Below are 67968 nucleotides of genomic sequence, written 5' to 3'. Positions count from 1 at the left end.
CATACCTCAGACTGACTCATGTTACAAAATTATTTGTCTGTATCAATCAAAACTGACCATATTTGACAGCATCAACCAAAACTGACCATATTTGACCACATCAACCAAAACTGACCATATTTGCTCTTTTTTATACAACTCTTATAGTAAATCTGTAATATTTTTATGTAAGGATGGAGTGTATTATCATTATAATACAAATGATCTATATTATAGGGTTATTGCATGAATATTGGGGAATATTGTTCAGAGTAGAATTTTATATTGCGCGTGCTTATATTTTTATATCAGGATGGATTGTTCAATATAAATATGATAAGCAAAGGAAAGCAACATTGGAAAACAAAATTATGCTCACATCAGTTTAAAGTGCCAGCATGTCCTCTTTTTAATCAAAATTTTGAATCGTAAACTAATTTCAGTAGTTTTGATATCTCAGACTGACTCATGGATATAACAAAATTATTTGTCCGCATCAACCAAAACCATGAAAACTGACCATATTTGACCGCATCAACCAAAACTGACCATATGTGACAGCATCAACCAAAACTGACCATTTTTACACTTTATAATGTAAATCTTAATAGCCGCATAGTAAATCACTTATACATGTAGTTACATATCACGATGGATTGTATAATTCAAATGACAGCAATATTGTAACACATTGGCTAAAAAAAAAATTTCATATCAATTTAGAGTACCAGAAATTTTCTGCAAGTCCTCTGTTTATTCAAAATATTGAATTGTAAACAATTTTCAGTAGTTTCGATATACATGTATCAGACTGAGTCGTTTTAACAAAATTATTTAACCATATCAACCAAAACTGAACTTATTTACACTTATCATGTAAATATATATGGCCTCATTGTAAACCAATAATATTTCTATGTTTGGACGGATCGTATGATAAAAATGACACCAACTTTGGAACACAATACACCTATATTGCTAATACTGGCTGACCCGGCCTCTTGAACTTTTGAAGCATACAACAATCACTTTCCATTGTGGCGTCAGATATTTTGTTTTATGATGTCAAATTTTTGCGGGAACCTGTGCGATATCCAGTAATGGCAGACAAATAGCGGTAAGGTGTATTTATACCATATCTAAAAATTTAGCGCACCCTTATTTTCTCTCTGTATCCATAATGATGAACCGTCACTAAAGTGACCTTTTAAGTCAGTTAGTTTGTGATGTTGTTTTTTTTAAACAAAACTATTTTACGGCATCATCCAACACTCACATGACTGATTCATATACTTTATTTTAAAATAAAAAGTACATGTATGGGAAGTTCTCTTCTTGGAATAGTATACTGTTAATATAATTTGAAGACAAATGGAAGAAGGCAAAGAAAAATGCATGATTTTGTTTGTAGCCGAACGTTCAGTGGCAAATGCTTCATTCATGTGCAGATGAGTATATTTCTGAGTTTCAGACTCCAAGATATCATGTATAATGATCGTTATGGATAAGTCTAGCTAAATTGACGAGATGGTGCAAATGTATATAGTTTTTTTACGTTATAATACAACACTTTTATCCCATAATTCATCCACTGTACAATTTTCGTATGAACATTTGTCAAAACAGAATCTTAAATGAATGTAAATCCAAGGCAAACAAGGTAAATTACGATTAAAATTCCATGAATTAAATGCAGAGATATATTTATGACATGTATGAAGAGACTGTTAAAAACGGGGAACGAAGAAACGTAAACAATGATGTTTCCTATGCAATCTTATAAAAATATTTCTCCGATGAGTTGGATAACCTCCTATTCACTTCGATATTTGTACATGTAACGTATGATCAGAAAGAAATATAGAAAATCTGCTATTATATAGTAAAGTAATTGGAAGTAATTTATTTTTTCTAAATTCTAAAGTGCCCTTACTGCAGTGACGTCAGTTTCAGAACTGTTCTACAGTCCTGACTGATTTAGTCAGTTCTGCTGACAGTTCTACGGTTAGAACTGATTTGGACAGTTCTACCTAGAACTAATTTAGTCAGTTCTACCTAGAACTGATTCTGACAGTTCTACTTAGAACAGTTCTAGGGTAGAACTGTTCTAGGTAGAACTGTTCTAGGACAGGTTAGAACAGTTCTATGACAGTTCTCCTGACAGTTCTAATGAGAGGTTAGAAGTGATCTCCACTGTAGTTCTACTATCTGTATAGCATTTTTTTCAAATACGACAAAATCAAAGGAATGAGGACCTTACAAGTTACACACATACCAGATAGTTTTATCCTAGAACTTATAATACCAGAATATTATAAAAGTCGCCAGGAGTTCTTTTAATTATTCATTTTCCGTCGTGAGTTTCTTCATTATTAGGTTTATAACTATTCAAAACAATAGATGCCGACATTTGAACCGTATATCAAATATATTATGTTATGAATATATTTGCTTGACCACTTTTTTCCCGGTATAAACGATTTTACATTGATCGAACATATCATAATATTGATAGATAGTTTTCGTTAGCTTTTAATTTGATGCTCCTGACATTTGAGTTTTTTAAGGCATTTTGTATCTTTTGATGTGTTTCTCCTAATCTTTGCCGGTTTTAATTAGGCCTTGTGACTTATTGATGTGTTGCTCTTAACTTTTGCCGGTTTTAATTAGGCCGTGTGTATTTTAAGATTTGATGCTTCTGAAAGTTGAAAGTTCTGATTACGCCTTATGCACTTGTTGATTTGATGCCACTACAATGGAAATGTTTAAGGTTTTGTTTAGGCCTTGTGAATTTTAGATGTTATGCTCCAGAGCGTTGAAACTTATGGTTAGGCCTTGTGTATTTTTAAATTTGATGCTTCTGAACATTAAAGGTTCTGATTAGGCCTTATACACTTTTTGATTTGATTCTCCTACAATGTTAACGTTTAAGGTTTTGTTAAGGCCTTGTGAAATTTAGATTTTATGCTCCTGAACGTTGAAACTTATGGTTAGACATTACATACTTTTAGATTTGATGCTACTGAATTTTGACGGTTATGTTAAAGCTTTGTGTACTTTTTTAATTGATATTCTTACAAAGTAAACTAGAAAGGTTCTGATTATGCCTTATGCTCTTTTTTATTTGATGCTCCTAAACGTTGAAGGATATGTTGATGACTTTTGTACTTTTTGATTTGATGATCTACAATGTAAACGTTAAAGCTTTGGTTTAGGCCTTTTGTACTTTTTGATTTGATGCTCTTACAATGTTGTCGATTTTGTTAAGGCTTGTGTAGTTTTTGATTTTTTGCTTCTCCAATGTAAATGTTGAATGTTCTGTTAAGGCCTTATGTACTTTTTGATTTGATGCTCTTGAGATTTAAAGGCTTCGTTTAGACCTTGTGCACTTTCAGTTTTGATGCACCTGAACATTATACGTTATGTTAAGGCCTTGTACACTTTTTTTTAAATTGGATGCGCTTGAGCGATACAGGATTTGTTTAGGTCTTTTGTACTTTTCGATTTGATGCTTCTGAACGTTGCAGGTTCGGTTTTTTAGCATAGTGCACTTTTTCATTCGATGCTCCTCAACGTTGAAGGTTCTGTCTAGGCCTATAAATATAAATATATATATATTTGTATATGGTAAATGTTTGGTGTTATTTTTTATGCCTCTGTTTTTGTCTGTGCGTCCGTTCGCCCGTCCGTCCGTCCGTCTATCTAGCTTCAGGTGAAAGTTTTTCGCCATGACAGTTTTTGATAAAGTTTAAGTCCTATCAATTTGAAAAATAGTACACATATTCCCTAATTATGTTTTCATTTTAATGTCAAATTAGAGATATGGCCCACTGAACATAGAAAATGATAGTGCGAGTGGGGCATTTATGTTCAATTGACACAATTTTGTTAAAAATGAAGATAGACCAAAGTTGCCTTTTTAACAAGCAAAAACTGTATTAAGTATCATTTGTAATGTGTGTTGCCGAAGTAAAGGCGGTCTCTTCAGATATGTGTAATCAGCAGCAAGCTAGAACAAATCATGAATTAAGCAAAAAGACCTTGTATAAAAGCTTGGGTGACGTAAGGCTATGAGTGGTGTATATCAACAATATCTTACAAAGATGAGACTTAAAAGACCTACCTTAATGTTCAATATAGGATTCCATGTTTTTTTGTTTTTTTTTAGTATGAAAACTACAGATTTTAAAAGAGGAAATCACATATGGTTTCACAATCTTGGACTATCCAATGAATCGGGAACATTATGGAAAAAACAAATGGAAGGTATCGACCCTACAAGATATTTTCAAAGATTTGAATCATACATCGGTAAGATTTAGTACGCTTTCAAAGTTCAGCTGAAATACTTCAAAACAATCTTAATTAAATCAAAACTTCGATTAATAGAATATTATCTGCCTGAAATTGGAAATATATGTTTGAACGTGAAGACACATATCAATTTGGTTGTTATATGCATCTTTTGACATAGTTATACCTTGACAATTTGACATGATGATAATAAGGACGATGCTTGATTTGTGTTAATTTTCCAGTAGCAACTATTACATGCATATAAAGACAGGAGCGAGCATGCTATGAATATGAACCTGGCTATGTACTACATGTAGATTGACAATATACGCGATATTTTGAACTTTGGTAAATGTCTATTCGATTACATTGTTCTGGTTCTTTGCTCTTGCACTTCAATGCCGCTTACTCAGCGGAGAAGTTGCAAATTCTGATTTTCAAGGCTGTTGTTAAATGATGGAAATCTAACCCAATAAGCACTCGAGAGAAACACGCTACGATTAGACCAAAAAGGGTATCATACCATAAAACTTATAGTCATATATATACTTGAAAGGGGCTAGCTGTCAAATTCGTGTTCACCGGTTTTACTCAAATTCTTATATTTGATTTATAACCATGTAAAATATTTATCCAAATTTTAAAAAGTCTTAAATAAACAGTTTATAGGGCATGGGCTTGATAATATGTAGCTTTGTTTCATGTGTTTTTTAGTCTTGATGCAATCTATTTAACTATCGATATCGAGTTAACCTCCAAACACCTCCGATGGTCATATAAGAGGGTATTTTTCTAGGTTTGTTTACTTTCATATTATTGATTGAAAATATATGATAATCATCGTTTTTTACCTTAATGATTTGTTGTGTATCTGATATACCTTTTTGTCAGTTTCAATTCTGACGTTCTTTTCCATTAAATAGTCAAACACGCACAATACATGTGTTATCCGTCTGTAGCTAAGAGGTTACATTGAAGTTCACATTAATACGGATTCAATTAGGTCGGATTATTCACTAACAAGTGAATAGTGTATCTTTCATGTTTCTTAGCTTTGAAAAAACTGAACCATAGTGGCTGCTAAAAGCGAATTATTATTTCACTATTTCACTTTTAGTAATGAGTGAACCAAAAAAAAAATGTATTTTAAATTTTATATATATATATAGTAGTTAGTAGATAAAGGCAGATGTGGTGTGAGTGCTCCTTTGTATACATACATATAGATAAACAATTTTACAATATTTATACACATTTCATCTGTGAGATATTTTCAATCCAATTTAACTGATTGATTTGATTGATTGATTTGTGGTGTTTTAACGCCACTTTTAAGTACCGTATTTAAGCTATTTCGTGGCGGACAGTTTTTATTGGTGGAGGAAGCTGGAGTACCCGGAAAAAACCACGACCTTCGATAGGAAAACTGATAATCCTAGTCAATTAAGATTGGAGTCGAGTGCACCTGCACGAGGGGGGTTTGAACTCACAACCTCAGTGATAACTGGCTAGTGATTACAGTAGTGACTACTTAAACCACTCTGCCACCGAGACTCCTTGACCTACTTGATACCTTTATACAACAATTAGAAAACCCGACCCAACACTAGTCTCGATCATCCAGACGCTCCATATCCTATATGTAGAGTCTGGATTCAATTGCATTGAATAATTGTTAAGTTGGGGCGTGACAAAATATGCAAATGAGCTAGTTTTAATTTTTCGGAAAGTTTCAAGATTTATCTTCTATTCATGTTAACACTAGATAAAACCGAACAGAGGAAATGGACTATCAATGGACGTGGCATCCAAATCAGCTGAGTCTATCTCAAGTTTATACATTTCTCACTCAGTTGTGCCAAACACATCTCTATGTGTTTCTTGTTCAACAGTTGGTTCAAGAAAGTATCTCATATTATCTAAAAGTGGCTCTGTTGGTTCCGCATTCGAAAACTGTTGTAAATTTTATGAAACTAATCTACAGTGCAAAGAGAACTTTGGCAGTTACGTTTGTCATCAATGTAAATGGTATGTACGAGAGAAGCTCTCCTGTGATAGTGTAGTTCAACTTTTACAGACCCCCAAATTGATAGAATTTCTGATTCCTGTGATTATAGGTGGAGTTTTAGCTGTAACTTCAGGGTACCCAAACGCTCATTCGTCACAGATCGCCCCAGCCTTTTAATTTTTATATAAGATAAGATAAGAAAACTTTAATTTCATTCGGCATGGTTTACAACATACAAAAACATAAGCAGTGGCGGATCCAGAACTTTTCATAAAGGGGGGCCCGCTGACTGACCTAAGGGGGGCCCGCTCCAGTCATGCTTCAGTGATTCCCTATATAATCAACCAAATTTTTCCCACGCAAGGGGGGGCCAGGGCCCCCCGAGCCCACCACCAAATCCGCCTATGATAAGCTCTTGTGAGCTTTTCACCGAATATATAAAACAAAACACAAACATAGAACAGACATACATACATACAGACATAGAATGAATATGATATACGTGCAAGGCAAACAAAGCATACATATTTAAGAATAGCATATAAGCACACACAAAATGAATAGAATAGCACTATGCAAAGCAATCCAAAAAACAATAACCACAATCATGACTAAAGCAACTAAGAAGCAAATGAAAATTTAAAAGCTATGAAAACAAATTAAATATATATTTGGTACTGTTTAATGCTGATCAATGGGAATTTACTCACGAGAGAACAACAAAATAGGTTTTAATTGTCAAGTTGTGTTCCCCTGACTGGCTAAGGCTCCTTGTTGAAGGCCATATTTTACCTATAGTTGTGAACTATTAATACAATGTGACTTGGAAGGAGAGTTGTATCTTGAAAAGAACACAACATATTTTATTTTCAATTAGGGGCACACAAGGATCATACAGAGCATACATTAATAAGGAAAAAGAATATTTATTTGCATAGATACATATATATATCATGTATGTAGATACATACAATTTAAATACAGTTAAAATACAATTATTACATTATTAACTCATATTCTTTTTAATAAATTTACCAACACATTAAAAACCTGATTATCTTCTAATCACAGTTTAAGACAGACATACAGAAGCACAAACTTTGAAATAGCATTTCAAGTGGTCAAAATTATTTTGAAAAGCACATGTTGAAATTCTATACCTGTTATAGTTCCAATATTATTGAGGGGCCTGATGGATTATTTTCGTTCTTCGTGATTGGTGTATTTTCACTATCGTTACCCGTTTTTCTACAGATTTTTTCCCTTATTATATTTTTTTCGTGATCCGTGATCATGGAAATTTATTTTCTGTGAATCATGATTGACAAAAAAATCAACTTGTGAATCGTGATGAGCCCCCCCCCCCCCCCCCCCCCCCAATCTGGCCCCTCATTTTTAAACTAATTTTTAGGTGAATGTGAAACTTATTAATTTTTAAAAACACACAATATCTCAAACTTTATGAAATCTTCTCATACAGTTTTTTACCAATATCTCTGAATTATCAAAGGAAAATATTACACCTTTACACATGCTATTTGGAAATGTTTGAAGAACTTTTTATTTATTAGATTTGAAAATTTATATTTTTGCAGAAAGAGGGTTAAAAATTTGTATAATTAACTCCTTTTACAGTTTTCAACTCCATTCTTCAAACACTTCATGAACATGTCATAATAATAATGAAGTCAGCATGTGTATTTGAAGTGGATAAGGGATACTCAAATGACCATTTTTCATTATTAAATGTAACTTGGAATTTCCTTTTTCAATATTAAATTAAAGAGTCTCAGTCATATTTTTAAAACACCACAAAAATGTATGATATGTTGAAAACAGTACATGACAATTAAGTTTATTTTTGTGGAGAAATTAGGCTAATGACTCACAGTACACTTCTTTAATTTGTAAAACACCATAATAGCAAATTATTGGTAATGGTATGCACAGCTTAGCGCAATGACTACAAATTGTTGCCTCCCTAAAACACACTGATCATGCTGATATGCATTCACATCTAACAATCAAATGTATATGATACATGTACAGTGTACACAAAATAACTATATAGTTCCATAATATAAGTCTAAAAATGTACATACAACATCACCAAATTGTTTTTTATACAACCGAAAAAATTTGCGTTCATATATTGCTATCACGTCGTTGTCGTCGTTGTCGTCGTCCGTAGACACATTGGTTTCCAGACAATAACTTTAGTTTAAGTGTATGGATCTCTATGAAACTTAAGCAAAAGGTTCAATACCACAAAAGGAAGGTTGGGATTGTTTTTGGGGGTAATGGTCCCAACCGTTTAGGAATTAGGGGACAAAAACAAGCATTTTTCTAGTTAACGACTATAACTTGTGTTAAAGTGTATGGATATCTCTGAAATTGTACCACATTTTACAAAAATACAATTTCTTATCAATTTTTTTTTTGGGGGGGTAAAAATAAATCTTTTTGGAGGGGGGCACATTTTTTTTTCTTCAAGATTTACAAAATAACCACTTTTTTGGGAAAAAAATTTAGGGGGTAACATTTTTTTTATGGGGGGGGGGGGGGGGCAATTTTTTTTAATTTATTTTTTTATATTTTAGGTTTTTCTCACAATTTATTTTGCTATTTCTTTGTCTATAGTCTAAAAACAGATTTACTAAGTATTGCACAACAGCGCAGTGTATTGCACTACAGCACAGTGTATTGCGCAACAGCATGAAATTGAAAATAAATTCATATCATTTAACCAATTTCAAGTTCTTTGACTACATTTATTCTGTGACAGAAAACTATTATGTGTCAAATATTTAATTAAAATCCAAATTCAGACCTGTATCAAGCTTGAATATTGTCCTAATTGCCCAAACTGTTCAGGATTGGACCTCTGCGGTCGTATCCAGCTGCGCTTGGCTAAGCACATTTTTTGGTGATGTTGTACATTTATAGACTTGCATTTTATATTTGGTAGTGTACTGCATCATATTTATATGATCTATCGCCTCGTAAGATTTATCATTGGCTATTATTCAAACATTAAATAGTCTCATAATATATATATAAATTATTTAAAACTTTTAATACATACATTATTTATACTGATAACTTAGTCTGTCATTTGTCTGTTCATTTGGCTACCCATAATTATAAATATGAAATTTCTTTAATATTCAGGTCAATTGAAAAAGCTCTAAATCTATATGCAAAAGCAGACGATTTGACAGAAAAAAATAGAATCCAAATCACAGCAGCTGCAAGAAAATGTACCAAGAAAGCGCTTATGTTCCTTACAACAACCATCTGGGAAAAGACACAAATCAGCTTTGCAACATGATGTTAGAGGTAAAAGAAAAAAAAGTTATTGCATGAATATTTTACTAACTGTTTATATAAAGGCAACATCAATTTTTTATTATGGTTATTTGAATTTCAATAAACGTCTTAATGTCAATATCATTACAAACCTCATATTTTTGTACAACATCATCAGAATTATATACCAGTAATAATAGTTTCGATTTAACCAAAATTAAGTTAATTTATGATAAATTATTCACATTTATGAAAAAAGGAATCAGCTTGTTTTTCACTTTTACATACATGTACATGTATCTAAAAATGTTAAGGTTCATCAGAACGAATTGACAATTATACATGTATATACCCCTCAGTTTTTCACATTGCAATTCGACAAATATATATCCATTTTTAATTAATGCATGCAGATACTAAATGAATGTGCAATGGTTAATGTTTGCTCAGGGAAATAAAACTGTTATTAATAATCATAAGAAAGCATTTACATGAATTTTGATGTTGCCTTGGATGTTATTATCATTAGGGTTTTGGCTGTTATGTGTCCGTTGATTGGAATGTCGTCTCTTTGACATACCCATTTTCTATTCTGTATTCTATTTTGCATGTCATCATTTAAAAATTATAACTGCCTAAACTGGATTTTGCTATCCTGAAATTAGGCATTAAAATTTCAAGCAACTTAACTCTCTAAATTACATATCTTTTTTAAGAAAACATCTAAGAAGATTCTCTTATAAATAATCAAAATTGGAAATGTTTTTTTTTTTTTTTTTTTTTTTTTTTTTTAATATTAAACATATTTTATTAACAATCACCTGTTACATCAACCCTCAGTTGCCCAGGGAAGCAACTAAGGGGGCCCCAATTTTTACAGTCTCATTTGTCGGGGAAAAGCAAAAAAAAAAAAATTGGAAATGTTAACAAATGAATTTACTTTGTATTTTAAGTGTTGGTGTAAATTTTAGCATGTTTTTTAAAAGGGGGAAAACTACAATGCATATAAAACAACTTTTATTATACAAACTAGTGCAAGAAAAAAACATTTTTTCAGTTCAATAATCACTTTAAAAATCAGAAGTTGTAACTGAATAAATACATTTGTAGTACATTTAATTCATATCAAACTGTTATGATACAACAAATATCCTTTTTATGTCCCTGCAGCAAGGCAAAAGGTACATTTAAGTGTTACCCTTGTTATCTGTCCATCCTTCGGTCTGTCCTAAGTAGTCCCCTACCAACGAAGTTGAAGGGGACTTTAGGTTTGCACTCTGTCCGTCAGTCAGTCCGTCTGTCAATCCTTCAGTCCGGCAAATCAGCTTTACACACTTTTTTTGTCATGCTTGAAGTTAGTGGTTTGATATTTGGTATATAGTATAACCATGATAAGTTACAGATCAAGTTCTAATTTTGTTCCGGTCTGGGGATTTTTTTGCAGAGTTATGGCCCTTGGACTTAGAAAAATCACATAAGTAATCTGTTTTCGACACTTTTTTTTGTCACACTTGAAGATATTGACCTCATATTTGCCATATTGTTTAACCATGACAAGTTATAGATCAAGTTAGAATTTTGTTCCGGTCTGATGATTTTTTTGCAAATTATGGTCCTTGGGACTTAAAAAAATCATGCAAGAAATAAATTTTTCACTATTTTTTTTGTCATACTTAAAGAGTTTGATTGATATTTTGTTTATAGTTTTACCATTACAAGTTACAGATCAAGTTTAAATTTTGTTCTGATTTGATGATATTTTGCAGCGTTATATGATCCTTAGACCTAGAAAAATCACATTATTAACCAATTTTCTGCACTCTTTGTTGGTCATGCCTGACTACCGTTATATTGATTTGATATTTGGTATTAATAGTTTTAACATGACAATTTACACATCAAGTTCAAATTTTGTTTTCGGGAAAAATGAATTTTTACTGGTAGGGGACTATGTATTGCCATGCAATACTCTCAGAATGCTGGATACTATCCATGCTGATCTGTGTCCACACTTGTTTCAAATTTTATTAAACTAGTATACAATCCTAACAACTAAAACACTCTGACAGAGTTTGAATATGGGCAGTGAGTAATTTACAGTGCTATTCTGTCATTCCATCAAAACCAAATATGCTCACTTTTTTAAACAACTAAAGATATTTACAGTACTTGATTTTTTTGTTTATTCAGGTCCACTTATAAAACTTACAGATAAAGTTAACGTTTCCATTCTGCTGATCTTGGCCAAAATAACCGGCTTTTGAGTTGTAAAATTTAATTAAAATAATAGTTATACTATAAAATAATAGTTTTTCTGCTGTGCTGATTTATGCTAAAATAACGGGTTTTGGACATGTATTTGTGCACTTGAGAAAACAAATATGTTAATATGAAGTTTTTCAAAATTTCTTAAGATATTGAAGTTATTTTTTTATCTTTGCCTAATATGAAGGTTTAAAGATAGATTACATGTTTCATTCCACTCTGCTAATTTTTGTATAAATAATGGGCCAAGTTGTTAGCTTTAATTAGCCTATGGACACTGTATCAAAATCCCTATATATGAGATATTGTTTACTAAATATAGCAATGCATATCATTTCTTAATGACCACTCTAGTTTCTTTTCAGTTCAAGCACTGCATGTTCACAAAGCTTTTAATACTGGCCATTCTTAAATAGTTATGCATCTGTCAAACTGTTATTTTTAAATATAAGTTTGCAGTGCAGACATTATTTTGAATGAGTCAAATATCAGCAACTTTTGATCAAGAAGCACATTACAAATGGATATTACATGGACAAGAAATGGAATACAAGTTATGAGCAGTAATCTTTTATGTAATATGAATTGCGAGATATTAATATAAATCTTTACTGATCAAGTAAGTACGCTTTATATATTATTTTTTGGAAAAATGTGAACCAGAGCAGGTTGACTTATTTACAAGAACGGTCATAAAACTAGGTTGAAAAACATATTTATCTTCTTGGGATATAAATCTAATCAATGATCTTTTCAATTTACTGAAATCAAATATTTCCACCTTTTTATTCAGCTGGTTATAATGCATAGTATATATTATTATAGGTTTTGAAACAAACAAACAGGAATTAATACCAGAAAAGACTCCACACTGCAAAATAAATCTCAATGTCAACCAGTATTGTCAAACAGAATTTGCACATGATGTTGGAAAATCTTGTCAAGCACCTTCTACAATAGAAAAATCATGTCAAACATTTGAACCATGTCTTGATAAATCTTCAAAGAAGAACCTAACAGGTGAAAATTACAGATATGAAATGGTACAGTACAGATCAGTTAACAATAAAAGAAAATTGTCTAAAACAATTCACCACATTGCAAATGGCAGTGTTTTTTTGGCCGTAAAATCTTTGTTAAACCACCAATCTGAAGACATCAGAAAACAGACCATTACTGGTATATGTAATGTAATTAAAAAGATATGCTCAAATTGTGCAAAAAAAGAAAAAACATGCTTCACAGAACAAATAGAGGATATAGATAAACTGAACTTTAAGAGTATGTCTGATGAATTGCAAAGGGACAATCCTCTGTTTTGGTCTATTTTAAGTTCTGCAGGGATGAATGGGAGAGGTGTTACTAATGACATCAGAGTAGTAACAGCTGCTTCCATTTTATTTCATACCCGCAATGTTTTTTTGAATTCATTACAAAGATCTGTTGGCATATCCCTGTACAACAACCAACTGCAAAAGAAGGGATACTTTCTGCTTTCAAAGCTTGGTATTTGAAATTCATACAGTACTGTCAATAGAGATTTGCATAAGCTCAAAGTGAAAACCGAAAAGTGTATGCTTGAACTAAAAAAAAATGTTGAGGACAATATAAGATCTTCCATCAATAAAAACCTTTGTAATGATTCTAGCATGGATCATTCATATTCAAGACCTGGCACTGTTTCTTCTACAACTGTCGATACAGATCATGGCTATTCAAAACCAAATGAAACCAAATCGCAAACAAACACCAGTGATTTAAATCCTGCATATAGGTTTAATTTAGACAACTTAGATTTCCACATCAAAGTGCGTAATATGACAGAAGACCATCAAAATGAATCGAAGCATTACATACAATTAATGGCAATTAAAGACAGAGTTATTTGTGAAGACCTTCCTAATGAGAGACCAATTGGAAATTTACAGCATATTCCAATTGGAGATTTTCTGCCAAACTGTGATGACATATCCTCATTAAGGACTGATATGATTCAGGTTACAGCTTCAATTCTAACAAAACACCTTACAAGTTTTATGCCATACCAGAAATGTATACCAGAAGGTTTCTACCACCAATATAGCGAGCAGATGAAACAAAAATCAACAGTGGTAAGGCTTTATACACATGCATAATTGAGAACATCTGATATATTAAACATTCAAAATTTATAAAAAAAAAGCAGAAGACAATAATAAAAAAATAATTTTTTAAGTAAAATCTACAACAATAAGGTAAAAATGAATAACCCTTCAAAGACAAAAAAATCATTCCGCAAAATACTGCATAGGTAATATAGGAACGAGAAACACCAATGCTACAAAATAAGTTTAAATAACTGGAGTGAAAAGCCAAATATTTGAGTTCACAACAAAAAGGTCCAGCATTAACTGTCTTTGCCATCAACAATGGACACATGACTCTATATATGTCTTGTGGATGCCAGCTAGTCTTATTGTATTTATCTTGGCAAACAGTTGGATTTACATTTTGCACATTCTAAGCTCTACACATTGTACTTCTTACTTTGAAAAATGACAGATATGCTCATATCTAAAAATAGTACCAAATATTTGTCAAGGGCAATATTGTTTCATTGTGAAGTCAGCATGTAAATCCGTAAATGGTCTGTTTGAAAATCAATTACATGCTCTTCCAATATGACACTTAATGTTTAACACCTATTAATCCACCAATTTAAAGACTCAAATATTTATTTTCATTTAATAACAATTGAAAAATGTCTTGACAATAATCTTAACATAAATGAATAATTTTAATTTTAGGTACCACTAGGCATTCTACCCCTCAATGAAAATAAAACAAGTGAAATGATTGAGATTTTGAGGTATCTGCAACAATACGTTCCTGGTACAAGATCAGAAGAAGAACTTGCTAAAGAGGATATAAGGTGATTGCTGCTGCGAATTACAGTCTGGATTCTGTCTAAGTTTAAAAAGAAATGACACATACAGTATAAAAATAATAACACTATGGGCATTGCATTTGCCTTAAAAACTCTTTGTTATAACCAAAATTGAATGTATCCTTTTACAGCCTTAAAGGTTCTATACAATGCATCTATTAAGCTAATATTTACCAATTCATATTTACATGAAGCCTGGTATCCCCTTGCTGTGTAAAGACTTGACAATGTTAATGACCTTTGACATATAATGTTGAAAGATTTAACTCTGTGACCTTTACTTTTGACCTTGAAAATTAAAATAGCTCAAGATTTTTCTAAAGATAAAGTATGTCAAAACTCATTAAAAAATTTAGATTCTTGTGTATTCACAAGGGTGGTAAAGTAAATTGTAAGTACCACTGTGCCACTGACCTATGACCTTGAACTTCAATATAGTTATAGATTTTCATAAGGACTAAGGAATGGACCATTTAACTTGCAGGGTTCTATACAATGCGATGATTAAACTATATAACTGTACAACATTTCTGTAAGTCAGCATATGGTGCAAAGATGTCTTAAAATAAATGTTACAATAAGTTAACGAAAATTAGCAGTTGTTTTATAATTTGTGTCCAATGAACAGATGGAGATCTATTGATGTATTGGTAAATAGTGCATTTAAATTGTGTGATATTGTGATTCAATATAAAAGCATGCAACTATCAGAAATGGATACTTTACCTTGTTCAACATCCTATAATGTACTAGAAAATACAAACCATAATTAGTTGGAATGGACTACCAGCGTCCCTAGTTACCTGCACCACCTTAGTGTCATTCAAACCAGGAGTGCAGGGTGTCCAGATATGTAAGATGGCTAAGTGGTTTTTAGCCAGATTTAAATTAAGCACAACTGCACTGTATAAATATGCACGTTCTACACAATGTTTTCCTTACATTGAATATGTAAATATTCAATGTACAATAATAATCTCCTGGGAGGACTGTACTTAACCAGAAGAAGAAGAATACTGTAATTTTTGCTGTCAATGTTGTATCATGATCCTTAGTTGATTAATTTAGCAACTCAAATGATCATACAAATAGCATGTGATTTTAATTTATAACACAAGCTAATCATATAATGCATGAGTAGCTGGTTAGAATCTTCTTAAACATGCATATACATAACCCAATCCCTGTTTATAAACCTGCAAAAAAGTAAGAATGTGCAAATATGATCAGTGTTCTTTATTAAATTAAGGACTGCTTTCTGGGTATGAAGGTACGAAATTTAACTGTATGAGGATACAGACAGAATAAATAAATACTTAAACAATGTAGTGGACACTGATGAGTGTGGACAGTATTATGCATTATGTGAGTATTGCATAAAACTGTGAGTCAACTCACTAAGGATACCCCATCCTATAATGGAAAATACATAATTATAACAGGATGCTGTTACAAAGTCTCCTAAAACAAAGCCCCTGTAATTATAAACCCTGTGGTACTACTCCTATAATTTTTCCCATTATAACTGTCCGATCTCACGCATATAAAGGATTTGATGACAATGAAAATTTGAAATGATTGTATTTTGTGATGAGTTTTGTGGGGATCTAGACTTCAAAAAAGTGTGTGTGTGGGGGAGGGAGGGGGATGGTGTGACCCCAGAGACTCCTTATATTTCATTTGATTTGTTTTATTGTCCTATACAAGAATATATATATGGTTTAGGGGTGGGTATCTTTACCATTTAAAAGTTCTCAAACAGAATGGGGTAATGGTGACCCCACGGGGACTCCCCCTTTATTTCATTTGATTTGTTTTATTGATCCATACAAGAATATATATGGTTAAGGGGTGGTGATCTCGAACGTTTACAAGTTATCAAACAGGAGGGGGTGGTGGTAACCCCGAGGGACTCCCCCTATATTTCATTTGATTTGTTTTATTGTCCCAAACAAGAATATATATGATTTAAGGGTGGGGATCTGGACCGTTTACAAGATATTAGAACATTCTCAAATTGAAGGGGATGGGGTTGACCCCTAGTGACTCACCTTATATTGTATTTGCTTTGTTTTATTGTCCTGTGATCATTACTGCACACCGCGTGTCTTCATCACTTCCTGTTTTTAAGTTATAGTCATTTGAAAAATTAAAAAAAAAAAAATCCCATAGGGTTCTATAGTAAACCCCTCTGTTCTTTTGGCCACTAAAAATACCTCTAAATATACCCCAATGCACAAACGAAAGATTGATGGCTCCCCTAGACATATAAGTCTAACATTTTCTGAAACCCTAAGTAAATCTGACAAGCGGTTTTGGAGAAGCGCTGTGAATTTGGATTGTGATTAAATATTTAACACAGCATAGTTTCTGACACAGAATGAATGTGTTATTACTATTAATGACTTTTAATAGAAGAAATACATAAACATTTAGATATTGCTATATTCACAATGAAAGAATATTTTAAATAGATACTGATTAGAAATATCTCTGTGTTCATGTGTGAAAAAAATAATAACTACATCTATATAACATGTATAAGTAAGTTAAGCATCTCCTTTTAAATATTTCAGACCAATTATATCTTCCTTTATGCACATTCTCTGGTCATGTACTGGAATTGAGTACAATTAAGTTTTATTAATATTGCTAAAGTCATTAAGAGGAGTTACAAGACCTAATGCCACATATTGTCATCTTTAAACAAAGTAATTTCAATTATCTCCCTTGAAAAAAAATACCAAGAAATATCCTTCATCATGGACATCTTCAGGACATCTACAACATTACAACTGTTAATAATTGTTAGGAGTAGAAAATCTATTTCTTGCATGAATTTTCTATGTCCAAGGACCATAACTCTGCAAAAAAAATCTCAGACCAGAAAAAATTCTAACTTGATCTATAACTTGTCATTGTTAAAGAATGTGGCAAATATGAAGTCAATATCTTCAAGCATGATGAAATTTTTTTTTGGAAAACAGATTATGCGATTTTTCCAAGTCCAAGGACCATAACTCTGCAAAAAAAAAAATCATCAGATCAAAATTCTCACTTGATCTATAACTTGTCATGTTTAAAGAATGTGGCAAATATGAATTTCAATATCTTCAAGCATGATGAAAAACATTTTTTGTTAAACAGATTATGTGAATTTTCCAAGGGCCTTAACTCTGAAAAAAATTATGCGACCAGAACAAAATTAGAACTTGATCTGTAACTTGTCATGGTTATACTATATACCAACTATCAAACCAATATCTTCAAGCATGTTAAAACAAGAATGTGTCCATAGTACATAGATGCCCCACTAGCACTATCATGTTCTATGTTCAGTGGACCACAAAATTGGGGTCGAAACTCTAATTTGGCATTTAAATTAAAAAGATCATATCATTAGGAACATGTGTATTAAGTTTCAAGTTGTTTGGCAACTTCATCAAAAACTACCTTCACCAAAAACTTTAATCTGACACAGGACAGACAGACAAACGCACAGACCAGAAAACATAATGCCCCTCTACTATCGTAGGTGGGGCATAAAAAGTTTGGAAAGCTGATTTGCCGGACTGACAGACAGACGGACGGACTGACGGACAGAGTGCAAACATAAAGCCCCCTTCAACTTCATTGGTAGGGGACTAATAACAGCTTGAAAGAGGTTCAGTAAAACCTGTAACATGTAATGCAGGTGTGGACACTATCAGAGTTGGAAAGAAATGTGATAATGGATTATTTTAAAAGGTGACGCCACATAAATTTAAATTATACAAAAAAAAACAGTTGAAAATTTATTTCTTACATGAATTTTAAGTCCAAGGACAATAACTCTGCAAAAAATCATCAGACCGAACCAAATTATAACTTGATCTGTAAGTTGTCATGGTTATACTATATACTAAATATCAAACTAATATCTTCAAGCATGACAAAAAAAGTTTGGAAAGCTGATTTGCCACACAGACAGATTGACAGACGGATAGAGTGCAAACCTAAAATTCCTTTCAACTTTATTATTATTTTATTTGTTTTTGCATACAACAGTTTTTCTTCATCTTTTAGCTGTACATTTACTTTCTGATAACTTTTTTTTACTTGCCTTTTTAAAATAAGTATGGAGAATATCTTGATATATATTTTATAGTATAGATCTACTTACATTTGTCAAATCCAAAATAGATGCTTGTACCATCATCATTGTTTGGAGACTTCAATACATATACATGTATTTTGTCTTTGTCTTGTCTTTTTCTGAACTATGACATGGTCCTTCTTTCTTAATTGCAGGTGAGTGAGTGGAAAGCATTGGTGATAGTGAATTGATTAAGTGATGATTTTTTTATAGCATTTAAATTATCTTAGAGCTTTCCATTAAAACAGACTTGATACCAGGAAAAACACTTTCAAAAAGGGTAACAATATGATAGACTTGGATTTCTTTTCCATTTTAAATGTAAGTTGAACACGTATCAATGTATGAAACTTTGATGTGTCTTCCCTGTGTTACAAGTATGATTTAATGGAACAGTCCTGAAATATTGTGAAAGTTTCCCTATTTCATTAAAAAAAGTGTGACAATTGTTGGGATTGTAGCTGATAGAACAAGCACATTTTAATTGATTAATTTAATCTTATATATTAAATAACCAAATTAATATCCCATCAAATGTATCATAATTTTCAAATGAAAAGTGAGAAAAACTTAAATCTTCATCCTGTTTACTGGCCTAAAATAAAGGCAGGGTGCTGCATATTCTTCAAACATTATTTAATTTATGTATATATCTATGTCTAAGAGATTGACTAAAAATTCTTATAGCAATTTCACCCTCAAATTTCAAAATAAAATCCTATGACAAACAGCTTTTATTTTATTATTATGTCCCTAAGAGAAAGAATCACCCATTGTAACATATTTTGGTGACAATGGTCTCTTTAATTACACAACGCACACACATATATATACAATGTATATATATACAAAAAAGTTTCTTGAGTTGCACAGAATTATATATTAGAAATCAAATACACAAAAATAGTTTTGAAAGCAGCAGTGTATGGTTTTTAAACTGTTTTTTGTGTATTTAATTTTTAAAATATCCTATACTGCTTCTTTGAAAATCAGGAATGAAGACTATAAGTATATAACTAAAAAGTGATATTTTCTTAATGCAAGAGTGATGTTTTAATAACATTATTCCATTATTGAACTAATCTAACAACACACCATTCTTCAACACAGTGAGCTTCATCTATTACAATTGCTGATAAATGACACTGATATACTTTATTTGTCAACAAATTTCTCCATTTACCACTAAATAGACTCTCTGGACTCATTAATAATATTGGTACCAGACCATTCTCTATGTTTTTAAGTTTCACTGAAAAGGTTACAAAAAAACAAATGAATTTATATATAATTGATTGCCCAAATTTGCACATAATCTTAAATCGTTGTGCTGATTAGAATACATGTAGAAATACTTGTATATATATGAATAATCTTTGTAATACAAAAACTTTCAAAATGACAAAACAAGAAAATGTTGTTTGTTTTTCCACATTTCAGTTTGATTGTCTGTCTTGTATTGTGTAGTATAACCAATTCAATTGTTTATTAAATATTTTTAACTCTTTAACACAGTCAATCTGAAGTCAGTTAAAGCATTTTTAATTAAATTTCATTTTGTGTTTTTAGGTCCACACACAACATTGAACAAGACATAAAATAGAGGTAAACGATTCTTTGAGACCATCAAAATTACATGTTGGAAAACAAACTAATCATTTTCTTTTGTTATTTTGAAAGTTTTTGTATTTATATATAACTATAAGTATTTTTTTATATACATGCATTGTCATAATACATATTTCTTAAACTATGTTGTGATTTTTCGACAGCCATTTTGTAAAGACAATTACTTCATGACCCCCCCCCCCTTTTTATTATTACTCCAACGTCGTTATTGTATGGACACATGGTTTTTATTGTTGTATTTGTGCTTTGTCACGAGATGTGTTGTTCTCGTGTTTGTATTTTTTTTTTATTCATATGAATATTTTTGATAGAGTTAAGCCATTTCAATTAATATTTTATAGTGCGTCTTTTATTGTTGTAATGTTGTTCTGCTGTATCAGGTCTAGGGTGAAGGTTGGCACCAGGTAAAACGTTTAAACCCACTGCATATATTATATGCACCTGTCCTAAGTCAGGAACCTGTTGTTCAGTGGTTGTCTTTTGTTAGTATATTTCATATATGTTTCTCGTTTCTCGTTTTGTAAATAGATTAGACCGTTGGTTTTTCTGTTTGAATTGTGTTACACTGGTTATTATGGGGCCCTTTATAGCTTACTGTTCGGTGTGAGCTTTTGCTCCGTGTTGAAGGCCGTACTTTGACCTATAACTGTTTAATTTTTTATACATTGTTACTTGGATGGAGAGTTGTCTCATTGGCACTCATACCGCATCTTCTTATTTATATTGTACATATACATTATAATATGTGTTATAGTTTTTTATAGAATCCATCACAGACTTTATATATGTATACATAAACAAAAGCAAGTGTACAGATCTAACATGGTTGGGCTGTTATTTAGAGTAATTATATAGTCTTATATTATATATATATAATTTTTACTTAGAGTTTTTTTTTAGAGTTGTCACTTGTTCAGACGTACTTATAATTTTATTTTAATATATATGTACCTGTCCCACAAAACAGAAGCCTGTAATCTAGTGCATGTTGCTTAATGGTGTAAAATGTATTTCAAAATTGTTGTGTACACACATTTAAATGTGTCCATTGGTTTACTCATCTGAATTATTTAACATGGTCATTGCATGGTTTATAGCTTGTATTCAAAACTCTGAGTGAAATTTATAAAAAAAATCTAAGACCCATTTTAAATTTCAAATTGGAAGTTAATTTGCAAAATATGAATGATATGAAACAATCTTTTACTTTCAGTCCTGCAATTCTTTTAGAATAGAATCGTTAATGAACATACATAAAAGCAGCAACATATTTTTGTTTATCTAAATATAATTTCTTCTAATATTGCTGTAACCTCAAGTCAAACAGAGATAGATTATGAAATCTATAATGTTTATCTTATACTGCTTGCATGCACATTGTATTTTTAATGTTGTTTATAACAAAAGACTTGTATTCATGTACTTTAACACTTTGTACTGCTTTTGTGATTGACCCAAGTAAGATACCATAAGTGAATAATTTAATTTGTATAGCTTACTGTAAACAGAGACATATATACTGTATATATTTCTCTGCTGTAAACAAAGATTTATTTATTGGTTGGTGTGGGTTTTTTTTAGGGGGGGGGCGAGTTTGGGGAAGGAGGGCATACATGTATTTACCTTTATCGTCCATGTCACCAAGATAGGCACAGTCGATACCCATAGTGTTGAAAGCGATTTCTTGGTCCTTCATTAAACTAACGAGAGGTGAAATTACAATTATAATAGAAGTATCACGCTCAAGTACAGGTGTGATATTGCTGACAATTGAAAGCTGCTGGTGTATAAAAAATAAATCCGGTAGGACAGTGTAAATAAGGCTTTTGCCGTAGCCAGTTGGCAACATACCAAAAACATCTTTATGTTCTAAAACTGATTGTATGCATTCTTTTTGTAATGTTTTAAGATTATACGTTATATTTCTTTTTCTTAATGCAGCGTTTAAGGCATGGTTAAAGAGGTCTTCCGCCATGTTGATATAAATAAAGATGGGTGTGTTTATAATAATATCATCCAATCCCGTAATAAGAAAAATTTGTTGGGAATCCAACAAGAGGCTCATGAATAATTGAATATTTACATCAACTTCAACAATCGCAACCAGACGTTATAGTTCGCAGTAAGAACGATAACTCTGGTGTAACGAGACTAACCCAACACTAGTAAATATTGTTTACCTGTACTTTTTGATTAGCAGTAGAGATCTTAGATTTTAAGAGCATCTGAAACCTATATGAAGTTGCCAGAGTACTTGACAAAAGCAAAGAATTAGAGAAAATTGAAATTAATTTATAAAAGTGTTTTATGCTGCTTCTTTTTCTTTTTTCAGAAAGTACTGGACATTTTAAAAATTGATATAGAGTGGATGGAATGACAGTCTCTACCTAATATGATCAAAACTGGTGCCTTAACAAGTGCAAAACAGCTTTTAATGGAATTCCACGGTGGTTCGTTTCTTTGCAAATGCTTCAAACATTAAGAAGCATATACAATGAAGGATACAGAATTTATTGGTATCATAGAAATCCCACGGGAAAAATCAAATGTAAATTTATGGAAAACAGTCCATACTATGAAGTATATTTTCTGAAAATATAATTATTATTTTCTAAAGAACAGATAAACAATAAACGTATATAGCTTGTTTTATTCTTCTTCTTTTTTACCTGTTTTATCATTATTGCTCACCTGGCTCAATAGTAAAAGTGAGCTTTACTCATCTCTTGGCGTTCGTCGGCGTCATCGTCCGTTTATTTCTAAAAAATATTCTCCAATGAAACTACTAGGCCAAATTTAACTAAACTTGTCAACAATTATTATAAGGGTGACCGATGACCCTGCTGCAAACCAACATGGCCGACATGGCTAAAATTGAACATGCGGAAACAATGAAAGTTGTGTCTATTATTTAGAAAAAAATTATAAATAGAGAAATTCTGAAATGGCAAAATTGTTCAGAATGTTGAGCTCTACGACTTGTTTCTTACGTCAAAACTGTCAGACGACTTCTTGTAGTAGTCATTGCCCATAGGGGACAAAGTTTCTTATTTTTTTTTGTTTTTTTTTTTGCTTATCATCTTAAAAACCATATGATAATAGATAGAGAGAAACTTTAACATGCAAAACTGATCAACACGATAAGTACTACAATTGACTCAACATACTAGTAGTCATAATCGTCAATTATCTACTTATTAGTCAGAGTTATTGCCCTTTGATGGTGGTTTTTTTTAACAATATTTTGCATGTTTGCCTTATATTTTAAAAATTATAATAGATAGATAGGAACCTAAATAGCAAACAGTATCACCAAGACGTGATCTAAAATTTAGACAAATGATGGAAACCGTTTAACAACTACTTAAGCTTATTAGAGTTGTTGTCTTTAATATAAAAAAAAAAAGATGTGGTATAATTGCCAATGAGACAACTCTCCACAAGAGACCAAATGACACAGAAATTAACAATTGTTCACCTTCAAAAATTGGCAAAGCCCATAGCGCATAGTCAGCTATAAAAGGCCCCAAAATGACAAATGTAAAACAATTCAAACGAAAAAACGGAGGAGTAAACAAAGACTCGTAAAACCTAAAGACATTTAAATCAACAGTTATAAATAATAAATAAGAAACAACACGAACTCCACGAAAAACCGGGAGTAAAATCAGGTGCTCCGGAAAGGTAAGCATTTCCTGCACCGTATACAGAGAGAAAATAGAGAGTAACAAAGCAAACTTACATGTAATGTAATTTTTGTCTGTTCAATGGAATTGTTTTGTGTCGGACAATTTGTTTTTTTAAACAATACTTTTAATAAAAGACGAATAAGAGCTTTAATAATTTTTCAGATGTCTGTCTGTTACGGAGAACTTTATGTTAATATTTGAATGTCTTTTTGTGGTCTGCGTTTGGCTGCATTCTTGGTAATCGTTGCTATTGTTATTTTTATTCAGAGGTGCTTTTGGTGTTTTTTAGGGTATTATTTGTGTACTGAAAGTTAAAATCTTTTGTGTTCTTCTTGTATGTAACTTAAAGAATGAATTGTTAAAAAAAAAGGCTGAATTTGTTTATTGCTTAGAATTACAACAATATTTTTATAAATATGTTTAGGTAACACGTGTAAAAATAATTCAATATTGAAGTAAATCATTGGTAGTTCGGAAGATTGAACTTTGGGAGGTGGTTAGCATCTCTAATTACTAGTCTTAACCCTGCATTAATAATTCAAACACATAAAAAATTCGATGTTCAAAGTGATTTTTGCAATTTATGTTTATCAAAAAATCATTTAAACAATATATAGTTGTAAAATTATACACAAATATTCTTGGGAAAATATCAGCAGCTGGTTCCGATCGTTAAAGCACAGAACGTTACCAATTTAAAGAATTCATCTGTTTGTTCTTTTCTTCTTTCTTTCTTTGCTTGTGTTTTCTGTCTTGCGTCGACTCTTTAAAGTTTGTCACAAAAGAGGGACGAAAGATACCAAAGGGACAGTCAAACTCAGAAATCTAAAATAAACTGACAACACGATGGCTAAAAATGAAAAAGAACAAACAGACAAACAATAGTACACACGACACAACATAGAAAACTAACACGAACCCCACCAAAAATAGGGATGATCTCAGGTGCTCCGGAAGGGTAAGCAGATCCTGTCATTCATGTGGCACCCGTCGTGTTGCTTATGTGATAACAAATCCTGTAAATAGTCTATTTCGGTAGGTCACATTCACGCAATTGTTGTGGTATTTTCAAGTTTTCCTTCTTAGGCATTATATCATCACAAGTCTGACTACGGTTAGTGTTGCATACGGACGGTTAACACCCTGTATAGATTGTGGAATGTTAGCATATATGACAGAATCATTCATGTTTGAACAAGATTGCACGGATCATTTTTTTTTTTTTTTTGCATTTGAACTAGTCTTAGTCTAGACCTGAAACATGTTAGGTAACACAATTACTTGCATGAAGTAAATCTATTAATCATATTGACCTTTATATTCAATGTCTGTTCTTCAACTTGTGATTTGTTATTAAGTGTATACATGTATTCTTCTTAGGCTTTTTTTCAAAATTAGGCATTTATTCATACACTGTAATGTTTATGTCAAATGCTGCATTGTCTTAGAGACATCATGGAGAGTAGGTGGTGGCAGGAAATGATTGAAAAGTAAAAAAAAAAAAAAAAAAAAAAAAAAGACGTTGAAAATCTATCGAAACAAATCATAATTAAAGAAAAAATGTATAGGTCTATGAATAACCATGCTATTTTAATCTTTAAGGATGTACATGTACTTAGGTGAGGTTTTGGAATTTGTGTCAAATTTTCGGACTCCTTGGTGTTTTTCGATACAATACAATGTAAAATATTTTACCCCATAACACCCAATTATTTTTTCATATAAGACTTGATAGATCATGAAAGGTCATTTACCAAAATTTTAGAAGATTCTTGATTTTCTTTCTTTTGTTTTGAGACCTAATAATACCAATGCAAATATAAGGTAAAAGTCCGAGTCAGCCTTTTCCCGCCATATTTTAAATCTCAAATATCTCGACAAGGAGGTCTATGACCTATCAATATGTTAAGCTTATTTTTATCCTTAGTTAATGCCCTACTAGCTTATAGTATAAATTCTAACTTCTTAATTTATTAATTTTCACCTAACCTCACATAAGTACATCCTAAAAGACCCGAATGTTTCCACAAATGTGACCTACAAATTAAACTCTTTCTATGGTTTGTACTTACATGAACGACACGACGTGTGCCACATATGGAAAAGTATATGTTTACCCTCCTAGAACACCTGAGATCCCTCCCATTTCTTGATGGGGTTCGTGTTCTTAAGCGTTTAGTTTTCTATGTTGTGTCGCTCTGGTATCTTTCGCCGTTCTTTTGAAACACACATATTTCCCTCCATAACAAATATGTTGTTGTCCCCGCAGATAAGGCCCCAAACATCTTCATTTTTTTTTAATCTGATTACAAAAACTGACTGACTTGCAAAGGAGGAAACCCTGGATAATGATGTCTGTTCTATGTCCGTTTGGAATTTCAATCAAAGATGCACTTAATGAAGAATTTAATCTTTCTGTACTCTTTTGGGTACCTAACTTTTATTAGTATCTTTTTACAACAATGTTGCTTTAGTTGATCTTACAACTGTTCCACGAAGCTTCTTTTTGATTTATTGACATCAATTTTATCAGTATTCATAGCCAGGCTTAAAAGTTATCTGAAAATACCTAATTACTATAGAGGTGGTGTGAATCAAGATATGCGTCCAGAAAATTCAAAGACCTTTTAGAATACTGACAATCTAAGACTCCTTCACCTTCTTGAAAGTATTCAAACATTTGAAGTTTCTGCACTTAATAGAAGCTTTCCATATTCCAAACTTAAAGACTTTTGTACTTGTTTGGCTTTCTGACTATTTTGATCTGAGCCTCACTGATGAGTCACTGATGAGTCAAATGTAGACGAAACGCGCGTCTGGCGTATCAAATTATAAGCTTGAAGCCTTTGATAACTTTTTACAGAGTTGGCCTAGCTTTTTATAATAAAACAAGAAGAGTTAAATTAATGTAGATACGAGTATCTTGTATTAGGGAGGGATTGATATTTTCCCGTAAATAATATCACACTCGCATTATACAAAATATTTAAGCGACATGTTGCGAAACAAAAACTACATGATAGAAAAAAATTTGACAGAAAAAAAAGGAGAATTTCAAAAGAAAATGACAATCAGAACTAATACAATTAAAGGTCTTTCCACAGAAAAGTGAAAAGACATAATAAACAGAAGAAAATCAGTTATTATAAAGACCTTCCACAGAAAAGTAAAACAAAGTTATAATCAGAACAAATACTATTAATGAACTATTATAGGTCTTTCCACAGAAAAGTGATGGAAAGGCCTTATCAGAAAACTAGGAAGATACAAGTGTGGAAATAATTATCAGTGTTTCGGTTGTTTTCAATTTAGCATTCTCAGCGCAATATCCCTCTATTAAAACTCCATGTATTAACATACAGTTTATAATACACAATCATGAAGCTGAGTGTAAATAATGTTTTAACATAACCAGATTTTTACATTTTATACTGCATTTAGTTGTGTTTATTTCCTAAATATAGTAACAATCAGGGGACCAATAAGGGATGAGATTAACTTTAAACAAGTTTGACATTTGTGTTACGATTTAAAAGGCTATCAAGGTATAAATTTCAGTTGAAGTTTAATACATGTAACAATATATGGTCAATGTCATAAAAATATAAACTTTTTTGTACTCAGTTTCTCAGCCTCATACTAAAAGGTTTACATTGTCTTGACATTGACCTAATATTGTATATTTACTTTGAAGCGACATACTCTAAAATGTGTGATTTTTAAAAAAATGGGGCGAGTTGATGAAAAACTGGGGCGATTTGGTGTGGAGCGATTTGCCAGTGGGGCGATTTCCTGCTTCCTATCAGATCATCTTATTAATAAAGCCATCATCAATTAGCAATGAGGAGGACTTAGTAATAATCCTTTTTGTTGTTGTTGTTATTGGTTTTGGAAGGCGGCTTACTTATGTAGTAATTGCGCCTTAGATTCATATAACATAATTTAAGATATTATGTATATAATTATACTTTCAGTCTTTAATTTATTTTTAGTATTACGTTTTGGCGAGTAATCTTATGAAACTTTGACGAACATGGTTGCTGAATTACTAGAAAATATATATATGTTGAGAGACAAAAAAAAAAAAAAACAATAAAAAAAAAAAAAAAAAAAAAACACATATCAGAAGGTACATGTACTATGTACTATGAAAATGAAAAAAAAATCAAGAGCAAATGATAGTCCCTAATGAAATGTACATTATTAATTGATAGGTGTCATAAAATTGTTCAGAAAATTTACATGATTGTTCACCTTTGTGTCGTCTGTGATATACTTATATACATGTATATAAAAAAAAAGTATATTTAGAAACCGGTAACAAGACATGTGCTAGTTATATGCTACCAATGTAAGGACGTCTCCCTCGATTGGTGTAGCAAATAAAGAATCCTTAAGAAAGGATTGATTGTAGTTTTTCCTTTTCCATAATGGTAAGTTGCATCAATTTTTTCCAAATAAATTGCCAAAGACATACTGGTATTTTGTGATTCCTCATTCCCTGACAAGAAAAAAAACACTTCTGTCATTGAACGAGAAATCATCCCTACCTATGCCCTTAATCGCCTATTTAGATTTATATATATATATACAGTGTATAATATATAAATGGAGCAAAAATAGAAAAATATGAAAAAATTTAATACCAGTATATTATTTAAACAATGACATTGTTTGATTTTATTTTTAGTACAGAGAATGCCAGCGAAACATAAGTGCTGGGATGTGCATATATATAATTATACAATAATCTGTGTGTTTGTCTAACTGACATCCTCTAGTACAAATTTTAGAATTTATCATTTTATTATCATAGAAAAGGATTCAACTCTAAGACTTGTTTCTATTCTAATAATGTATGAGCGTAGTGATTGTGTTTGTTTATTTTTCTTAATTTCTATCAATAAGAGTATGACTATAGTTGTCAGTTTATGAAAATCTGAGAGGACATATTGTATTTTTGTTTAAGCTTTAAAGACTTTTAACATATAACGTTACATAATTAAGATAAATGTTGGTGGCACTTTCATATAAAAAAAGGCCTGTAACAAATGTTTCTATTGTTAATTATCTGAGCATAGTGCGATGTGTTTGTTGTTTTCATATCTTTAAAAAAAAAAAAATATGACTGTAATTGTCCATTGTAGAGAATCTTAATGTGATGTTGTATTTTCCCTTAACATGTACTGTTAACTTATCTAGTATAATAATCTTCAATAGATCAGAATGATTAAATTGAATGTCGATACTTGTTAAATTTAAATGCGTGCATTTTCATGGTCAATTAGTACTGGTGTTTGAAAGGTGAATGATTTACTGTTGTATGACACAGGTAGAAAAAGTCTGTTTGATTACGCTCAAAGGACTGACACAAAGGTGAAGTGTGCATTGCACTTGTGACTTGCTTATGCTAGTTCTAATTAAATTTAAAAAGGAAATTATTTCAAATTCGGGTGAGTTTTTCATTTATCTTTAATCTTGCTGGTTGTATACTGAATTGATGAAATATTTTAACTTAGCTACCATCTGAAAAATAATTCATATAGACTTGTTCCAAATACATAATTATTTGTTTTATGATCTCTAGACTAAAGCTAAATGGCACTTATACATGTAGTTGAGAGTCTTCCTATTTCCTTATAAGTATATTAGTTTCCCGTAGATAGTTATGCACGGGACTGAAAGTGTGTGTGTATCCGGATAGAAGGTGTTTCAACGAGAGATCTACGACTCCGTTATTTTTAAGCATATCAAACATCTGTTTACGTTGCACATCATATTTTGAGCAGACTAATAGGAAGTGTACTACATCGTCTGTGACTTTGCAGTTTTCACAAATTTCACTCGGACTATTCCCTATTTTGTGTAGATACTTATTGACATTAATAGAGCCAGATCTTAATCTGAATATTATTCGTTCATTTTCTCTATTCATTTGTGGTATAGTAATCTTAAATGATACATTATTTTGGAAGGAGTGTAGTAATCTACCCTTTGGGTTGTCTGACCACTGTTTTTGCCAAATTTGTTTTAAAATGTTTTTTGTTAAACATTTGATGTCTTCTTTATATAGGGGAATATGACAATCTATTGTATCTTTATTAAGAGCCACTTTGGCAGTCTGGTCTGCAATTTCGTTTCCTAAAATTCCGACGTGGCTTGGGATCCACTCAAATATTATGTTGCTACCTAGTTTGACTAACTGGTTGTATAAAAATATTATGTCGTATAATAAATAATTTTTTACCTTAAATAAATTACTCTTTAAGGCTTGGAGAGCTGATAGAGAGTCGACAAACACAACGACATTATTTGGTTTAAATTCTTCTAACCACATAAGAGACAGAAATATTGCCATAAGCTCACAAGTGAAAATTGACATATTCTTAGGCAGTTTGAAACCTTTTTTTATTCCCATTTCAGGTATTGCGAATGCACATGAGGTTTTATTAGAATTTGGATCTTTAGATCCGTCCGTATATATTTTTAAAAACTGGCGGTACTGCGTATCAATCATGAAGTTACTTTCACTTCGAATTAAGTGTGGATTATCCTTTTTCGAGATGAGACTTGAGAGTTGTGTGCATACACGGGGTTTAGTCAAATGCCAAGGGGGTGTCGGGAATTGTTTGTATTTATATATTTGATTAATATCAACATCATGTTGATTAATCATATCTTTTGAAACAATAAAATATGGTTTTTTTATTCTGTTTTATTTCCCTGGAGTAGCAGAGAAATGTTGCCTTTTTTGCTAAACTTTCCTTAGTTGGATGGTTGTCTTCATGACTAGATATATTTAAAAACGATTTTGTAATAAGGCACTGCCTACGTTCTTCGTAGGGTGGGTCACCCATTTCTACTTGCAGTCCACTTGTGGCTACATTTTTATATGCACCTGTACAAATTCGAAGTGCTTGACTTTGCACCCGGTCCAGTATTTTCTTTACAGAATGTGAGGCAGAATTATATACTTCACATCCGTAGTCTATTTTGGATCTTATAAGAGCAATGTATATGTTTCTAAGAGAATGGCTGTTTGCTCCCCACTTAGTACCTGTTAGAAGTTTCATGCAATTTAGGACTTTACTGCATTTTGCCTCTATATATTGAATATGTTTTAACCAAGTCAATTTACTATCAATAATTATTCCTAAAAATTTCACCTCATTGACTACTTGTAATAGACTGTTACCTAACGTTAATAATAACTTCTCAGACTTTTTCTTTCTACTAAAGACAATAGCTACAGTTTTAGAGGGGGATATGAGAAATCCCCATTTATCACACCATGATTTTATATTGTCAAGATCTTTCTGTATTCTCCTTTGAATATAACCAATATTTTTACCACACAGCCATATTGCACTATCGTCTGCAAATTGGGAAATAGAACAATTATTAATACATGAAGGGAGATCGTTTACCATAATATTGAATAATGTCGGACTGATGCAACTTCCTTGCGGGGTACCATTTTGGATCGTGAGAATATCAGAAAGAGTGTTATTTATTTTGACCTGTATTGTTCTGTTAGTGAGAAAACTATTAACCCAACCGAGCATGTTACCCTTTATCCCAATTTTAACCATTTTGTTTAAGAGTCCATACTTCCATATCATATCAAATGCCTTCTGAAAGTCAATAAATACTCCAATTAAATATTCTTTCTTTAAAAATGATTTTTGTATATCGTTATCAAGTCTAATTATTTGTTCCATCGTACTTCTATTTTGACGAAATCCACTCTGATAAGGTGAGTAAATATGGTTTTTCTCAAGGTACCACTTCAGTCTGTTATTTATCATCTTTTCCATAATTTTTACAAAATTAGATGTTAAAGCAATTGGTCTATATGCATGTGGGTCACTTGAATCTTTCCCCTTTTTAAAGCTTGGAATTATTATTGAATGTTTCCAAGCCAGAGGAAGATCTTGTGAGAACCAAATTCTGTTATATAATAAAAGAAGTACACCAAGTGATTTATTACTAAAGCTTTTAAACATACTATAGGTAACTTTATCTTTACCAGGAGATGTATCTGATGTATCAGCAATAGCATCCTGTAATTCATTAAGGGTAAATGGTTCATTATAACTCTGAGAGTTTTCAGAAAAATATTGTTTCAAGTTTTCAGCTTCTTTAGACTCAATATGTTCTTTATGTGATATAAATTCTTCTGAATAGTTACTTGAACTACTTACATTGGCAAATGCTTCAGCTAATATATTAGCCTTTTCTTTAGTAGATTCATATATTTTATTTTTATAAATCAAAGTAGGCAAAATTAGAGAATTAATAGTTTTGCCCATCATTCTCTTAATTGTATTCCATACTTGCCCTATATTATTATTATTATTCAAGCCACTGCAGAAGGTTTCCCAATATTGTTGCTGTGTTAATTTAATAGTATTTCTACATTCCTTTTCTTTTTCTTTGTATAATAAATAATCATGTCCACCCCCCGTATGTCTGGCCTTGTTACGAGCTTTATTGCGTTCTTTTACCACCAATGTACAGTTTTCATTCCACCAGGGTACTTCTGGTTTATTATTTTTCCTTCTTTTCTTAGAAGGGATGTGCTCACCAGCAATTTTAATGATAGTGTTAGTGAGATGAGTACATGATTCATTAATATTGTCAGTAACCATGTTCTCACTAAGTTGTTTATGACATGAGCTGGCGAACCCATCCCAATCAGCTTTTTTATAGTTCCAAATCAACTCTTGTTCGCTGTTTGAACAAGACGAGGTTTGATTCAATGTTAATTGTATTACAAAATGGTCACTACCATATAACGATTTATTATCTACTGTCCACGTTATTTGATGTGCTAACTGTACACTAGACATTGATATATCAATACATGACAATTGTAGATCGGAGGGGTTTTGTCTAGTACCTGATCCATCATTTAACACTATAATATTATTGGTACTAATAGCATTGTGCAATGAGTTACCTTTAGTGTCAGTTTTATTACTACCCCATAGATAATGATGAGCATTAAAGTCACCACAGATAATAAATTTACCATCAATTTGATTCAAGAGATTTATATAATCATCTTCTTTTGTGTCTGTTGATGCATCATAAAGGCTAATAATGGTGACCATATCACTGTTTATTAATATTTGAATTACAGAAGTTTCAAATTTTGAGTTTATTTCTTTCTTAGAGTATGGGATGTCTACTTTGACATATATAGCAGTGCCACCCCCCTTTATACCGTCTCTAACTGAGAAATCTGCAACTGTGTAACCGTTAATTTCAATTAGATCAGTTTCACTTTTAAACCAAGTTTCTTGTAGACATATTACATCTGGATAAGTAGAGGAATTTGATAAATTCCATATATGGGTCATTTTCAAAAAATGTCGAATTTTGAAATTGAAAAAATTATTAAAAGTTACTTATTCAAACAACCCTTTACATAAGCAAATCATAACAAACAGTACTTTAAGAACAACATATTAAAAGATGCAATCTTAATGATGTCATACAAGAATATGTTGAAACATTTTTTGATCGGTGGTACATTATTTTGTCTATCCTGTTACCATTTTCAAAAGAAATTTTGGGTTATTAAGAAAAGGTTTAGATAAAATGTTAAGCTTGTTTTACGTAGACAATTAGATGGTTTTAAGAGAATAAACTTCTATATATATTCATTCTTTAATATAATAGATTATTTGCCAATTTCCAGGTTGTACTGAAAAATGCCTCTAAAAATTGGTTTTCAAAGGTTGTAAAAATTACCACCAGTAATGCAAGTCTAAGATAGCAATTTATATTGTTTGGCATTTTTTCACCCTTTCAAATAAACCCAACATCAAGTAAATCCCTCATAAGTTAGTTTACTTTTCTCTATATTTCATTGGTAACAGGAACGTACGTTTCTGATATATTACTATATAAAAGTCTATCCTGTTACCTTTTTGTCTATCCTGTTACCGATATCAGTATTGCACCTGCGAATGCTTGAATTGGGAAGATTAAGACGTTATAACCTTAAGATGACTTCAAACAACGAAATATTTCATTCGTTTTGCACCTATATGTTAAGATAAAAAAATTAACGACGTTTTTGTCTACAATTGTCTATGCTGTTACTGTAACCATAGCAACCATAGTAACAGGATAGACATAACAGGATAGACAAATTTCTTCGTTTTTGATTGCTGTTGTGAAATAACTACTCCCTTTGGTGAAGTGATTATGTTTTTCTATTGTGATTTTGGTTTCCAACACGTTATTGCACTTTTTACAAATATACTGTTGGTGTATTTAATCAAAATTGATGGTAACAGCATAGACATAAAAAAAAGTACGCTCTATTTTTTTCACTAAATGTCTTGAAATTTCTTTTCTCTACACTGTCGTTCAAGAAACGAGGCGTTTTAAATGTAAAGATTACTTTGCACTTTTGAAATCAACACTGACTGATTCAATATTCATAGGGAGAATAATTTCACGGCTGATTTAAGTAGCGGTAACAGGAAAGACATGAACCTCCTGTACGCAGATTCAATTTAGTTTGTAGATAATATGTTACATACAATGATATAGAAGCTACGAATTTTCGTTAGACTAATATTTAACGTTCTTAAAAAGTCCCTTTTGTAGATATCAAGGCGATCAGAAAATCGCAAAAAAATCATTTGAAATGTGTTTTTCTGACACTGTACGCAGACAAATACCCCCAAAATGGGTCTTAAATGCACTTTAATCTTATCAAAATAGATGCAAGGTGTGTTTATTATTAATGTTCTGAATCACAAATCCGACAAGCTTTCATTTAAACCATTACAACTGAAATTTCCATTAGAAATAAAATAGTTAGCATGGGTGTACTGAAAATTCGACATTTTTTGAAAACGACCCATATATTCTGGACCATTGCTATGAAAGCTATGGCAATTCCACTGATGTATGACAAATGAACTAGTCATTATTGTTAATAATATAATTATAAAATACATAATGTTAGTAATGATGTTCTTCAAATTAATACTCCTTAAGTATATATATATATATATATATAATTTTGAATTTTATATTCTGATGGACTGGCTTTTCTCAATATAATGATTCATTTCATCTGTGTCAACATTAGACAAGTTTAGAGTTTTGGCCACTTCACTGATGTACTTTACTACATTCTCAACTGTAATTCTCTCCTTTGGAGCATTAATTATATGAGTTATTGCAACAGTCATTATAGATACCATTTGGGAAGCAGTAATATTTCACCCAATATGGTTTTTTTGTGGGTTTTTGTTTTACTGATATGTTGCTTATTTAATTCTTTCTCAACAACAAAGGTCTTGGTGTCTTCACCTTTTACAATTTTAGTGGCTTCACCAACTGATATCTTTAATTCTTTGCTCTTTTTGAGAGCTTTTTGTTTTTCCACTCTTTTAGGGCAATCTTTGGAGTTAGACTGATGAGGACCTTTACAGTTTACACACACTGCTGTATCAGAATTACACTGACCTTCATGTCTTAAACTACACTTTACACATGCTTTTTCCCTTTTACAATTTGTGGCCACATGGCCAAACTGTTGGCAATTATAGCACTGGATTGGCTTGGGTACAAAAAGTTTGACTCTGTACTTTAGAAACCCAATGCATACAGATGTTGGCATTTGTGGTGTGCTAAAGAACAATTTTATAGTTCTAGATGGTGCTCTTTTGGCTTGTTCTTTGTCATAATATGTAAGCCTTATGGCTTTTGTGACCCCATATTCATTTAATGCATATTTAATGTCTTCCTCAGAATATTCCTGAGGTACATTATATATGCATCCTTGTGAGCTCAGAAGACTTTGTGGTTTAGAGCACTTGACTTGCCATTCACCTAGCTGAGTCGCTTTCATCAGTTGTTTTAGTTGCATACCATTCATACAGTTTACAATAATGTTACCAGATCTTATTGGTCTAATATTTTTAACAATTCCATACTCCTTTGAAATATTTTTTTGAATTTTGATGGGATTTTCTTCTGCTAGGCGAACACCTCTAGCACTGATAATAATATGCTGGTTATCGGGGACAGAGGGTCGAGGGGCATTGCGTAAAGGTCTATATCGGACTGTGGCTGGGGTTTGGATTGCATGTGCATAACTTTTATTTGGACTAGGGGTTGCAAATTTGCGTTTCTTGCTCTCTCTTTCTATAGAATTATCAGACATACCTCTTGTGGAGAAGTCAGACTCATAGCCTCTGCCTACTGAAGAGCTTTCTTCAACAGATTCAAAACAGTCGGACTCCGCCATTTTGTTTGTACTCACAGTATACAAACAAGAAAAAAAATCAAAGTTTTTACGACTAATGAAGTAAAGAACTTACAAAAAATAGCTATACTCTACAGAATAATTGTCTTAGGAAGACGTACAATCTATTTCATAAATGAATACCTCAATAGACTATCAATAAATTGATTTCAAAACAGATTCTTCTCTCAGTGAAAAAAAACCGCCGATTGATCCGGGACTCGCCGACCCGAATGTTATTTTAAAAATCATATTTGTGCTATTTGCTTGTAATGGGTATCCTTTAAACAGCTACCCTTTGTGACTCCTGCATATATACGGACAACACTACTATTTGTTCATACATGTATGCATCGATAGCGACGATAAAAGACTTACAGTAGTTGTCGTTTGTTTATGTAACTTATTTGTGTCTCTCGTTTCTCGTTTTTCTTTTTATAGATTAGACCGTTGGTTTTCCCATTTGAATGGTTTTATACTAGTAATTAATTATTTTGGAGCTCTTTATATCTTGTTGTTCGTTGTGAGACCTGGCTCCGTACGTGTTGAAGTCCGTACCTTGACCTATAATGGTTTACTTTTATAAATTGTTATTTGAATGGAGAGTTGTCTCATTGGCACTCATACCACATCTTCCTATATCTATTAACTCATTAAAAGCTTTTTTTTGTAAAAGATATTATGCTGCTTCTGGTGCATGGTAAGGAAAAGCTAAAGATTATGGTTATACACGTAGTTTATGTTTGAGTTATTTTCTTGTGTATTGTTTTATATATTGCAATTGTCTAATTATACTTTAAAAAAAAAACAAAAAAAAACCCGCTGTATTGATTATGCCCGTAATGGGTTCTCTGCTAGAATTAACGAATGAACTGACATAAATATCGAAAAACAAAATGTCCAGAAATGGGGCATACAAAACATCTACTGAAAACCAACATCGTTCGAATTAAACTAAAAATGTAAAACAGATTAAATTAGATGAAAAAAAATGAGATCGGTTGTACGCTAAATATGTGAACACTTTATTGGAATGATTTGAAGAAAACGATTTCCATCGATTCAAACTCTTTCATTAAGTAGAGCAATATAAGACATGTTTATCCATTTCTATTACCTTATCCGTATTTTATCAATGGCCAATGCAATAAAGACGAGTTCAAATCCGAGGACGCTTTCTATATTTATTTAAAGTTAGACAGGTTATTATTCAGAAGGAAAGGTAAGGGTATATTTTTGTTCAAATTGATACTTTTCATAAACGTAGTTATTTTATCGTATAATGTTCCAATCCAGTCATCTTTTTTTTATAATTGGTAAGGGCCTGGGGCGAATCTTGCCATTTTAAGAAAGGGGGTCCCAAACCAGAATAAAAAGGGGGTGTCCAACTATATGTCCCCACTCAAATGCATTGGTCTTCCAAACAGAAGGGAGGTTCCAAATCCTTGAGCCTCCTCTGGATCCGCCACTGATTTGGTTCAGATAATCACATTTGAGCTGCAAAGCTATTCAAAAGACAAATCAGTCTAATTGGCCGTTTCAGAATCTAAAGCATCATGGGTAATTTCATTGTTCGTACCCCAAAGTAAAAATAACGTCACGTCATTGGTTAAATTTCCATTGTTTATAACATTTTAAACCAATCAAAACGCTTTGGTGTACGCTTTTGAAAATATTACCCAGGATGCATTAGATTCTGAAACGGCGAATTGTGGTTCAATATTTTTGTAAGTCAAAGATAAGTTCGATGATATACTGAAAAAAAATCGATATTTTCGAATATGTAGCACTATTAACGTGTTGAAGTGACGTGATTAAATTGTAGTATAACAATTAAATCCTTAATTTTCAATTTCACCTAGTACGTATATCCTTAAAAACATTCGATTTATCATAGTTTAAACTATTTTTATTACTTTTTGTCAACCGGTTCTGGTGTTGTTTTATGTTTTTTTTTTGATATACTTTTATTTTGAACTGAGATTCACTTACATGTACTTTGGCAATTCTAGTTTTCATTTTAAAAGCCAACGTCTAAAAAACAAATACGATGTCCCACAATTTAAATCATAAAGTTCAGAAAGGAGTAGGTCCGGTAAGGGCCGATTTTGGCCTCAAATTTCAAGTTCATCTCACGAAAATTTTTGGACACTTTTTGAACGCTTAAGTGTCTATTTTAATGAGTCGATTAGTTTATGTGAAATATTTTAACTGATTTTGTCATTAAAAACGCTCTGATTCAAGCTTAAATATGAAAATAATCTATCATATATGTGTCACAAATAGAAACTGGGTGTATCTGTGACTGGGAAATGTGTTGGCCTGGAACCACACACACACAATAAACAGTACGCCAAGTCTGCACGGACTCTAAACTCTGGGACTAGCTCTTGTAACAAAAGACGACTCTGGTTAGCGCGATGTATAATTTAATAAGTTCAGCATGGAATACAATTGTACAGAGTTGGAACTGCTCAGTGTAATACTAAATCCAATCTGCTACATTAAACTAACAAAATAGTTTATATAACAAACCAAAAAACTACTTGAATAAACTTGACAAATATTTCTCTAAATGAGTGAGAAAAGTCAATTAAGGAATTGCAGAAAAATTAGCACATAGATAATAATTAACAATAGAACATAGACTTATTTATGGAATTAAAGTCTTGGCCTGTCATATACAAATAAAAGATCATTTGAAGTAAAATGTCGCTAATTGAAAAACAAATTAAAACATGAAATTAGATTAGCTTAATCTTCTAAACTTGACTTAAATCTTGCACAATAAAAATAACAAAATCCCTTAGTGAAATATTGCAAATATAACAAAACAGTGATTTTACAAAATCTTTTACAAAATGTCCGAAAAGTCTCAAATCAATTTTTGTCCATTTTTCCACTGTGACATATGCCAAAAAAAACCCGTCACTTTTCAGATGGTTTTTGTCAAGATGAAAGTTTCCTGCCTTCGTGTTCATCCTCAACCTTTATTTATCTTTTGTATTATCATCAAATACAACTTACCTTTCAATATAATGAATGAACACCAATGCGGCCAATTTCATTTTAGACGGAAACCGTCTAAAATTTAACTTAAAAGCTAAAATTGTGACGATTTCAGTAATTTAGCATGACTAAATGATGCTTGTTCGCGATATTTTTGCATTGTATTGTCAAAAACAGCCTATATTTATGTAGCAGAAGAATTTTACTTCCAAAACACGGCTTAAAGATTACATTTTAACAATTTTATAAAACTGCTATATTTTTGGGCCAAACAGGGCCGGGGTCTTAGTGAACCTACTCCTTTGAAAGAGTTTTTCGATCCACTTGGTGTAAAAAATATTAAAAAATATGAACATTTTAAGATAGTTTCATACATAAAATAATTTCAGGTTATGAGAAAGTGCCAAAAGAACAAAATGAACGCTTTTAAATTTGCTGTTGTAATGACCCTGGTGGGTGTAAATTTTGTAACTGGTATTGGTACAGTCGTCAACTCTGCATCCGGTCCAATTAAAGGACTAAAGACACAAAATAAACAAACAGGAAAGGACTTATATGAATTCCGTGGAATTCCGTTTGGGAACCCACCAATAGGTCCACTTAGATTTAAAAAACCAGAACCGGTTGATAAATGGACGGATACACTAGATGCAACAGAATTTGGAGCTGCATGTCCACAGTCCGTCCCAGATATGATGTTAGATTTTAAGCCGTCAAAAATGTCCGAGGACTGTTTATTCTTAAACGTATATGTTCCAACCCATGATAATAAAAACAGAAAATTGCCAGTTATGGTGTGGATATATGGTGGTGGTCTAGTCATGGGCTTTTCCAACCAGTACGATGGAGGATGGATTGCCACACAAGGAGATGTGATAGTAGTGACGTTGAATTATAGATTGGATATATTTGGTTTCTTTACAGTTGATCACCCAGCTTCAAAGGGAAACTATGGTCTATGGGACCAAAAGCTTGCACTGCAATGGGTACACGACAACATTGCATCATTTGGAGGGGATCCTGAGTCTGTTACATTATTTGGAGAATCAGCAGGGGGATGGAGTGTATCTTTTCAATCATTGATACCGCAGAATAAAGGGCTTTTCCAGAGATCAATATCACAAAGTGGTGTAGTCAATGAGTTAAATATGTTAACTAAGAAGCAAATAAATGAAAGAACCATTGATCTTGCAAAGAAAACCTCATGTCCGATCAACGACATGTATAAATTCACGGACTGCCTTCGTGACAAAGATATAAGTGAACTTTTAAAAGCCACCGATATGTTTAGTTTTATGCCCGAAGACAGACTGGAAGTTTTTCAACCGCCATATATTCCAGTTGTAGATGGCGAATTATTTCAGGATCACCCTCTGCGAAGTTTAAAGGATAAAAAGTCGGATGTTGCCAAATTTTTCGGGTCTTTGGACTTTATCGCAGGTTTTACATCAAACGAAGGTCTTACGCTAGCAATGGAATTACCTCCAAAAGTTCAAGAAAACTTTGATTTCAATGCTACTGAAAGTATCCCACTCAGATTTATTTGTAAGGGAATGGTTGATCCGTTTGTAGAAAAATTTTACAAGAACGATTCTGATATAAAAGAAAAGCTTTGTAAATTTTACACATCGGAGACGACTTTTACTGATGAACAGAGCCTGAAAGCAACTGATTTTATGGCTGATTGCATGTTTGGACATACCGTCAAAAGAATGCTTGATTATCATTCATCTTTTGGAGGGAGGACATACCAATATCTCTTTTCAAAAGAAAAACCCTTTATGGGCGATGCACCGAAGTGGGCTAAAGGTTCTGGTCATGGAGAAGAACTACAGTTCATGTTTGATGCAGAAGTATTATTGCCGTCTTTTAATGTTAGTTTAGATACGCTAGAAGATCAACATTTCGCTAATGCACTAATTGGATATTGGACATCCTTCGCCAGAAAAGGGTAAGATTAAACGTACACACATGTTGGCGTATGAATACACAACGTCAGAGTGGGCGTGTCGCCATAAAAATTGACAACATTGAAAAATAAAACTAATAATTTTAACCAATCAGAAGATAGTAAATACACCAAATTTATTTATTACGTCTTGTTATCTGTCTTCGTCGTTTTGTAGCGTGTACCAAACACTAAGGGAACGTTCTTTTAACTTCAAGAAAAGGGGGAGGGGGTTTATGTTTTTTTCAAAAACGATATTCTGATATTCTTACCCCGAATTTAATGAAAAAAATATTCTGGTCAAGCAGATGCCAAAAAAATGCAGATTTCCCCCTTCTTTATAGTTTTAAATTTTGAAAAAAAATTCTGGCTCAGGAAGAAAACCATAATCGGACTCACTGTCTCCCTCCACCCCTTTGAAGTTAAGTGGTTGCTCCCTAAATGAAAAAAAACGATAGAAAGCAACCAAAGACTACCTTCGAATAGTCTACATATATTTGTATTTATATTGCTTTACTCCGGTCCCGGGTCCTTTCCGACTAGAATTCAAATGACATTGCATGTGACAGATTATATAACTAAAAAATTCTTTAAATGTCTATGGTATATATGTATAAAGATTTGACACATTTTCTATCTGGGTACAATATATAACAAGCATAATCTAGAAGTGCTTAAAAAGATTTATTAATGACTATTTATGATGTCTAAGATACACTTATATTTAAAGGCCAGAGAGATGTAACAACTACAATAAATTCGCACTGTTCATATTTATTACTTAGTTCAGGGCATACTCAAGTTCAGACTATTTTCTTTATATGAAAATAAAAGCAGATACAAATTAAACTTTATAAATTTTTAGCTAAACAAACTTACTTATCACTTGGCGTCCGTCGTCCGTCGGCATCTGTTACAAAAAAAAACTGTTACAAAAAACTTCTCTTTGAAACAACTTGGCTTAATTCAACCAAACTTGGCAACAATCATCATTGTAGTATCTAGTTTAACAAATGTGTCCGATAACCTGGCCCCCGACCAACATGTCTGAAATGGCTAAATTAGACCATAGTGGTTAAATGCAATGTTTAGCTGTCATCTTGAAAACCTATAATAATAGAGAAAATTCAACAGGGGATACAATTTTCAAAATGATGAGATCTACCTTATGTCTTCTGAATCAAAACTTTTATAGGAGTTATTGCCTTTAATCAACGATTTTTTTTCCAAAAGTTATCAGCATGGCAAGATCTACAACCTAATCCACAAGGCCGATGCTGTTAGTCGACATCTGATAGCAGTTTAAGTTATGCAATTGAATGACAATTTTCCCATTTTTTTTAAAACTATAATAGAAACATAGCAATTTCACATAGCAAAACTGCAATGCATGAAGTTTGTTTATTCAAAGTCGTTGGTCGACTCCTTATTGAAGTTATTTCCCTTTATTGACGATTTTTCTCAATTTGTCGATTTTGCCTTTAGTTTATCTTCTAAAATATTATAGCAAGATAAACTTTAAAAAGGAAAAATGATCAACAAGACAAAATCTTACACATAAGCCATGATAGTTATGGCAGAAGTCAACTGACTATTGGAGTTATTGTCCTAATGATAATTTACCAAATTGTTTTTGCGTTTTTGTTTAGCCTGCGACTTTTGTCTTAGAAAACTCGACATAGGAATAGTGATCAAGCGGCGGCGGTGGCGGTGGTGCGTTAGCTACAAAAGTTATGTTACTAATTGAAAGCTAAAATAATTCAGAAGGTAGACGACCTGGATTCTTTATACTTTGTATAAAGACACCTAATCTTGTGAAGTTTATGTCTGTCATATGTCCTTTGTCCTTAACCTCTTTTAGAATGTTTTTAAATTTCTCTCTTATTATAACAATGTATAAGCAACATGATTACTATTTTTAATATGTGCATACTTGGCACGGTCCCCATGTCTGTCAGACATTTGTCACTTTACTTCGACCATATTTCATGGATCAGTGAACAAGTTTAAGATTGTAAAGTGTATATACACAATGTAGATATACGAAGATGTGATATGACAACCAGAGCGATGAGAAAAGTAAACATTGAATAACAAAATAGCATTACAAATTGTATTAAAAGTTCAAATTAACACGAAAGTACGATTTGAGAGTACTCGCAGTTACTGAGTGCTAGTTAAAAGCCAAACACAAGTAATAGTAAAAACAAATCATGCATCAGAGACTAAAATCAACTAAAAAACATCCAATGGATTTAGTATTTTAACGTTATAAACCGTTAAAGAAGACATGCCTTGACTAATGCCACAAATAAAAGTATCAACAGGCAACAGGATACTATATATATAGTAGTTAGTAATACATATATACAGTAATTTCGATATATTAATGAACGTGGATGTGTATTTTTACACAAAAAAAAAAAAACACGTTTAAAAAGAACACATTTTTATTTTTGTTTTAATTTGCTGATGACAAAATCTACATTTCATCTGACCGTGAAGCCATTTTCATGGTAGGTTTTATTTGACCTTACCTCAGTTCATTGTTCAATGTGAAGATTTTGTGTATTGGTCTATTTTTTAAAAACTATATGCAACAGGTCTATCTATATATGCTTTGTGCATGCAATGATTGTAAAATGTCTGTCTGGCAGGTCTCATATAGCATTGACCTCATAATCATGGTTCAATATAGCGTTTTCACGGTTTGATCTGTTTTGTATACCATAAGCAAACTGTCAACTATAGTCAAAGTGTTGACTGATTGCAAGGTGTACGTGTATTTGTGGATTGGCTTATCTGACCTTGACCTCATTATATTAGATCATGATAAGTTAATGTGATACTTGTAGTAAAACTTTATATTTAAGGCTATCAAGATAAAATCAATGGTAGTAATTAGTTATCAAAGGTACCAGGATTATAATTTAGTACGCCAGACGCGCGTTTCGTCTACATAAGACTCATAGTAAAGTAGGCGAGACATTTCAGCGTGTGTCCTCTTGTTCGCCTATTATCTTGAAAACTTTATTAGATAAAGCATTATGTATAACATAGAAATATAATCAGCATGATAAGATATACTTATACGTCAACTGAACTGAAACTGTCAATTAACTCTTAATACAATTAGGGGACGACCATTTGATATCCTGGGGGGTGGAGGGGGGCAGAAGGATTTTGAAAACAAAAAACTTGGCCTTGATAATCACAAAAATAAATGGTTTGTTCTGTGGTAGTTTGAAAATAAATTCCCTGACTTGCAATATATTGAAAATAAATAACTCAGCAGGTCTTATCGAATGTATGAGATGGCACCAGATTCTTCATAAATTTATCTTTCCCCAAAAAAATCGTGAAACTTTTCCCAATTTTTTTAATAATAAAAGTATAAATATTATTCAAATATACTTGAAATGTTTGAAAATTGGTTTCATTTAACTCATTGTCTCAGGAAACCTTGTCTCACTTTTATTTTAACAGGGCCGTAACTACATTTAGGCAAATGCCTCATGTAGGAAATTTCAAACCAAACGCTTGTCTCCATATCAAATTGTGTTTACGGCGAGTCCCTTGCAAGAAACAAGTTCTCAGACTGTTTTCCCTCAGACGTAGCCTTGATTTTTCGGGATCAATGTTTCTTATTTATTTGTCTTTTGTTCATTGATTGTCCTTCTGTATTTTGTGAGTGTTGCATTCCTTTTTGTCATCTAGTAGTTTTGTTATGAACTTGATCATGAGTTTAAACTAGAGGCTCCCAAGAGCCTGTGTCGCTCACCTTGGTTTATGTGCATATTAAACAATGGACACAGATGAATTCATGACATAATTGTGTTTTGGTGATGGTGATGTGTTTGTAGATCTTACTTTACTGAACATTCTTGTTGCTACAATTATCTCTATCTATAATGAACTTGGCCCAGGCAAGTAATTACAGTGGAAAATATTTTCTAAAGAATTTACAAAAATTTATGAAAAATGTTAAAAATTAACTATAAAGGGCAATAACTCCTTACCCCATGTCAAATTTGCTCTAAATGCTTTGGTTTTTGAGTTATAAGCCAAAAACTGCATTTTACCCCTATGTTCTATTTTTAGCCATGGCGGCCATCTTGGTTGGTTGGCCGGGTCACGCCACACATTTTTAAACTAGATATCCCAATAATGATTGTGGCCAAGTTTGGTTTAATTTGACCCAGTAGTTTCAGAGGAGAAGATTTTTGTAAAAGATTACTAAGATTTACGAAAAAATGGTTAAAATTTGACTATAAAGGGCAATAACTCCTAAAGGGGTCAACTGACCATTTCGTTCGTGTTGACGTTTTTGTAAATCTTACTTTGCTGAACATTATTGCTGTTTACAGTTTATCTCTATCTATAATAATATTCACGATAATAACCAAAAAACAGCAAAATTTCCTTAAAAATACCAATTCAGGAGCAGCAACCCAACAACAGGTTATCCGATTCATCTGAAAATTTCAGGACAGATAGATGTTGACCTGTTAAACACTTTTAACCCCATCCCATGTCAGATTTGCTCTTAATGCTTTGGTTTTTGAGTTATAAGCCAAAAACTGCATTTTACCCCTATGTTCTATTTTTAGCCAAGGCGGCCATCTTGGTTGATTGGCCGGATTACGCCACACATTTTGTACCCCAAAGATGATTGTGGCCAAGTTTGGATTAATTTGGCCCAGTAGTTTCAGAGGAGAAGATTTTTGTAAAAGTTAACGACGCAGGACGACGACGGACGACGGACGACGGACGACGGACGCCAATTGATGGGAAAAGCTCACTTGGCCCTGTGGGCCAGGTGAGCTAAGAAAAACAGCAGCCACAGACTTAACTATGTGATTCCATTTTTGCTTTATCATGTACATTGGTCTTTTGATGTTGTCCCTAGACACTTAAGTCTTACACTGAATTTAAGCATTTTGCTTTGAGACCAAAATATTGCCAACAAATTATTAAAACAAAATTTGCATTTTCAGATTATGAAAGGGTCTTCGGAACAGCCAGAAAGCATGATTTTGCATCATTTGCTCTATAGCTTCTTGGGCATCAGTAGCTCCAAAACCCTTTAGAAAATTTTTTGCCTCGCACCGCTCGGCGAAATATATTTGCCAATACTTTTAAAAGGGCCTATTTACAACCAAACTTGAATACTATGTATGTACAATGTATGCAATACATGTATATGCAGTTGGGAATATAAAAGATTCATTTCTGCAGAGGATGATGATAACGTCTGATTAAATGCAACATAATTAATTGACTATACTTGTATTATCTATAATAAACAAATCGTTTAAAAATTGTATGTTTTCAAATATCATAAATATTGTTGTGAAAATGAATAATCAGTCCCTTGCTTTAATGAAAATGAAAAATCCTGCTTCAATAGTGCAGAAAATGAATAATCTGTCCTCTTAGTTTACGAAAATAACTAACCGATCAAAAACTAATCCTCCCCCCCCCCCCCCCAGAATATCAAATGATCGTCTCCTTAGTTTTCCCCCCTTTAATCGAGAATTTTTACCAAAACGTGGTAATTGTTGAAAATACAGTTGAACGCACAGGCCCTTTTGAGCCTCTAGTTTGGATTTACAATTACCGAGAACGCGCAAATCTTATCATTAGAAAGTCCACGATGTAACAGTACGTATAAGCGCAAGCACAAACAATCAAGCATATCATTGGTCAATTCAAATTATAATGATCGTCAATTAAAACATTGAATCATCATGCCATATACTATAGTTTGAGAACTATTTGCTTTTTATTTTTTTACCACATAGCTTCAATGTTATGTCTAAGCAATAGCTGTGAACGCTGACTGTATTATTTTCTTAGCTGTGATTTTTTTTTTAGAGAACCGGAGGGGGAAGTTGTTTGGAAACCATTTGACACAACGTCGAAGTATTATTTGGACCTGGATACAGTCACAACACTGAAGAGTGATTTAAAACCGGAAGTGATGAATTTTTGGTTGAAAGATATGCCACCAATAGAATTAGATCCAGTAAATGTTATAAATGTACACGACGAATTATGATCTATTTCCTGTTTTTTTTTTCTTATTCTTTTTCTAAGCAACATTAACTTGCATGAATCTCAATTGACAATTTGGCCTTTTTTAAAGAAATTTCTGAGTGTGTGAAAAGAAATTAAAGAGTATAACAAACATTAATTTACTGGAAAGGCTAGTCAACAATTCTTAAGTAGAAAATCTAAAAAGGATTTTTATTTTAATTATTTTTCTTGTTAATTATTTTTCTTGTTAATTATTTTTCTTGTTAATATTTTTTTTGTATTGATATTCACATTTAAGTGTGAGAAAATGTTTTTTTTCCATTTAGTCGGGCAATATCAAATGTACCGTTACTTAGCTGGTAGTGCATACTTAAATCTTAAAAAAGTTTACTTAGCGTCTTTTTGTTGTTTGGTTGTACAAGTATCCGTCCACGTCCACTCTATATTTTGTAATATGTATTTCTATTTATCCATCTGATGAGTTAAGCGTTTTTCAACTGATTTTTATAGTTCTTTCTTATTTTGTACTGTTTCACTAATGTCCCAGTTTAGGGAGAGGGTTGGGATCCCGCTAACATGTTTAACTCCGCCACATTGTGAATCGGTATGTGCCTGTCCAAGTCAAAAGCCTGTAATTCAGTGGTTGTCGTTTGTTGCTGTGTTACATATTTGTTTTTCAAATATTTTTTAGAACATTAATTAGGCAATTCAGTTTTTGTTTGAATTGTTTTACATATGTGATGTCGGGGCCTTTTATAACTGACAATGAGGTATGATCATTTTTAAAGACCGTACAGTGACTTATAGCCACTCATTTCTGTGTCATTTTGGTCTCTTGTGGAAGGTTGTCTCATTCTGTATCATACCACATCTTTTTCAAATATAGCCTGCAGAATTTTGTAAGTTTCTAAAGGATCATAGTGAAGGTTCTTTTTAGTGTATTGATTCCAATTGTTGATTAAACATAAGATGTTTGTTCATACACTTGAAAAAACAACCGAATAAAAAATTAACAAAAATAGAATGTTCCTTAATCCAGAAAAAAAGAACCAAAAAAAAAAAAAAAACGAATCCACGAAACTGTCCTCATAATCGTCTAGACTAGATCAATACTTTATATACATGTACTGCAATGACTCCAATCAGCAACTTTATAGGTGTCAAATGTGGGGCAGAAAACGCAAACATTCAAAGGGTATCCAACGTTTGTTAGTTCTTTTGTAAACAATAAATGACTCGATTCCTCAATTTAGCTTTTTTTTTATCACAAAAACTAGTAATTATGATGCTAAATTTTCTGCATCTTTCCTTCCTTTATATATCATTTGAATGAATTAATGGTAATTTTGTGCATTGATTAAGAGTCTTGTGTGGCGAATATATAATTTTTGCAGCCCACCGGCACATGTATTTGATCTTGATATAACTTTCTTTGTATTGGAATTTGTAATTGTTATCTATATTGATGAAAATTTGACATGTAATTTTTTATATTGGTTTTTATTTTCGTCCTAATAAATTAACATGAATATTATATTCTATTAATAAAGCCAAAAGTAATTGTATAGTTGGTACAGTACATGGAGATCACTAATCTTCTAACCTCTCATCGAATTTGTCAGAATCTGCCAGAAGAACTGTTCTAGGACAATATGTGAACTGTCATCCTGACACCTTTTAGACAGTTCTAGCTATAACAGTTCTAACCTAGAATTGATCTGGTCAGTTCTACCTAGAACTGATCTGGTTAGTTCTACCTCGAACTGATCCTGACAGTTCTACAGACCAGTTTAAGACAGTTCTACGGCTAGAACTGTTCAACGATTATAACTGATTTGGTCAGTTCTACGGCTAGAATTAGTCAGTTCTATCGATAGAATAGTTTTCAGAACTTTTTGTCTTAAATATAAATATATAAAACAAATATAACATATTATATTAAAAAATTCTAACCACAGCACTGCTCTACAATCCCAACAGGTTTGCTCAGTTCTATGGCTAGAACAGTTTTAGACAGTTCTGTTGACAGTTCTATGGTTAGTACTGATTTAGTCAGTTCTGCTGACAGTTCTACGGTTAGAACTGATTTGGCTGTATATAGGAGGAATCCCGTTGAATTAGAAGAGATTGAAAAATAGTTGGTCATATACATGTATATAGATGAGATAGTCACGATAATTTTATTAACAAATCATGGTACTCAAGATTTGAGCAATACACAGAAATGAATTATTAAAAAAATAAAGCACAATAAAATTAATGATTAAAATGATTAAAAGCATATAAAGTTCGATTGAGTTTCGATTATCGAAAGATAAGCTCATTGAGAAAAAAAAATCAACGGACTTTTGTTATTCTTGGTCGCAAAAACATTTCACTCTATTCGGTCCTGTCTTTTTTTATTTGTCTATCCTGCTTTTTTTTTTAAAGTGGCTCGTCTTGCCCCTTTTTACCCTCGAAACTCCCGTACAGCATAATTATGTTTTTCAAATTCATTTAGACAACCCCCCTTGATTATTCCCCAACATGAGGTTGACTTTGTATACATTTTAAAAATCAAATCAACAAGAATTAGCCTGCTCGAAATCTAGTTCAAAATCTACCAGGATATCTTTTACGTACATGTACAAGAGATAAGGCTCATTATTTAAAAATTCTCCCCAGAACGTGGATTCAATCAGGAACCTTTATGTAAGTAGTCTGATGCTCCAACCACTACACCACGGCTCTCTTAATTTAACCCCAAATACAATAAGAATCTTAACCTATAGAATCTTTAATTATCAGATACAAATCTACTGTTTAAGTGACACAAACGTGTGTTTATTATAGGTTTTACATAAACAGGGATTTTTAACAATTATATTTAGCTACAAGCAAATATATAGATAATATTCGAATAATACAAATCCGAGGTTACCATAGAGCAAAACGAAGTCGATGTCGAAGTTTTTGAACATATTTTTTCCCCAAAATAAAGAATTACCTTGACACAAAATTTGAAGACAAAATCACTGGTAGAACTAAATAGACTGTTTGGTGTTTAAGTCATATTACATGTATCTCTCCATTTACCATTAATCAGCTTATGATGAAATTTGTATAGCTCTAATAATTAAACAAGTTTATAATTGAGATATAAGAAGAATTTTTCACTCTGAATTTGATTTAAATAATTTTGCTGTTTGAATTTCGAATCTAGGGAATTCAAATATCTGTTGTGAAAAAAAGTTTTTTAAGTTGATGAAATATAATACATGTAGATAGAAACAAAATAATAGGTCAAGGTTGGTTAAGACTTGGTAAAGAATGGTTTAGAGTAGGTCGACTATGGTTCACACTAGGTCCAGCATGGTTCAAAGCTGGTCGTGAATGGTTCAGACATATATAGAATGATTAAGTACTGGTCATGTAAAGGTCGAGTACAAGCTCAGACTGATAAATATGGTTCAGACAGCTAATAAATTCAAGACCAATTCAGACAGGTCGAGTAAAAATCAGAACAGTCGAGGACAAGTATATGCTATTAATAGTTACATAGTGTGCTAGTGACATGATACGGTATGTATGCCGGCCTCCCTTCTAACCCAATATAGAATATAAAGGGACGTAACACCACTACTAACCGTGTATGAAATAAGTCCCCCCTACTACTAACCGTGTATGAAATAAGCCCCCCTACTACTAACCGTGTATGAAATAAGTCCCCGCCTACCTACTTACCTAATATGAAATATACACGGTCTGCACGCGGACGCTTTTAACCAATCATATTCCTAGAAATGTATAGGAGGTAAGATAATATTTCATATCGGTTAAGAATTAGCTTCTCTTAATGGATAACAAGGAGCAATATGACATTATTTATTCTTCAATAAGAAAATCCATCGGTCTTTAACAGAAAAAACCGTACCTGAAAACCGGTCATTAACGGACTTTTACATGTTAATTTAAATGAATGGCAGTGAGGTATATTTATCACTATGACTAGTCTTCTCTCTTTTCTATAGACATCGAGTTTGCTTTGAGCTATTTGATGCCAATCTATGAGTAATGCATTGGTCTTCCTATTTATATTAATAATACCATTTATATCTAACATATAGTATTAAAGTTTAACAATTGCAACTTTAAAAAAATATTTAACTTTAATGAATGTTAACTAAAAAATACATCATCATTTAACCATGTAAATATGTTTTTATTTTAAATGTAGATTTTTCTATTCAACCTTTCATTCATATTGTACATATTGTATATACATTTGAGATATTCCACATAAATACACAACAATCAATATTTGAACTGAGAATTACCTGACAAATCTGGTACATGTATATAGGAACATGTACATTTAAAAAAAAAGACTATCGGTTGAATTGAAGACTTTTGGGTATTGAATCAGCAAAACAAATGCATTACTAGTAACTGCTGGGCATTCAATCAAAGATTAAATTCCATTTAATTAATATGAGGAAGGCGCTACCTTAAATGCCAGCTTTATACATGTACATATTTATGATATACCTATAAGCTGTATTGCTAACTATTAAATAAATACTAAGATAATGTCCTTTATATATTGATTGGTTGTTGGTTGTTTAACATCCAGTGGCAAATATTTCATGCATGTTCAGAACGAATGTCCTAGGCTACATTAACATATTGTTACCAGGCAGAAGCTAGCGAACAATAAACAGTCTCCGGGACAAGTTTGCAATTCCGCTGAGTGCAAAAGTTGTCACCTTAATTTTTGGAGTTAAGTCAAAACAAAGTTGATAACTTGGTTGGTATTGGTTCCCTGATATTTGTCCTAAAATTTTTTGGATCTAGCACCACTGTTGAAAAAGTTATGCCCCTTTTTTCAACAATTTCCTCAGAGGAAAAGTACTTTTCCTCAAGGGAAATCAAATTTCCCTGAAGGAAAAAGATTTTTCCTCAAGGGAAATTGTTTTTTCCTCAAGGGAAAAAGATTTCCCTTAGGGAATTTGCTGCATAATTATTTCCTTTGAGGAAATTCTATTTCCTTTGAGGAAATTCTATTTCCTTAGAGGAAATTCTTTTTCCTTTGAGGAAATTTGCAGCTTCAAATTTTCCTTGGAGGAAATACTTTTTCCTGTGAGGAAATTTGTAGCTTCAAATTTTCCTTGGAGGAAATACTTTTTCCTGTAAGGAAATTTTTGACAAACACTTTTCCTTGGAGGAAAATTCAAGACAACAAATTTCCTCTAAGGAAATCATTGATCTTCAAATTTCCTCTAGGGAAATTTCTGTACATCAAATTTCCCTTAAGGAAATGTTTTTCCTCTATGGAAATTTCATAACAGTACAAACAGTATTAATATATTTTCTCCTAGACTGAATTATTGATACAAAAGATAATTAAAACTTTAATACTGTAATACAAATTTTCATGGTGAGTATTAAACATACAAAAACAAAAGGCTGACTGTTTAGCATGTTTAAGACAATACAATAATAAGCAAAATGCTATGAATATCATACCATTTGTGATGTTATTAATATTGTGCTCATATTTGCATATTAAATAAAATAAACACTTTTCATGTCAAATTAACTTGTCTTCTGTTTCAGCTGCTGTGTATTCGACCCCCTACATAACAGTTCAGTGCATAAATAATTCAATCCACAAGACATCTTCCTTCAATTGGTTGAATAAATTTTGGCAACGTATGTTCTTCAAACATCTTCTTTGTATATTTGATATGATGGAGCCATGTACATGAATTGATAAAGCAGGTGTTTATTTCGACAACAAACATGACAAAGATACTATTTTTTTTCTTAATTTCTCCATAATCCATCAGTTAATATGAATGTAGGTTGTTACATTTTACACAATTGTGTTCTTTGATAGTACTCCATTTTGTTTATAGCAATTTTGTAGGATTTTTTCTATTTCTTTTTCCAGAAAAACACACAGTTGAGTTCATTTCACATTAATAATCCAATTAGCACATTATGTAGAAAAGTATTAACAATTAAGTTTCCTCTTCAGTATAGACCTGCAGGACCTGTTGATGATCATAAAAACCAAGATATCTGACCTATAAATACACAAAATAAAAAAAAAATGTTATAAATGGAGAAAAAAACAGCAATATAAATAAGCTTATTTTATCATGTTTTAATGAACATTTTGAGAAACTTTCATTTGATATTCTTACTTGTCATGCTTATGAGTTCTCTTATTTCAGTGATTTGTGTCCAAGATTTAATATTCGTTGTTTAGTGCCTTGCAGTGATATTTAAAGTTGAGCCACTTGCAATAGTTGTTATAGAATGTTCATATGTTGTGTTAATATTTGAACGACTGTCCTATATTATGGTCAGGTTGAGTGCTCACAGACATGATGCCTAAATTAATATATATTGTTTGTTTCCCTAATCCCTATTCTGACAAGCCAGGTGTGGGTAGGTAGGTAGGTAAATAATTTTATTTTTCCCAAAAGCCTGAATATTATCGGATGATCCGGCAAGCCCGAAAATCAGAAATGAATAAAATAATATTTGGCTTAGTTTTGACAATAAAATTTTATGAGTAGGGCCATTTTTGCAGGGTCGGTCAGGATTGAAGAAACAAACAATATTTTATATTAGGCACGATTTTTTTTTATTAATTGTTATTGATTTTGAACATGTTGAACTAAATTGGATTGTTTAAATCTTTATATGTTGAGATCTTTAATGGATGACCTATAAAGGAAGTGTTTTCTCATTATTGAAGGCAGGCCCATGATTGGCCTTTAATTTCTTGCATCCGCTTCATTGAACTCTGGTGGATAGTCACTCATTTACCATACCACATTTTCTTATTTTTATATGAGTCATCTTTCAAAGGCAATTTCTTTTATTACTGTAATTCAGAAATTATCGAAACTTTTTAGTAATGCGAATAATGTGACTGGGTGAGTATCGCAAAAATAAGAAATCATATTTTGATAACAGAAACATATGTATATATATATATATCATGTAACTATATAGATCTTTATGCAGATTTTTTTGGTAATCACAATAAGTTGTCCCTTCCCTGAAAAATCTGAATTTACAGTATATAGAAGTGGTCTTACCATTTAGGCCTTGTTGTATTCTGTTTATCTTGTTTTGCGCTCATTTCTATTGTAACTGTTTATATTTTTCATCATTTTTCTATATTTCTTGTCCTATAAAACATAAAAAGGGTAAAAACTATTATAAAACATCAGTTTGTGTTTTTCTTTATATTCAGTTATATTTAAAAAGAATGGAATATTTGTGCTATTTCATTTCACAAACATTTTGCCAGTCATGACTTTCAAAGACTTTCACCCTGGTCAATAGTTTAAAAAACAAACATTCCCATACTTTTTCTTTGTGTTCGTACTAATTTTTTCATTTGACAACAAAGACATGATTCAACTATTCTTCTAAAATTTGTTTCGCTTGACTACGTTAAACTCTGAAATATTGTTAACAGTATAATCTGTATGTGTCTCACTTGTCAAAATTTCAAATTAATATATAAATCAGATAAAAATGCTATGCATGGCTCAGCTTGATACAAACGTGCAGGTTGAACCCAGAACAGTTGGGGCAAGTATGGACACAACATTCAAGCTCAATACAACTCTGAATTTTAAATTTGGATTGTGATTCAATAGTTGATGCAGCATAGGTTTCTGACACAGAATGAATGCGGTCCAAGTACTTAAAAATTTTAAATTGACAATTAACCTCTAAAATGGTCTAATATTCAAAATCTCAATACATGGTTAGATGCAGCATATCAACATGATCAAAGAACCCCAATAATTCATTTTTTGGTGAAATCAAATAAAGTTAAATTTTGGACCTTTTAGAACTCAATGTGGACCAATTTGATAATGGGTCAAAATATCAAAAATCTTAATGAATGGTTAGATTCAGCATATCAAAGAGCCCCATATAATCAATTTTTGTTGAAATCAAACAAAGTAAAATTTTGGACCCCGATTTGGATCAACTTGAATTTGGGCCCATAATAAAAAAATCTAAGTAAATATTCAGATTCAGCATATTAATCTGAACACCAAGGATTTAAATATTGTAAAAATCAAAATAAGTTTAATTTTGGACCCTTTGGACCTTAAAGGGATAATTCGCGAATTTTTACTTATCAGCTAATTATGTCCATAATACCATAAAAAACATATTCACCAAGTTTTAATTGGATATGAACAGCAATAAAGGAGAAAATTAAGAATTAATAATTTTATTTCTTCGAACTTCCTGACTTATGTGACGTAGTTTAAGTCTTTAAGCATGCCGGGAGTGGAAATAATCTCATTTTAAATCTTAATCGTTAATCATCTTATAACGCTATTTAAAGCGCATAGACGACGTTTGGTGTAGCTATTAACCAACTAATAATTAAGATGGAACAGCGCTCAGCTTGAAAGTAGGATGTACGATTTATATTTTAATATTTTCTGAAATGATTATAGTGATACAAGTAAATCATATAAAATATTTTTTTTATGATTTTTTTTTCCGACGGATATTTTTGAACTAACATGTATAACTGGTAGTGTTTTAAAAATGCATGTTTGTACTTTTTACCTTTTACGTCAGGCTAGTAAATATATGTGCTGCTAGTACATTTGTAGTGTGCAAATACGGCCCCGCAAATACAATGTGTATTGTACTTTGACACATAGTGACTACCTGTTGAATGCGTGGTTAAATTCAAGTTAATTAAAAGATTAGCATTTTGTATCTTTTGATCTTTACTCAGTGAATTTAAGCCGTCACGGTTCGCTTTTCTAGGTGTGAACAACATTTCGTATGAATGATAAAACGAGGGAATCTTAATATTTTCCATGAGCTCAGTTTAATTAAATATATTATTGACGCTGAATATTTTTTGTTAAAAAAAAAGAAATACTGAATTCATTTAATTGAATAAATTTATGAATAATGATGTCCTTATAAACACGAGTTAATGAATTAAAAATTCTAAATAAGAATCGGCGACCTTGAATTTTTGAAATAGATGGTAATTACCAATTGCAGTTATATAAGTGGGTCGTTCAAAGCGATCTTCTTTTTTTTTTTTTAAATATTCAGGAAGTAATGTCCTTATCAAAATAATTTAATTCTCACCACGTACTAATTCTTCAGCTATTTGAACGAAAATATCAAAAATGTTGACAGAAAATTTAAAGGTCAACTTTGTCTTACTGGAAGGGAGGGAGAGCTCCAGACGTACTTATTTACAGACAAAGCAGGCTTATGGGTTATCGTCAGTTTGTGTGCTGGGTCAGGAAAGGTCAATCACTTGGCAAGAAACACAGAATAATCCTACCGGCTTGTGTAGTAAACATAATTAGAAAAGAGTTTCCATCGTTGGATGGGGTATCAACGAATGATTCAAAGAATGTGAAAGTGACACTTCAGACTGAACAGTTTTAAAATCATTTAAACGATTTACCAATACAATTTTTCACCGAATGTTTCAGATTCATTTCATTATTTGTGTATTAATAAACCTATTTATGAATTATTTCACTTTGAGGTCTAATTTTATAGATTGCATGTTGTATTAACATGAAGGTTTGGTCTACCACAGTACCACAGAGCGTTGATATGATTTGACCCGAGATCCTCCCGAGATGTTGTTGGGGTTCTTGTTGTGCAACCTAAACCAGTTTTCTATGATGTGTTTTTTATCTCTTTGTTTGTCTTTCGATCGTTTATTGGTTATTTTTTGCTATGACGTTGTCAATGTGTTTTTTAATACTGAATATGACTATCCGTTTTGGTACCTTCTGCCTTTTTACAAACAAGACCATGAAACTGAATATTGGAAATGTATCATGCTACTACAAAAGAAAAAGCACTGATGGATTGTCCTAGAAGCATATTTTATGAGAATAATAATGGTCTATAAGCAGTTACATTTATTTCATGTTTGAAGCGGTGCATTTTTTTAAATTTAATTTGACTTTAACCAAGAAATGCATTGTAGCAAAGGGGAAGAGTAATTGTGGTCTAGTGTCAGATACTCGAAAATAATGAAATTCAACAGAAAAGGAAACAAATAACGGACTTTGGCAAAAATGTAGAGGGCTTTTGATACCTTTTCTCCAGACATAAAATCTTTTACAATAAATCATCCTACAACAGCTTAAAAGCTTGAAATGCCAGCGATTTCGCGGTAGTGTTTTAGTGTTCTCAAAATCTTATATTGATAAAAATGACACTCCTTTAAATAATTGAATGTACATGTACAGGAAGACAAACGATTACCGCACGTTCTAGAGACATGCCACGAATTAAGTATCATCTTCGTGTCATAATTGCGCATGCTTGTCTCTTCGCATACAAGTAAACGCAAATTTTCTAATAGGCAAAATATTTCGTAAATGCGCCCGCTCATATCGGAAATAGGACAAGAAAGTATGAAAGATAGTCATCCGTAATCTCTCAGTTAAATTGTCTAGGATTTACTCCAAACAATGTTGTAAAATGATGCAGTATGTTTTTTCTTTCTTAAATTATTCATCACAACTCTAGACCGCATAACGTAAATTAAACATTTGCTAAGCAAATAAAACAAGCTGACAAAACATTATGTAAGCTATTGTGTACAAAAGCATTGGCGGATCCAGGGGGAGTGGTTCCGGGTGTTGGAACCCCCGTTTTTTTTTTTTTGCCGATCAATGCATTTGAAGTGGGACATATAGTTGGAACCCCCCTTTTTTAATATGGCTGGATCCGCCCCCGAAAAGTAAAATTGAAATTTAAAAAAAAATCATTTTACATGGTACAGTACCAGATAATCTTCTTCACATGAATTTTGAAACAGAAGTCAAAATTAATAATTTACGGTCTTATTATTTCTGTCTTTGCACATGTCAGAATTAATCAGCCTGTAGATATAAATTTTAAACTCTTAATTTCATGTTTGGACGGCTTTGTGTATTTCAATCAGGTTAGGGACATACATTGTTAACAGGATGTATAATACACCTGACAGCATTTTCGATGGCACTTTTACCTGTGCACACCTGGGTCAAACAGCTGGGAAGCGATGTATGTACCTGAATTGCGTAATGTCACCAGTTTATTAGCCCGCAGGAAGTCACTAGAATACCTGAAAGTGACACTATTACATGACCTCTGGCAATAATGAATAAAATCTATTACATATAAAAGATTTTTTTTTGGCAAGCATTTCGAAAAGTCTAAAGCCGCTACAGATACCTTTTAATCTCATTAAGAAATTAAATATTTATGCTTTTACAACTTCCAAATTAGTGTCCGCCCCACTAGATGTATTACTATCTATTATCTTGTTATCATAAATTTAGAAAGAAAAAATACTCCTACTACGATTGACCACAAATCATTACAAACTTCGCTAGCCTAGCTGTCGACATTTTATATCCCGAAACTGCTAAGCCTTAACTTGTAGGACTACGCAACTGCGTTGACCTAGTAGACAGCTATAAAGCATAACAAGGGGGCGGTAAGATCTATTAAGTTTCCACACGAATCGGGGAAGACATATGCTCCCATCTACCTATCACCTCTTCAACCTTTTATATGGCACAATATGGAAAAGGAGGGGGAGGGGGGTAAACAGCATCTTGTCATTATACTACTGTAAATAAATAAAGTCATATTTTTAAACCATTATTATATTAAACAAATATACCTTTAAATGTTTTACGTATTTTTTTTTGTAGGCATAAGTTTTTTTGCACCTAAAAAATATATACTTCATTGAACTTGTGAATTTACGATAGAAAGACACAGAACAAAACGTCATAATTCAATTTCTAGTTTATTTTTCTTTAAACGAGAAAACGTAAATTAATTAATTCTTTTTTGGTTTGTTCTTCAAATATTATTTTCAAAGCAAGTTTTAAACAAAATTTATTAAATAAATATCAATGACATCAAATAATTGTTATAAAATCAAAATGCCAAAGTGGCTATAGGTACCTTAAATGGCTTCATTGTCCCTAGAAATATATATCCTGTGCATGATTGAAATCAAATATCTTTTTATTTTTAAGGCTTGTAAACAAGTTCATAAACTTAAAATGTAATAAATAATATAATATTTGAAGATGTTTTTCCTGTATATATTCAACATTTTTTTTGTCTGTGACTTTTTATCCGTGTACTAAACTTCTACTTGTAAACAACAAAATCTGTTACTAATGCATGAATGCAGAAATACTGAACTATATTAATCTGACAATTTCCTTTCAACCAGGCTTGGAACGAAATAGCAATAAAAACATTCATGAGAAAAAAAATCATAATTACTATCAAATTTCCATCGAAACAAGATGCTTCAAAATGGTCTGCACACACTTTCTTGAACTTGTTGTGAGTTGGTTGGTGTTATGTTAAGGTTAATCATCCACGTCTGGTACAACTCTTTCTTTTTGCAGGATCTTGGAAAGTGTGTAAGCTTATGCCATGTGAACTTCGAGTTGAACATCCGTACGCTTGACAAGTCATTTTGATACTGAATATACGATATGCCATGCTTGTTTTTTTGCTTTGTGGTATTCAGATATTTTATTCAAATATACTCATCACGTGACAATTTGTATCGGAGATGCCGTCAAAATGGCGATAAGTCGAGAAGTGATAGTGGGATTTTAATTTTTATTTTAATCACTTATCTAGAAGAATTGAACAATAATTTTAGTGAATATATGATTATTTATATCAAATAAACATAATATAAAATTTTCATTTTTTTGCGAAGTTTCCCTTTAAGGTAGACCAATTTAAACAGGACCAAAAAACTAGGAATCTAAATACACAGTTAGATTTGGCATATCAAAGAACTCCAATAATTCAATTTTCTATAAAATCAAACAAAGTTTAATATTGGCCCCTATTGGCCCCTAATTCATGTAATTCTTAAACTCTGAACAAAACTCTGGTCACAAACCTTGTGTTTGAATTTCATAGATTTCTATTACTTGTACTAAAGTTATTAAGCGAAAACTAAATGTCCTGGGACAACGACGACTACATGATAAAATTGAGAATGGAAAAAGGGAATGTGTCAAAGAGACAACAACCTGACCATAGATTTGAGGGTTGGAATCCTTTTCTTTTACCGAGCAATGCATTTGAATGGGAGATATAGTTGGAACCCCTCTTTGCTCTTGGTTGGGACCCCCCTTTTAAAATGGCTGGATCCGCCCCTGAGAAGCATTATAGAAAAATCTATAAGCTTTAACTCAAAATAAGGATAATTTTATTTTTAAAGGGCAGGCACAGATCCAGAGGGGGGTTCAAGGGATTGGAACCCCCCTTTTTTTGGATAATCAATGCATTTGAATAGGGACATGTAATTGGACCCCCCCCCTTTCCCCTTTTGTCCTGGGTTAGAATCCCACCCCCACCCCTTTTTAAAATGACTGGATCCGCCCCTTAAGGGTCTATAATTAAGTTTGACAACATCAGACGACATACTACTTTATCACAAAAAAAATGCCACATTTCATCCAATTTAATTTCATCCCTTACTTGCTACATGTATTTCATCCATAATATTTAAAGAAATAAATTTGGGAGGAGTATGATTTTAATTCATTTGTAATTTGCAAGTTATTAACTATCCAAACTAGAGACCTAATAGAGTAGATATACTTGACTAATTTAAATCAAACTTGGGGTGACTGGGAACAAAGATTTAAGGGAATAGATGACAGTTTACCTACAATGCACTAGTTTCATAGCAATAACATACATTAATAAAGACTACATGGTCATTCTTATGTTTAAACGTGGTTTAACCTTTGGGTGTTCATTTTTTAATGTTTAACATGTTTAAAGCTAACAATTTCAACTACATACATGTATCAAGATTTGATCCTACATTATTTAAATATTGAAAAAAAATAGCTTTTTAAATTTGGATCTATATATAATTGTGAATGTCACATGGATGTATTTTAATGTAAAGCATCTGAAAAATCATTAGCCATCTCATATTTATTTCAGTTCTTCAAAAGGCAAATTTATATGAGCTTATGCTGAAAATAGAGATTTCTTATTAAGGAGAAATCCCTGCCCCCCTTTTTGTGTGAAAATTTTTGTTGATTATATAGGGAATCACAGAAACATGACTGAGGCAAGCATCCCCCATCTGAACCCCCGCCCCCCCCCCCCCCCCCCCATGAATATGTTTTTTTAGCTTGTGTAGGCGTAAGTCAGTAAGGAGGCAACCATTTGATTTGTAGGCCGGGTGAAAAATGTGATTAATCTTGCTTTGTAAACTTGTGCTATAAATAAAAATTACCAATCCATTAAAAAATCCGTGAGCCCAATCTCATCCAGTGAAATAGATTATAGTCTGTTTTCGAAGTTATATGGAAGACAAGTAAGTTAGTAGTCCAGATAATTATGACGCATTGCAAGGCATTTTTTCTAAGGAGAAGTGTAGAATGGGGGAATGGAACCAATAAATTGATCGGATCCGAAATGTTCTTCCCAGTAAAGGAGCACCTATTATTTTGTAGGTAATTATTATTAGTGTCGGTGGTCTCACAAGTAAATCAGAGTGAATATTGCATGCATATTAAAATTAGCAGAGAAGAGACAATTATCAACTTGTGTATTATTCATTTCTCGCAGTTATTTACGGTAAATCAGCTATATGGACATAGGAAGATGTGGTGTATGTATATATATATATATCCGAAAACAGGTGTTCGGTTCTAGTACTATAGTGGCTATAGTATATGACTTTTAAATAACAATTATCAATTATATCTGTATTCTGTGGCGGGTCATGTACAAGAATAACGGACATTTCAAGGCGAGATAACTCGTGAAACTTTTCTATACTGGTTCCCATCTTGTTCTTATCGTCTGGTGATCAGTAGATAAGAAAAGATAACTCCCATCAACGAACACCCCGCCAATAGATGTCACTTTGCCGTTATGCCTTTATCGTAATTAATAATATTAGCAGTTATACGATAATTTCGGACGCAATGGATTTAAGGAAGAAACCCCGCTTAGACTATAAACAGATGAATGATGGAGAAATTGCCGACAGAAAAGAAATAATTAAAAAAAGAAAAGTTTTGCCAGCCCTTTACGATGTAGAAAGAATAATTTCTGTTAAAAATGGTTCAAAAGAGGTACGTTTATGTTATTATATATACCCTATATTTATAATGTATGTAAATCTGTTGATCGATTCCCCCCTTGATTAAGTATACATTTTCTTTTTGTAAGAAATCTCACTGAAACCGCATCTACAGAAGTTGATTTTAAAATAGTCCAAACAAATTTTTTTCGGTGTTTTTCATTTAAACAAGTTCAAAATAAGAAACCTTTGAAAACTGGAGGCAAACTGATCTATCCCTGTATATTTCTTTCTAATTAAGTTATATGGAAAATTCAACCAATATACATTATCCTTTCAACATAAAGCAGGAGTATTAATTAGATAATGTAATGTATATAAAAAAAACATTATTTCGGAAAAGTTTAGACAATGAATGAATTATAATGTAAATCCTGGTTTTCATATGAAAAATAGTGTACTGCCAATTAAATGTTGAGGGCCTCAATTTTTATTGTGTCTTTTTTGTTAAATTATTCCCTAATGTTTAAACTTTAAAAATGCAAATTCAATTGCAAATGTTTCTAAGTATTGTCAAATTATCTGGTTAAAGGTCGTTTAAAAAAGAAAAAAAGAATTAAGCTACAAAAAGGTGTATCATAAAAATGACAAGATGTACGTACATTGCTGTCAAATTAGATTTTTTTTTAATAGGGGTAGTTCACATGTATTCGAAAATGACATTGTATAATGCCAGATGTATACTCCATGCTTTTTATTGGATGTAGGTAAAACGTAAAATCATAAATACCTGTGGATTAAATTTAATATTTCCTGTCCTCTAGGAACATAAAATTTACATAATTTACTACCTTAAATAAGACATAGATATCAGTAAATAAAACCTCAGGCTCTCATGCATATTTGTGGCAGCTAAGTAACCTCTTTTGGCGAGACTATTCCTTCATTTCCAGAAATTGAATATTTCTATTTTTACCACGGTGAGTCTTTTTTTTATTTGTTGATGAACTTTCAGATTTCTTTAATTTTAAACTTACTATACAAATCCCTGACTCTATATTAAAGTTGTTTTACTTTTTAACTTATACTGCGTGTCGAAAAATTCGTTATTTCTTATAAAGGATAAACAAATAACTTTCATGTCACGTTAAAAAATGAGTACAATGCAAAAAAAGCATATTTATAAGTTAAACGAAAGTCCTCGAGTTTGATGATCTGGTCAAAACAACTTTGAATAACCCCTTTGTCAAATACTCCTTTTTATTCTGTTTGTCCCCGGTAGAATTACTGTAAGATGCAAAATAAGATGAAATTGCTTTGATATTAAGATTGATAATGCTTTTATAAATTACTATTTCTTAAAAGTTTACTATGATGAGACAGTTACTACATAAAACGACGGGTCCACTTTTTTCGGTTAAAAAGTCAAAACGTGAGACGATGATGTGTGTGCTATGTATCTTAATCGTTTGCTTGTTACATTTTCAAAGAAATCTAAGGATTTTTTGTTTAACTTCAGTTATCGGGATGGAAAGGGGGTTAAATATTGTCATTCAAACGGTCCTGTGGTTTTTCATTGCATTTATCAGACTTTTTGACATTTTAATGTAGGTAATCATGTTGAACGTAGATGTATAAAAAGGGTATAAAGGTAGCGTGGGGTTGGGTTTTTTTTTTGGGGGGGGAGGGGGTAAACATTTAAATACCGCAAGATTTTGATTTGATTCATTATTGAAGTCATTATGTTGTAGGGACCACTCTATCTTGTTAAATGGCAGGGATATGGTTTTGATGAGTGTACCTGGGAACCAATTCAACATCTACCAAAAGAAGTGATTGAGGAATTTAACAAACCAACAGTTACAGAGGAATCGATAGACTTTTACTCGAAATTGCTGGAAGAAGGGATCAGAAAGAGACTAAATTCCCGTAATGGTGTGTTTTCAGTTACATTCCCTTCAGAATTGTATAGATTTGTATTTGGGACAACGGGTGAAATATTGGCAATGAAAGATGATTTTGGAAAACTCAACTTGAGAGAGCATTGGGATCAAATTTTTAGAAATAACGGCGTTGGCATTGGACTTAAGTTCCCCGTAAGAATATCACATGCAATACGAAACAAAGATGATTTTGTGCCCGTAAATGGTGTTCTTAAGAAACAGAGAAATTTAGTAGAAAGACTAAGAATAACGTCATCGACGGGTGTTGTTTTCTGTAGCTTAAACTAAATAGGTGCTTTCCATTCGAAAAAAACTCAAAAGTCTTAATGCATTTTTATCAGTTTTATTATTTGACACTCATTTTGGTTAATACATATATACGTAAATAGTGCGTGGTATATAATATTAAAGGCATGCGTAGTATTTAAAACATTTGATATATATATTATTTGTACATAATTTTTTTTTCATATTTTTTCAATTTTTATGTCATTATGTCTGATTATTTTTCACCATTGAATGATCTTAAGTTCAAAGATAATATCAAAGTAGCTGAAAATCCAGCATTTACAAACAAATCAGCAGTAAATGAAACAGAAGTAGCTATTAGTATACAATTCACTTATAGATTTTTGAAACAGCTAAATGAAACTGCTGACAAATACTCTTTTTCCTATGTGGAAATACTAAATAGTCAAATCGATTTTGTTCAGTTTATTGAAAGTGAAAGATTGAACAAAAGATTAAGATTTTTAAGTTACAAAATTTTAGCAGAAATAGGTTCAGTTAAAGGAAGACAAAGAATTAATTTATTATCAAAGTGTACAGTTGTTTCGATTTTTAAGTCAGAACTGCTAGATGTTAGGTGTTATGAAATAAAACTTTGTAAATTAGACGAGAAGAAAATTGAGCTTGAAAAGAAGTGCAGAGTCCTAAGCGAAAAACTAAGCAAAGAGAATGAGATGGCAAATATCATTAGCGAACAAAACTTGGACATATATGCTCTTCAGGAAAAGAATTCCTACCTAGCTAATTATATTCAAAAGCTTGAATCTCAGTTGCCAAACGTACAGACTGAGAAGGATATAGATATAGATACTTTAAAGCCAAAAACACGACAGAGAACATTAAAAAAGCTTGAAACTGAGGCACAGAGAGCCTTGTGGTTTGCCGAAACGTTTGGTCTTACACCAAAGTCATTAACAATGACCAGCAAAAAGGGCGAAAATATTTCTATCCGTCTTCAAGAAAAGGAGAAAAGCGACGTGTCACATTTTACATCAATGTCAGAAGAGGATAAAGAAAAAATTAAAAAACTAGTGTTTTTGCTGGATAGGTTTTGCATAAGTGATGCAGCCTATCATGAGTTCACAATGATTCATGATGATTTGCCACGTTCCTATTTACTAATTCAATGTAAAAATGAACTAAATAAAATGGTCGAAATTGAAAGGTTACCGGGAAATGTTCCAGGTGCCATGATAAATTTGAATTCAGAGATTGAAAAATTGTTGGAAAGACATACTGTTAAACATAGTGATGTAAATGATATAAAAATCAAATTTTCGGGCGATGGCACCAAAGTTAGTAGAATTTCAAATTTTGTAATTTTTTCCATTTCTAATATGTCAATAAATGGATCTTTGTCTTTTCAAGAGCAACACACATTTGCTATTGTAGAATGCTCTGAGACTTATGATAATTTAAAAAAATGTTGTAAACCTATTTTTGATCAATTTAATAGTGTTTTGTCTAAGAGAAAATGGCATATTGGAGAAAAAACACTAAATGTTGAATATTTTGTCAGCGCCGATATGAAATTTATTCAGCTGTTATTAGGATTATGTGGTGCAACGGGTGAATATGCTTGCCCATGGTGCAAAGTTAACAAAGAAGGACGATCAGATTTAACTCGTCCCTGGGATTATTATCATAATCCTAGCATAGGTAGAAACATTGAAGACATGTTAGACAGTAATTTTAAAAAAAGCTATGGTTGTAAACATATGCCTTTAATATCTTTGCCTGTCAATCATTATGTTCCGGATGAGCTTCACTTGATGCTCAGAATAACTGATGTTTTATTGAGGAACTTGATTGACGACGCACTTGAAATGGATGATGATTCAAAAATGAGACGCATAATCCCAATAAATTTGAAAAAATTGACTGAATTGTTACAGAGTTGTGGGGTTTCATTTCATATGTGGCATAACAAGGCAGGGGAAATAGAATGGACGAGTTTGTCCGGGACAGAAAAAGTCAAGCTTTTGAATCACCTTCCATCAAAATTAGCTTCTGAAGATGGTGTTATTTTTGAAAACTCAAAACACTCAGTTATCAAACTTTGGGAAGATTTTTATGTTCTTTATAAGTATGTTAATGATACCACAGACAGCGGAGAAGTTATATTTGAAAAAGCAAAATTATGGTTAGAAAATTTTTTGAACATTGGTAAACTTTGTAGAAAAGGGTATAATTTGCATAATGTCACTCCTTATATGCATTGTCTCGTGTATCACGTCCCTTTCTTTGCTTCACATTTTGGACCATTAAAGATGTTTTCTGGACAAGGATTAGAAAAAAATAACGATATAGTTAAGCAAATTCACCAGAAAAAAAGTAACAAATGGGACTCAGCTGTTAGCGCTCTAGTTACAAGAAAACGTCTTGAATTTGGACATACCAATAATTTAGAAAGGGAAAAAAGGGCTTATGAAAAAAGTTCCAATTGGTGGACTAATGACCTTAAAAACTCTAGGTCAGTGAAACGAAGGTTAATATTAGAAGAAATTTCAGAAGCAGATATCTATAATAAATCATCTGTTGATTTTACAAATATGACAGACCATGAACTTAAATTGTATTTGAAAAGTAACGGTGTAAATACAAAGTTGAGGAAAAGGGAAAAGCTGTTAAGTCTAATTTTGTCATTGAATGTGTAAATGATTTGATTTATAGCTATGTATCCATTGTTATTTCTGTATACTTTATTTATAACAAATGTATAAACAGGTTTGAATTGTGCATTTTTCTATATTAGTATGAATGTGCAGTTCTATACCTTTTAAATTCAGTAAAGAGAAGTAAAATTAATAATCCAGACTCATTTCTTGTTTGTTTTTAATTGAATGTGTTACCAAGTGCTTTAAGTTTTTTTTAATATGAACGTACATTGGATATGTCAATGACGACAGAATATAGACTGTGTTTGGTACAGGAAATGATTTTTTAGTTAACTTGAAAGCTTCAACATATTGCTGCTGTATATATATAAAAAAATGTGGTAAGATTGCCAATGAGACAATTAATCATCCTCCAGTTCAATGGATCTAAGCAATCATAGGCAAAGGTTCGGCCTTCAACCATGAGAAAAATTAATAGCGTATCTTCGGATCGGC

The 67968-nt window shown here is 32.0% G+C and overlaps 3 protein-coding genes and 1 long non-coding RNA gene across 4 annotated transcripts; 2 read left to right on the top strand and 2 right to left on the bottom strand.

Moving 5' to 3' along the window:
* Positions 1-19988: 19988 nt before the first annotated feature.
* LOC139490088 (ATP-dependent DNA helicase RecQ-like) lies at positions 19989-22522 on the bottom strand. The gene is made up of 2 exons (XM_071276940.1): positions 22171-22522; positions 19989-20170 (listed from the first exon to the last, which is right to left on the bottom strand). Exons 1-2 carry the CDS (start codon positions 22520-22522, stop codon positions 19989-19991), a joined length of 534 nt encoding a protein of 177 aa, XP_071133041.1.
* A 15138-nt stretch (positions 22523-37660) lies between these two features.
* Positions 37661-49024, top strand: LOC139488676 (cocaine esterase-like). The gene is made up of 3 exons (XM_071274485.1): positions 37661-37735; positions 39912-41473; positions 47348-49024. Exons 2-3 carry the CDS (start codon positions 39915-39917, stop codon positions 47529-47531), a joined length of 1743 nt encoding a protein of 580 aa, XP_071130586.1. The 5' UTR covers positions 37661-37735; positions 39912-39914; the 3' UTR covers positions 47532-49024.
* A 3862-nt stretch (positions 49025-52886) lies between these two features.
* LOC139488675 (uncharacterized) lies at positions 52887-62075 on the bottom strand. Its single transcript, XR_011656061.1, has 3 exons — positions 61830-62075; positions 54604-54696; positions 52887-53577 (listed from the first exon to the last, which is right to left on the bottom strand). It is a non-coding gene; the product is annotated as an uncharacterized lncRNA (long non-coding RNA).
* Positions 62076-62339: 264 nt separating this feature from the next.
* Positions 62340-67662, top strand: LOC139488674 (uncharacterized). Its single transcript, XM_071274484.1, has 2 exons — positions 62340-62676; positions 64376-67662. The coding sequence occupies exon 2, from the start codon at positions 65062-65064 to the stop codon at positions 67510-67512; it is 2451 nt and encodes an 816-aa protein (XP_071130585.1). The 5' UTR covers positions 62340-62676; positions 64376-65061; the 3' UTR covers positions 67513-67662.
* The last annotated feature ends 306 nt before the right edge of the window (positions 67663-67968 follow it).

Source organism: Mytilus edulis, chromosome 9, assembly GCF_963676685.1.
Source record: "Mytilus edulis chromosome 9, xbMytEdul2.2, whole genome shotgun sequence".
NCBI classification, from domain to species: Eukaryota; Metazoa; Mollusca; class Bivalvia; order Mytilida; family Mytilidae; genus Mytilus; species Mytilus edulis.
This window is presented reverse-complemented; position numbering and strand designations above follow the sequence as displayed.

Bases quoted from the DNA above. Each gene is read 5' to 3' on its own strand.
- LOC139488674 (XM_071274484.1), top strand. From the start codon at position 65,062: ATGTCTGATTATTTTTCACCATTGAATGATCTTAAGTTCAAAGATAAT.
- LOC139488676 (XM_071274485.1), top strand. From the start codon at position 39,915: ATGAGAAAGTGCCAAAAGAACAAAATGAACGCTTTTAAATTTGCTGTT. The intron at 41,474-47,347 runs GTAAGATTAAAC...TTTTTTTTTTAG, and splicing joins ACATCCTTCGCCAGAAAAGG to AGAACCGGAGGGGGAAGTTG.
- LOC139490088 (XM_071276940.1), bottom strand. From the start codon at position 22,522: ATGGCGGAAGACCTCTTTAACCATGCCTTAAACGCTGCATTAAGAAAA. The intron at 20,171-22,170 runs GTAAATACATGT...TAACCTTTTCAG, and splicing joins TGGTGACATGGACGATAAAG to TGAAACTTAAAAACATAGAG.